Source organism: Pelobates fuscus, chromosome 5 (assembly GCF_036172605.1).
Source record: "Pelobates fuscus isolate aPelFus1 chromosome 5, aPelFus1.pri, whole genome shotgun sequence".
In the NCBI taxonomy this organism is placed as follows: domain Eukaryota; kingdom Metazoa; phylum Chordata; class Amphibia; order Anura; family Pelobatidae; genus Pelobates; species Pelobates fuscus.
The window spans coordinates 15,923,561-15,995,649 of record NC_086321.1 but is presented as its reverse complement, the minus strand read 5'-3'; positions in this window follow the sequence as shown (position 1 = coordinate 15,995,649).

Genomic DNA, 72,089 nt, shown 5'->3' with positions numbered 1-72,089 from the left:
TGTCTTACAAACTCAGGGTAATAATAACGGATAACCACTTATTCATTGGATACCGTCATATTCAGAAACCTATTCTCCCTAGTCCATACATTTATAGACTTAGGTCAAATATAATTGTGCACTATACTCTTCACAAAACTCAATTCCTCTTGGATCTCTGAACTCTAATATCCAAGGCATCCTTAATGTATACAATTACTTCTATTAATTAATATAAATTATTATTCCTTAGTTTTCTTCCTTATGTTACCATTGTTTGTTTTACTTCACCTCGATATAAACAAATTACTAATTCTAGTGAATCTATGAAATACTATTGCACTCAATCTTTGTAGTATTAAGTAACCATGATCCTTATTTTATCAACTTCATATTTTATCTAGTGATGTCGCGAACGCGAACTTCCGCAAATGTTCGCGGACCGGCGAACCGGGCGAACCACCATAGACTTCAATGGGCAGGCGAATTTTAAAACACACAGGGATTCTTTATGGCAACAATAGTGATGGAAAAGTTGTTTCAAGGGGACTAACACCTGGACTGTGGCATGCCGGAGGGGGGTCCATGGCAAAACTCCCATGGAAAATTACACAGTTGATGCAGAGTTTGGTTTTAACCCCTTAAGGACACATGACATGTGTGACATGTCATGATTCCCTTTTATTCCCGAAGTTTGGTCCTTAAGGGGTTAATCCATAAAGGACATGAATCACCTAACATTCCTAAATCACAATGGATATGGATTGACACCTGACATATGACATATTGACACCTTGACATATGGATTGACACCTGTCCTCAGAGACCCTGATACACACTGACACAGAGCAGAATAGGGACTGTTCCCCCTACATAGGGTCACTTGGCAGATATGGATTGACACCTGTCCTCAGAGACCCTGATACACACTGACACAGAGCAGAATAGGGACTGTTCCCCCTACATAGGGTCACTTGGCAGATATGGATTGACAACTGTCCTCAGGGACCCTGATACACACTGGGGGGGGGGACCTACTGTCCTCCCCCCCACCCCCACCCCTGCGCGGTGGGTGGGGGCCATAAATAACAATGGGGGACCTACTGTCTTCCCCCCGCCCCCACCCCTGCGCGGTGTGTGGGGGCCATAAAAATAATGAGGGGGGGACCTACTTTCCTCCCCCCCGGCCCCCACCCCTGCGCGGTGGGTGTGGGCCATAAAAATAATGAGGGGGGGACCTACTGTCCTCCCCCCCCAGCCCCCACCCCTGAGTGGTGGGTGGGGGCCCTAAATAAAAATCCCCCCCCAATCAAAGGTGACTAGGGGTCCCCAAGCCCCTTGTCACCCAGCCCCCCACCCCAAAAGAAGTTACCCCCTACCTACCCCCCTCACCCTAAAAAATAGTGAGGGGGGAATAAAATAACTAACCTGTAAAGAAAAATTCAACTTACCATTTGACGTCTTCTTTTTTCTAAAATCTTCTTTTTTCAGCCCCAAAAAAGGGCAAATAAAAAGCAATAAGAACCGACGCAATTTAAAAAAAAAAAAAACAGGTGTCAATCCATATCTGCCAAGTGACCCTATATAGGGGGAACAGTCCCTATTCTGCTCTGTGTCAGTGTGTATCAGGGATCCTTAAGATAGGTGTCAATCCATATCTGCCAAGTGACCCTATGTAGGGGGAACAGTCCCTATTCTGCTCTGTGTCAGTGTGTATTAGGATATGTGTCAATCCATATCTGCCAAGTGACCCTATGTAGGGGGAACAGTCCCTATTCTGCTCTGTGTCAGTGTGTATGAGGGATCCTTAGGATAGGTGTCAATCCATATCTGCCAAGTGACCCAATGTAGGGGGAACAGTCCCTATTCTGCTCTGTGTCAGTGTGTATCAGGGATCCTTAGGATAGGTGTCGATCCATATCTGCCAAGTGACCCTATGTAGGGGGAACAGTCCCTATTCTGCTCTGTGTCAGTGTGTATCAGGGTCTCTGAGGACAGGAGTCAATCCATATGTCAAGGTGTCAATATGTCATATGTCAGGTGTCAATCCATATCCATTGTGATTTAGGAATGTTAGGTGTTTATGCCCTTTATGGATTAAAACCAGACTCTGCATCAACTGAGTTTTGCCATGGATCCCCCTCCGGCATGCCACAGTCCAGGTGTTAGTCCCCTTGAAACAACTTTTCCATCACTATTGTGGCCAGAAAGAGTCCCTGTGGGTTTTAAAATTCGCCTGCCCATTGAAGTCTATGGCGGTTCGCGAAAATTTGCGGCAGTTCGCGTTCACAAACCGAATTTTTTTTTTTTTTTTTTTTTACAGCACATTTTTTTTTTTTAATAAAACAGGCTAGGAACATTTTTACATTTTAAACGTATTAAGCATAAACATGCGAGTATACGATGCAATTGTAAGTTATGTACACGTTTAGTTCAGTAGTTTAAGATTAATGTTCATGTTAAGTGTCATCGTTTCAATTTCTCGATATTAGTTTGGGTACGCTTACCTACGCTTAACCCCTTAACGACGAGTGACGGACGAGGTCCGTCACTCAGGGGAATGCGTTAATGACGAGTGACGGACCTCGTCCGTCACCCGTTAAAATTAACCCCAGATCGCCGCAATCGCGGCGATCGCGGGGTTAATGGTGCTCCGGTCTGCCTCTGCATTAGAGGCAGACCGGGAGCACCGGATCGGGCTGTCAGAGTACATGTGCCCGCTCTGACAGCATGCCAGAGCGGGCACATGTGCTGTGTATACTCACCTCCGCCTCCCTGCACTTCCTGGTTCTGTGTGAAGTGCAGGGAGCCGGATCTTCAGTGATCCTGCCCCCTGGTGGAAAGAAAATATAGTCAAATTAAAATCCCCCCCCCCTTTACCCATTTTAATAAAAAATTAACCCCTTCCCTGCCAATTGATCACTGACTACAGTGATCAATTGGCAGGGATTACATTTTACTAAGATCTGATTTTTTTTTAACCCCTGAGGGTTAATTCTTTTTTTTTTAACCCTCAGGGGTTCAATTTATTTAATTAATTAATTTAAATATTTTAAAATTATAAATTTAGCTAGCTGGGGAGGGTGGAAGTTAGTGGGGAATTGGGGGATTTAGTATTACGCTAACTAGGGGTTAACGTTAAAAAAGTTTAAAAATACGCTTTAAAAAGTTAAAAAATTAAGTTAAAAAAAAAGTTTTAATAACATTTAAGTAAAAAATGTAAAAAAATAAACCCTTTACCCAGTCCAAATAAAAATTAACCCCTTCCCTGCCAGTCGATCACTGCCTACAGTGATCAAAATACAGATCACAGTATTATACTGTTCTAATTTTTTTTTTAACCCCTGACGATTAACTTTTATTTATTTTTTAACCCTCAGGGGTTAAATTTATTTAATTAACTAATTTAAATATTGTATAATTAAATATTTTGCTAGCTGGGGTGGGTGGGAGTTATGGGAAAATGGGGAATTTACTGTTAGTGCTGCTTACTGCTAGTTAGGGGTTAACGTAAAAAAAAAGCTTAGAAAAATGTTAAATCTGTAAAAAAAAGTTTTACGAAACTTTAGGAAACTTTAAAAAAATGAATAATCAAAACAAAAGTTTAAAAAATAGTTTTAAAAAGTAAAAAAAGTTTTAAAAAGTAAAAAAATACATTTAATAACGCTCATTACCACTACACCTGGTACAAGCTAGCGGAAAAATGATCCCACGCTAAGGTTCAAAATATGCCTTTTGAAATACCCTGGGATGTCTTCTTTAAGAAATGGTATGGCTTTATGGGGTATTTGGTTTATATAGCCTGGTAAAATACTCTAAAATGGGACATGGGCACAGCGTAAAAATTTAAAGTTTGAAAAAAAATGGAATGGCTGTGTCCCAAATGTGCCCCTCCGATGTCCACATATACCTGGCAAAGGTACATACGGGGGTATTTTTGTACTCAGCAGACATAGCTGAGCAACATATGAAGTATTATACAGTGGTAGTACACATAAGGTTTGCAAAATATACTGTGCAAACTCACTTTGTGTGTCAAAAAGGCAGAAAAAACGCTTATTACCACTACACCTGGTACAAGCTAGCGGAAAAATGATCCCACGCTAAGGTTCAAAATATGCCTTTTGAAATACCCTGGGATGTCTTCTTTAAGAAATGGTATGGCTTTATGGGGTATTTGGATTATATAGCCTGGTAAAATACTCTAAAATGGGACATGGGCACAGCGTAAAAATTCAAAATTTGAAAAAAAATGGAATGGCTCTGTCCCAAATGTGCCCCTCCGATGTCCACATATACCTGGCAAAGGTACATACGGGGGTATTTTTGTACTCAGCAGACATAGCTGAGCAACATATGAAGTATTATACAGTGGTAGTACACATAAGGTTTGCAAAATATACTGTGCAAACTCACTTTGTGTGTCAAAAAGGCAGAAAAAACGCTTATTACCACTACACCTGGTACAAGCTAGCGGAAAAATGATCCCACGCTAAGGTTCAAAATATGCCTTTTGAAATACCCTGGGGTGTCTACTTTAAGAAATGGTAGGCCTTTGTGGGGTAGTTTGAATTTAAAACCTGCAAAGATGCTTGGAAATTGCACATAGGCCCGGCGTCAAAATTCAAAGTTCGGTCAAAACTGATATGGCTTGGTCTCCTATATGGCACTGTAGCTTCACAAAATAGTGCCATAGACATACAATGGGGGTGTCCTTTTACTCAGAAGACTTAGCTGAGCATAATTTGGGGGGTTTGAACTTAGTGGCACACATGAAATATACAAAATGCCCAGCAAAAATGCAATCCGTATGTAAAAAATGCACAAAATTATTTTTTACCACATACTTTGGCATGTAATGGTAAAAAAATGGGGGCATGTTAAGGCACAATATGCACCTTATGAGATACCCTGGAGTGTCTTCTTTTACAAATGGTAGGCCTTTGTGGGGTGTTTTGAACAGTAAAACTGTTATAATACCCCAAATGGAAGCATAGGCTCATTAAATCCGTCTCTCAAAATTCTACTGTGAATACTGAAAAGGACAGGTCTCCTGTATGGCACTGTAGCTTCACGAAATAGTGCCATAGACATACAATGGGGGTGTCCTTTTACTCAGAAGACTTAGCTGAGCATAATTTGGGGGGTTTGAACTTAGTGGCACACATGAAATATACAAAATGCCCAGCAAAAATGCAATCCGTATGTAAAATATGCACAACATTATTTTTTACCACATAGTTTGGCATGTAATGGTAAAAAAATGGGGGCATGTTAAGGCACAATATGCACCTTACGAGATACCCTGGAGTGTCTACTTTTACAAATGGTAGGCCTTTGTGGGGTTTTTTTGAACAGTCAAACTACTATAATACCCCAAATGGAAGCATAGGCTCATTAAATCCGTCTCTCAAAATTCTACTGTGAATACTGAAAAGGACAGGTCTCCTATATGGCACTGTAGCTTCACGAAATAGTGCCAAAGACATACAATGGGGGTACCGTTGTACTCAGCAGAAGTAACTGAACACATAATAAAACTTTGTACAGGAATAGCACACACCAAATTTACAAAATACACATGAGAAGTTCTTTGTTATAAGTTTGTGTGCGAAAACCCCCAAAAAACACAATTTTACTCCAATATTTAGCAGAGGTTGGCGGTAAAATGGCTACGTAGAAAGTGTCAAAACAACCTTAGGTAAATAGCCTGTGGTGTCTACTTTATATAAATATATACTTTTGTGTGGCAATTTTGTTTTCTTTTATGGCTATTAGGCTTACAAGACAAACATACCAAATTCTAAAATCGCTCCACATAAAAAGTTTATTTTACTCCTTGTGCTTTGTGACCTGTAACTACCAAAAAAAACTGAAAATCCCAGACACATTATATATTCTGTAATTCAGAACAACTAAATGAATTTATTTTTAATTACTTTCCTTAACCTGCACTAATTATGTACACATTATTATTGCAAAAACTGTAAAAAAAACACACAAAAATTCATTTTTTTGCATATTTCTGTATTTTTTTTATAATAAATAAGCATTTATATATACATGTGTTACATCAAATTAAAGCCCTTTCTGTCCTTTAAAAAACGGTATATAATATGTGTCGGTGCAATAAATTAGTAAAATGCAAATTGCAGTTGAACGCAAATAGCAAAAAATGCAAAAAATGCCGTTGTCATTAAGTGAAAGACAAGCTTCTGAAGCTCTGTCCTTAAGGGGTTAAGAGAGGGGCATGCAAGTTATACAGTGACGTCTGGTCTAACTCCTCACAACATACAATCTGCCTAGTATATGCTAACAACAGGTCTAATCTCCAACATCACAGGTTAAGTATAACTTTAAAGCTCATCATAAGTGAGGTTATGCGTGAGTGAAGGTTAGTTAACGCTCTTTTTAGGAGGCCATTAGTGCTATCAAATTTGAAATGGTTAAACAGAAAAAACAGAAAATAATTAATAAAACTTGTTAAGTATGCTAAGGCCAGGTAATGAGCTACAGGTATAACATCACCCAGGCTGCCCAAAAGTTCGTTGGTCTGCTCACTGCACACTTCAGTATCCGATGCTTCGTGGGTGATAGTGGACACATGGTCGGCCAATGCCTGCTCAAGCCTGTCGGCGTGACCCGGTGTTAGTGTCCTTTTAAGCTGAGGTTCTAACAATGTCTCTCCAGGTGTATCTCCTGAGCTTGCCGCACATGGTGTAATCAGTAAGTTTAAGTCTGGCATGAGCCCTCCTGAGTGGGTGAAGAGGAATGGGAGATTATATATAAAAAGTCTCATGATGTAGGCAAGCGGTGCCTGATGTTATGTGGTCGGTAAGGGTCATCGATGTTGCAGTGGTATTGGCTTAGGTAAGTGGTTTAGCAGGGTTGCTGGTCATAAACTGAGTGCCGCGTCCGTGGGCACCCCGTGCTGACGCTACCCTCCAGCCCGCTCGCCATCTGAGCCCAGTCAGCCAAATCCCGCGTCTGGGAAACTGAAGCCCTGGAAATAAGGGTTCAGGAGGGCAGCGTTTGTCCCCATGCTGTGATATTTCTCCTTCCGGCCCCAGGCCGTATCGCTGGCTTGCAGTTGTTCGGCATGTCCGCTTTCTGGGGAGGTGTATGGATGATCTGTCTCTGGGTGCCGGTCGGTGGTTGTTGGGACCGCTGAGTGGTAGGCAGGTCGGGTCTTGTGCCGTGTCTTCGTCTCAGGTATGTCTTTATTTGAGGGGCCCGGCACCCCTGCCTGCTTTTTCGAAGTTCGGCTCCTTTCCAGTCTAGGGGCCGCTTTGAAGTTGCGAGGGGGGTACCTCTGTAGCTTGCGCCGGGTGGCTGGGCGGATCCAAGCCATCGCCTCTCCCATTGCCATGTTGTACAACTGTTTCTGGGCTCGGAGCTTCGCCCACAGGTAAGTGCTTAGTCGGTTGACGAACTCTTGTGCATACTTGGGTGGCTTAGTGAGTGTACGTTTGGGCTGTGCCGCCATTTTGTTTAGGCCCCGTAGGTTTCACGTGGAGTTTAGTCTTCCCAGACCAGGAATTTGTTAGCTCTTTTCTCGCTTAAGTGTGCCGGAATATCCCACACCGGCATGGGGGGTTGATCAGGGCCTCAACGCCGCAGCGATTTCCGCAGGTTTGCCGGCGTGGAGGTCGGCCGCCGCTCACACGTCTGCGCCCGTTGGTAGGCCGCAACTCCGCGTTAACTTTAAAATGCCTCTCAGAGGTCCGGTTAGAGACGTCTCGGAGTACTGCCGCTGCTCTGCCTTGCCAGGTAAGTGAGCTCGGTGTGGTTTCGGTGTAATTTGTCGAGTTTGCTCACTTATTTGCAAGTCTTTACACGGAGCTCTGGTTTAGTGCGACCAGTCAGCTCGGCATCCAGGCCCCGCCCCCCGCGAACCGAAAATGTTATGTTCGCGACATCACTAATTATTATATATCATTTTATTCAGGGGAAACAGGGCTTTCATGTAATATCAAATATTTAGCTATGAAACATAATTTAATATGAAAAAAATGGGAGAAAATAAGAAGTTTTGTTATTTTTTTAGTTCTACATGACCTTTTAACTGTCAATGTCATAATACTGTTTGCTCTCACTGCAATAAAATACACATATTTGTATTCAGCAACGTGTAAAACAGTACCCCCTGGGGGGGGGGGGGGCGGGCCCGGACCGCCATGCTGAGCGGACGCACAGAGGAGCAGCTCCTGAAAGGCTGCTCCATTTTAGCCCCCAAAAAACAGCAAAAAGCTTATCCGACAACCGACAGCGGTGCCCCGGTGCAAACCAACAACCCCGGTCCCGAGGAGAGGCTTGCCGCAAGGTTTTAGTCCCTCGGTGGGGTGACCCCCGTCACGCAAGATGGAGACCGCCTGGGCGGTGAGTTGGGCAGACGGCCGCTGCCCAGCTATCCTGCCCACCAGCGGTACGGCAGAACCGAGAGGCTAGGCGGGTCCGGCCTTGTCCCCCCCCCCTCTGGGCCGGCGGGGGTGATCCCGGCCTCCACCCTATGATCTATAGAAGCGCCGCGGAACTTCTGCGGCATTACTGAACAAGGAAGGGTATTTACCAGATGTAAATGTTGTACTAACCCCATTTTGTGAACAAACCGTACATTATCATTTTCTCTTCTGTACCCCATATCATATGCCGTAATAAAACAAAGATTGACAAAAAAACAAAACAAAAAAAAAACAGTACCCCCTATGTACAGGTTTCGGGCCCGCTAAAACCACAGCTCCCAGAACACATATCAATTCACGGACTCAAGAAAGGCCAGGGCAATATAGCACTTGTAGAACACAGATTAGCACCTGCAAATTTCTATATTAAGCGTTAGACATGTGCAATTCGTTTCGGTCCGAATGTGAATTCCGACGAATTTCGGTCAATTCGGACATTCGGGTACTTCCGAAAGTCCGAATAGATAAATTGCCGAAGTCCCGAAATTACCGGATTTCCGAAGTGTCGAAGAATGAAGAATGTTACACTGTATACAATTTTAAATAAAAAGTATACAAACATAGCAAGGATTCTGCTGTAAGCATTTGCAACACTTACAACAATCAAGTAACATACATTCATATAAAATGTAAGTTACTCTTACGACTACAAACTGATCTTATTCCATGTTGTACATATGTTATGCGAGTCCATCCACACTGTGGGCCTGCGAGCCCAAATGTCGACTGCTCCTTATACTGTTGCCAACCCCTGTCAATAATCATTACAACGCAAGATATCTACTCGTTAACGAACTGACTTTGATAATGGAGACCTGCGAGTCTCACTACTTCACTTTTAAAAATGCAAATAAAAACACATTTACAAAAAAAATCAAATGTAAGTTACTTAGCCAGTTAATGTAATGACAGGAATGAATAAGTAGATAATTCCCACAGTATTAGGGAGCTATCTACTGAAAGGCTGAAAGGCCTGAATTGGTCTTTCAGTCAAATTTACTAATACTAAGTAAAGATTACTTAGTATTAGTAAATTATGCCCCTACTCGCTATACCGCGAGTAGGGGCATGTCTAATAAACAGTAAACAATTTGACTTATTAGTATTTAGGGCCCCCACTAAATTTTTAGGGCCCCCGCTCAGGGGTGGGGGTCAGGGGGCAGGACATTAGGTCCCCCCTTATTAGTTTTTAGGGCCCCCACCCACCATTCAGGGGTGGGGGCTAGGGGGGAGAACATTAGGTCCCCCTCTTATTATAATTTAGGGCCCCCACCCACCACTCAGGGGTGGGGCCCAGGGGGGAGGATATTAGGTTTCCCTCCCTAATTGGTATTTAGGGCCCCCACCCACCGCCACAGGCTACTCACTGTTTAATAGACATGCCCCTACTCGCGGTATAGCGAGTAGGGGCAAAATTTACTAATACTAAGTAATTTTTACTTAGTATTAGTAAATTTGGCTGAAAGACCAATTTAGATATTTAAGCCTTTTGGTAGATAACTCCCTAATACCATGGGAATTAGGGAGTTATATACTAAGCGGCTGCAAGAGAAGTGCCGAAGTGCCAAAGTCCCGAAATTCCGAAGTGTTGAAGTTGCCGAAGTTCTGAAGTGTCGAAATTCCGAAGTGTTGAAGTTGCCGAAGTTCCGAATTGCGGAAGTCCCGAATTTCGGAATGCCGAACCCAACCGAAAATTTTCCCCATGCACATGCCTATTAAGCGTCTAGTTAAAGCATATTGTACACCAGCTTGTTACTGCGTTATGTAGGCATACACTCAAACGATTAACTTGTCTCACACAGCACGCTGTTACCTATTCTAGCTTAACAATCAGCTAATTTACTCACTGTACTGTTTTTGCCTATATGGCGCACTACACTCAAGCCACACACTTATCGAATTGAGAGCAACTAGTTTTACTGAAAGCATACTTAGCCTAGCATGTTATACCAAGAAAACGATGCCTACTAGCTTGTTATCTTCACATAATTATCATACTTGTACATGTCACGTTTTCTCCAGTCATTCCTATGAAAAGTCCGCCCTGACATATTGTCAGGGTACCTGAAGTCTCTGCCTCTGAGAGAGGCAGAGACTTAGAAGTTTATCCGTCCAGAAGGGCTGTTTCCTCCGGTCCTCGCGGTCCTTCCGGTCATTTACACGCCGGCCGCGAGGGATCCACTTCCTTTTGTAACACGACGCCCAGCACTCGACGTCATGACGCCAACCCGGACCGACCTGTCACTCAATTGTCTGGAGACTAATCAGGACTCGTCGGAGGCGTGTCTACTCTCCTGAGCCAGGGTATTTAACAGTGCTTCTTCCATTTGCTCATTGCCCTGTCGTGGTTCTAGCCTGTCTAGTCACCCAGCGCTCTTGTATTCCAGTTATCCTTTTGGTTCCGACCCGGCTTGTTTGTATTACTCTGCTTATCTCTGTTACCCTTTGACTCGGCTTGTTCCTCGCTTACCTGTCTTCTCGTTCCCTCGACCTCGGCTTGCCTTTGACCATTCTCTCTATCTCCGTACGTTAGTCCGGCCATTCTAAGGTCCGGTATACGTACCTTTCTACTGTCTGTACTCTGCGTGTTGGATCCCTGTCCCGATCCTGACACATATGCATCTTACTAACTAACCTAAAAATGAGCACGACTAACGAATGCCATAACCTGTACTGCACCTGTTTCTTATCTACCAGATGTCGCTGTTGTGGCGCATCGAGGCTATTTTGTTATTGCAGTGCACACCAAAAAAAAAAAAAGAATAAAAAAAAAAAAAGGCAGGTAACAAAAAATACAAAAATAAAAATACATTTTTGCTTTTTAATAATTAAAGAAAATTGGCACAAACCTAGGTATATTTGTCCAAAAGAATACCTTTATTTAAATACAAATTAAAACATCCAATAACGCGTTTTGCCTTTGTGGCTATTTCAAATGGGGTAAAAAACATGCAACCTGGCTACATGGGGTTTAAATACGGATGTGGTAATTTAAAATTGGTGCCAAAAAAATAGTCATGGGCCCTTCTCTAATAAAATACAATCACTTTTTGTAAGTTGCAAATCATACAGATAATATGATACATCATTTGATGGGAGGTGAAGGTATATGATTATATTGTATAAACGAAGTATATTAAGTATAATAGCCGCTTCTAAAGCTGGGACATGTGACCCGCGTCATGTGAGCGTCATAGTATCGGCCGCTAAGCCTTCTGGGAGCTGTAGTTTTCAATATGATGTATGCGATGTCGGCAAAGTTAGCATAAAGCCTGACATCAAAATAGAGCTGTCAGCATTTGATTAGCGTATCATTTCGATGGAGGATGACAGGATAAGATGTAGGAGTAGTTCCCAGATTGGCTAAATCATTAAAGATAATAAACTTAAAAAGTAGCCACGGCGGCCATCTTGGTGGAGGAAAATGTAAGGAAGATGGGAAAAATAGCGGTGGCCATATATACAGAGGGGGATAAGGTGGCCATGTTGGGAGGAGAATAACTAAATAAACTAGATACGATAAACAGGTAAAAGGGGATCGAATGATGCACACAATGTAATAGAACCAAATACATACAAGTAAGCATAAATAAAATAGAATACATCTGCATAAAACAATAAGAGACAGGATTATACACAGAGATAGATAAATAAAAAAATAAGAAATAAAAAACTTAATTAAAAGAGCCCTTACAGCAGATTAAATGAGTGGTGTCTAGGATTTCATAATAATGCATCAGACAAATGTAACAAAAACACCTAAAGTACCCGAGAGAAAGTTGTTATAGTAGGGATGCCCTAAATCACACTGCCATAGAAAAAACAACTGCGATCGGAATATCCCTAGGATAAAAACGCAAAAATCCCAGGAAGGTGCTGATAAGATAAGTATGTCAGATATTCACATAGCAATGATGATAATAAATAATCTTAGCCAACAGAAGAAGATATAATAATAGCCCAAAGGAGTATCCTACTGTAACTAGTCTAAATTATTAGCTATAAAATGTATGATATACTAAGAATGAGAATAAAATATCATAATAAAAAATAATAAAAAAGTTATAAGAAATTAAAAAGGTCAAAATCTGTGTTAAGACCATGGGGTGTCTGGGTTTGTAAATGAAACACCCACTCCATCTCTGATTTCCCAAGGATATTTTTTATGTTGCCCCCTCTCCAGGGGATTGTACATTTGTTTATTCCGATACATTTTAAAAATGTGGGATCCTTGTTGTGATTGATGAAATGTTTGGATCCAGACTGGTTTGGATACCCTTTAGTGATATTCCTGCAACCTAATTTTTAGGCTCCTTGTGGTCATTCTGACATATTGTAGGCGGCATGTTAGTTTCTTGCCTACTGTATTGTATTGAGATTTGGGGCTCCTCTAAAAACAATCTTAGGTCGGGTGGGTTTAACATCTTTAAGATTGTCATCTTGTTTTAAGAAGTACCAATGTTTATTAATTATTATTTTTTGTGTGACCATATTTGTTATTAAAACTGAAAATAATAGGAAGGGTCAGGGAACCTGACTTCTGTTTATCCTTATACGGTAAAAGGTCTTCTCTTTTGTTTTGTAATGATCTCAATTGTGTTGTCAAGGTTCGTTGGGGAGTAGTTTTTCTCAATAAATTCCTGTTTAATAAAATTAGCTTGTTCGTTAAAATCTATACCAGTTCTATACCAGTATCACGCAGGAACTGTACTGGTATAGATGATTTTATCAATTCTTTATTTCCGATTTTAAGGTGAGGTATAGGGTACAAAATAGAGAAAGGGATGGGGTGGTAGTCACATCCAGTAATTTGCAGTTCATATTACATTGTATCAATGCCATTGTGGTTTATAGCAAGACCTCAGTTTAGTTCTTGGGGTTGAGTTGTTCAAGATCTTGTTCTGTACGTCTCGTGTGGTGGTAGTCTCATGTTCGTCGGTGGTATTGTCTGTGCGGGTGGATGTGTGTTTGTTCTTCTGGTAGTTTGTTCGTTATGTTTGTGTTTTCTTTAGTGGTTTGTGGGACTGGGGTTGTGGTGTCTGTTTTGTAGGTTGGTGTTGCCCGTGTGGGGGTGTGGATGTTCCCCTCGCTTAATTGGGTATTAAGTTTGTCTTGTCTTGGTGGGGTGTGTCGTTGGGATGGTAGCCAGCTCTCCTGCGTTTGCTTAATGCTATTGTCTTACAGGCGTCTCTAGTGCTGGTGGTCTCGTTAGAGTAAGTGTGGTGTTTGTCTTTTCATGAGTTGGCCTCTCCAGGCTTGTGGGTTTGCCTTATCGTGTGGGGTTGTCATTTTTTGTTTTTTTTTGGGGGGGGGGGGGGCAGGGAGGGTGTGTAGGGTTGGGGGGGTTGAGGTGAAGTGTGTGGGGTTCCGGTATGCTCTAGGTCGGTTGTTTTTTTTTTGGGGGGGGGGGGGGGGGAGGTTGTACCTCGTCCCCGGGTCCTCTGCTCACATTGTTGGTAGGTGGTGTGTTATCCATGGGTCCCAAATTTTATATGATAGTGTTGTGTTGTTTCGTGTAGTAAGGCTGACAGTTTGTCCATTTCCATAGATTCTTGTGTTTTGTTGATTATCGTGGATAGTTGGGGAGTGTTCTATTGCCCCATTGTTCTGCTATCGTGTGTCTGGTGGCCAATGCTAATCTAGCCCCCAGTTTATTCTGTGCTCTGGTGAGGGGTGGGTGGGGTTTGAAGAGCAGCCATACCCATGGATCTTTGGGCATATCTGTTTCCAAGATGTCAGATGCGAGCATGGTTACCCTTTCCCATAGTTGTGAGATCTGGGGGCATTCCCACCAAAGGTGGAGAAAGGTGCCCTTCTGTCCGCATCCTTTCCAGCATGCGTCTGTGTTGGTGCTTCCCATTTGTTTTAATCTCAGGGGCGTAAGGTAACACCTGAGTAGGGTTTTGTAGGCCTGCTCTTTATGGTTTACACATATGGTAAGCGAGGCTGTGGCTTCCCATATGTCCACCCAGTCTGAGGGGTCTGCGGGAGGTCCTAAATCTCTTTCCCATGCCTTTGTGTGGGAGAGGGCATCTTCTGGGGAGTTGGAGTTTAGGGAAAGGTATATATTTGAGATTTGCCCTTTTTGTATGGGTGCGTAGAGGCATGTTTTTTCGAATTGAGTTAAACTAGTGGTGGCGGTTGTCCTGTTATGTGGTTCATTGAGGAATCTGCAAATCTGTATGTAGGTATAGATGATTTTAACAGGGAAACTGCAGGAAGATTAGACAGCAGCCCCACTGGACCACAGGGAAAGATCCACTCAGCTCTCCCAAAAGTATGGAGGCTAGGTGGACATAAATGAAAATTAAAATGTTAATTTGTGATTTTATGAGAAACTGTGTGTCTGTCTGTGTGTGTGTCTCTGTGTCTGTTTAGGTACTCACCCTCTCCAATCACATGGGAAAGGTGTCTTTACTCACCTTTTTTCTTACGCTGTGGTTTCGACGCAGCTGGTCCCGCCCCTAAGGCTGGTCCTTCCTCCATGGCTGATATCATCAATCTTTATGGAAAGCTTTAGGAGGATATTGCGCATGTGCAGAAAAATGCTGTGCTGCGCCAATCAGCATCTCCTCATAGAGATACATTGCATCAATGCATCTCTATTGTAACATTCAGCTCCTCCTCAATGCAGAGCGTGGAGACGCTAAACCTGAGCGTGAGTGACTGCCATAAGAGGTGTCATAAGGCAGCAATGTCTTTACATTGAAAATCCTGCAAGAACATGCTACAGACACGAGAACAACTACATTAAGCTGCAGTGGTTCTAGTGACTATAGCGTCCCCTTAAGAATTGCATTTTTCATGTTCAAAATGAAACTTTGTTAGTTTAAAAAAGTCTGGCTCCTAACTTTTTTAGCTGGCTCCTAGATTCAAAACACATTTGTCAAGCCCTGCATTACAGTAAAACATATTTGTTAAAAATATATATATAAAATAAAAAAAAAAAATCACTTATAACATTCACGGAGCACATGTAAATGTGCTTACATTTTGGGACACATTGGCTTTGTGACAAGCTGATGCAGATGAACATATACTGTAATTCGATTCCCTCTATTTTTGCCTCATTCCTGTGTTTTTAAAAACAATTACATTTTTTTTACTTTTAAGCTTCTGGGTGAGTGTACTGGGTTTTGTATTGTTTATAGCAGGGGTGCCCAAAAAGTAGATCCACAGATGTTGTAGAACTACAACTCCCATGATGCTTTGCATGCCTTTAGAATGATAAAGCATCATAGAAGCTGTAGTTTAAAAACATCTGGGGATCTACCCTTTTTTATGTACCGTATATACTCGAGTATAAGCCGAGTTTTTCAGCCCATTTTTTGGGCTGAAAAAACCCAACTCGGCTTATACTCGAGTCAAGGTCTGTATTATGGCAATTTGCATTGCCATAATACAGACCGGGGGAGAGGGGGGCTGGCAGAGCTGTAACTTACCTGTTCTGCAGCTCCTGTCAGCTCTCTCCTCCTCTGCGCCGTCCGTTCAGCACCTCGGTCAGCTCCCAGTGTAAATCTCGCGAGAGCCGCGGCTCTCGCGAGACTTACAGTGTGAGCTGATAGAAGGAGCTGCACGGACGGCGCGGAGGAGGAGAGAGCTGACAGGAGCTGCAGAACAGGTAAGTTACAGCTCTGCCAGCCCCCCTCTCCCCCCACTGAACTGCCACTGGACCACCAGGGAAGGAGAGCCCCCCTCCCTGCCATGTATCAAGCAGGGAGGGGGGACGAAAAAAAAATAAAAATATAAATAAAATAAATAATAATAAAAAAAATAATAATAAAAAAAGGGGTATAAGGACCACTGTGGGAGGGGGGGGGGTATAAGGACCACTATGGGAGGGAGGGGGTGGGATAAGGACCACTATGGGAGGGAGGGGGGGTATAAGGACCGCTATGGGAGGGAGGGGGGGTATAAGGACCGCTATGGGAGGGAGGGGGGGATAAGGACCGCTATGGGAGGGGGGGGGGATAAGGACCACTATGGGAGGGAGGGGGGGTATAAGGACCGCTATGGGAGGGAGGGGGGGATAAGGACCACTATGGGAGGGAGGGGGGGGATAAGGACCACTATGGGAGGGAGGGGGGGGGATAAGGACCACTATGGGAGGGAGGGGGGTATAAGGACCACTATGGGAGGGAGGGGGGGTATAAGGACCGCTATGGGAGGGAGGGGGGGATAAGGACCACTATGGGAGGGAGGGGGGGGGATAAGGACCACTATGGGAGGGAGGGGGGGATAAGGACCACTATGGAAGGGAGGGGGGGGGGATAAGGACCACTATCGGAGGGAGGGGGTGGGATAAGGACCACTATGGGAGGGAGGGGGGAGAAAAGGAACACTATGGGAGGGAGGGGGGGATAAGGACCACTATGGGAGGGAGGGAGGGGGGGGATAAGGACCACTATGGGAGGGAGGGGGATAAGGACCACTATGGGAGGGAGGGGGGGATAAGGACCACTAGGGGAGGGGAGGGGGAAGTAAGGACCACTAGGGGAGGGGAGGGTAAGGACCACTAGGGGAGGGGTGAGTCAGGACCACTGGGGGAGGGGGGTGAAGGAACACGGGGGTGGGGAGGTAAGGACCACTGAGGGAGGAGGAGGGGAGGTCAGGACATATGGGGGGGGCAAATATCCTTGCACCGGCCCTGCACACACTGCATTCATACACACACACACTGCATTCATACACACACACACTGCACTCATACACACACACACTGCACTCATACACACACACACTGCACTCACACACACACACTGCACTCACACACACTGCACTCATACACACGCTGCACTCATACACACGCTGCACTCATACACACGCTGCACTCATACACACACACGCTGCATTCTTTATACACACACTGTAAATAAATATTCAATTAATATATTTTTTTTAGGATCTAATTTTATTTAGAAATTTACCAGTAGCTGATGCATTTCCGACCCTAGTCTTATACTCGAGTCAATAAGTTTTCCCAGTTTTTTGGGGAAAAATTAGGGGCCTCGGCTTATATTCGGGTCGGCTTATACTCGAGTATATACGGTAATATATATATTTTGCTATAAAAAAAGAGTTTTCGTTCACAGATAAACTTTCCTCAGGAAAGTTAATCTGTGACCTGAAAAGTCGCTTTTTTATTGGCATACCTTGAATAAAAGCTATGTTTTATTTTTACTCTACACTAAGTCCCTGGAGTGCTATCATTCTATAATTTTGTATATGTATATATTTGTGGTCAGGGAAATTAGCCGAATAATCGTTGATCGTGTTGTTAGCTAAACTCAGTGTGACGAAACCGAATGTACGGGCAGGCTTGTAAATAGAGGGCCCACCAAGGTAGATTTTGTAGATATGTGAATATGTGGAGTGGTGGGTGGGGTGACCAATCGACGTCGGCCAGGTATGGAGGTAAGATTGTGTTTATATAGGCCAGATCATCCCCTACCACAACTCCAGGCTTCCGTTTTGTGGTCAGGGAAATTAGCCGAGTAAGTGTTGATCGTGTTATTAGCTAAATTCGGTTGTGGTGTGCCGAAACCGAATGTACGGGCAGGCCTGTAAATAAAGAGGGCAAAAAGGTATGAGCAAAACATCTTTAATACGTAATAATTTTTTACAAGACCTGTGTTTGACATGTGCTTTTTATTTGTCTAAGTCCTTGAATGCTTTCCTAAGCTCTTTTTCCATTTGGGGCATATACTGGTTGTATGCGGATGACTTCCATCGTCCTAGATTTTTGATGATATGTACTGGGACATTTTGACTAGATGCGGCTGTTGCTGCACCTATGCAAAATGAATGACAGGTGAAAGCTGATGGGTTGCACCCTATTTTTATAAAGAAAGTTCATAAGTAGACCATTAATTTGCATTTTGTTAGAGGGTTACCGTGTAGACTTAGTAGGGGGGGGGGGGGGGGGCGCGTTTTTATCTTGTACTTTTATGCATGGATAAAGTTGGTCAAATAACTGCACTGGGCACCATTTGTTGCCTGTGGGGTATATAGGTATGTCATCGGGTGGCCCTGTTTGATTTGTTTTGGATTGTCAAAGTGTTAAAACATAGTGGTCCCCTATTTTGGTAAGGTCCGCCATTTTTAGCATGTTGTCGGTATGACTGTTTTTTTCTATGGTGAATTTGTTTGGTCTCAAGAACCCGTAGAAGGCTAGATAAATAGCCATTTTTAAGGTATTGTTTGTTTCCTTTTCGAATGGCAACGCATCCAATGTGTCCGATAGTGCCCGGAATTTGTTAGCGTCAATAGGTTGACGTTTTGTGGGCTTGTGCTGTTCTCATCGTAAGAAACCTTTCAGAATGTTTTTTATGGGGTTTGTGGTCATGAAAGTCCTGTGATTAGGGTATGTGTTTATGACATGATATTGCATACCTGTAAGATATAGCTTTATCATAATGTGTGCAAGTTTTAGATGCAAGTGGCAAAAAAATGTAAACGCTACAATGGTATCTAATGACAACGGGTTACTGATACTGTATTCTGTGATAAACCTGTTGAATATTGTTAAGGCTCGTAAGGAGCGTAAAGTGTTTGCAAAAAGTAAAGTGCCGATTGTGCCAGCATTCTCCCATGTGCCATGAGTATTTTTAGTTCAGGAGGAGTTCCTGGAATAGCGGTGGCCTGTACGGGTTTGTCTCGGCTGTGGGATGTTCTTGATGGAACACCTGTAAGTTAGAACGAGAAAGGGCATCAGCTGCTGTGTTGTGTGTTCACACGTGAAGTGGAAGTGCTGTGTGGTTGCCAACCATACTAGTCTTCTGACAAACCTCATGATGGTTAGGGTTGAGGACCTGCCCTTGTTAGTTATGTTGCATGTTGCTGCGTTGTCTGAGTAGCATTTTACTGTTTGTCCTTTCCAAAGGTGTTCCCAAACTTTGGCTGCTGCCACTATTGGTTAGACCTCGAAGAGGCCAGAGGTGATGTTGAATTGTAGTAAAGTTGCTATTGGCCATGTGTCTCTGAACCATTTGTTACCGAAAATTGCTGCGTAACCTGAGTGGGCTGCTGCGTCTGTCCATATAACTGGGGAATTCTCTGTCCAGGCTGGTATGAACATATTGATACCGTTCCATTGAGTCAAGAATTGGCTCCACATGGACAAGTCTGCCCTGGCTTGTTGGTCCAGTGTTACTACGCTTTGGTCATTTGGGTAAGAGGCTGAGTAGTCTGGATATAAATGCTCGTCCTTGTGGGATAATTATCATGGCAAAGTTCAGAGAACCAAGGAGGGATTGTATTTTTTTTCGACTCGTAGTAACTCTGTTGAGGAACAACTCTATCTCTGTCCTGATCTGAACTTTGTCTACATGGAGACTTGCTTGCATGGTGACTGAGTCTAGGCATATACAAGAAATGACAACCTGGTGACAGGTCCTATAGTTTTATCCAAGGCTACCGGTACTCCTAAGGTTGAAAAGAATGCTACGGTTTTTGTTATGCTTAGTGGTGTGGGCTTGTGGTTTTCTATGGTCAGGAAGTCGTCTAGGTAGTGAATAATGACTGGACAGCCACATTATTCAATAATAGCCAGCACAGTGTTTCCGCGAATAAGTCAAATAACTTTGGGCTGATCTTTGCTCTAAAAGTTAGTCGGTTAGCAAAATAGTATAGGCCTTTCCATTTTATTCCATGCAGATGCCATAGTGACGGGTGGGTAGGGAGCAGTTTGAAGGCATTGGAAATGTCTGTTTTTCCCAACCAAGCTGCCTCCCCCTCCTTCAATATTGCCTGTATGGCATTGTCTACTCTGGCATACTGCAGGGAGAATTATTTTGACGGCATAGGTGAGTTAAGGCTTGGTGTAATAGTAAAAATAGAAAATGAATCCAGGCACTGCAAATGAATTCCAAGAAAAAGGCAATTTATTGGAACCAGCAGCTACAAAGCGACGTTTCAACCCCTAAGGGTCTTTATCAAGCTACTGAAGCACACACAAATAATACAATATATAGGTGCATAACATATTAAAACAGTGAATACACATGTGATACAATAATTGATTGATAACATCAAAGTTAAACATATGAGTAAAATACAATTGTCTCACCAATCATCAACTTCTAAATCAAGGATGTCAAGGAGCCTAGATGAGCACAGCCAATGAATTTACAATTTGTTACTCTTTAATAGATTTTTTATACACAAGAAAGATCCAATATAAATTGATTAAATGAAGGAATTCCAATCTAATTAAAAGCCTTGTGGCAAGGCAATGGAATATTCACATAAACCAAATGATATTAATAAACAAACCTCAGCAAACATTATTACTCTATTAAAGAGATGTGGGTTCATTGATTAACAAATTGTAAATTCATTGGCTGTGCTCATCTAGGCTCCTTGACATCCTTGATTTAGAAGTTTATGATTGGTGAGACAATTGTATTTTACTCAGATGTTTAACTTTGATGTTATCAATCAATTATTGTATCACATGTGTATTCACTGATTTAATATGTTATGCACCTATATATGGCATTATTTGTGTGTGCTTCAGTAGCTTGATAAAGACCCTTAGGGGTTGAAACGTCGCTTTGTAGCTGCTGGTTCCAATAAATTGCCTTTTTCTTGGAATTCATTTGGAGTGCCTGGATTCATTTTATATTTTTACTATTATATTTGGTCCATTTTGGTACTGGGACATATCCAGTGAAGCACCCTGGATTCCTTGGCAAGGGGTGGAGTGCACTTCCATCAATTTTCTACATTTATCTGAGTGAGTACCTGGGAAGTTTGAGCACCCCCTTTGTATTGCTTTATATTATCTCCATTTTTGGGGGAGTATTTTGATGTGTGATATTTTTGGCTAAATATGGAACCTGGAGCTCAATCCAGCACAAGCACATTTGCTTATACGGATAATGAGGCCAGACTAATTTTATCTGCTGCAGAAAGCAATTTTGAATTCCTGAATACACCAAGCAGTGACACTATTGGCAAAAAATTGGAAAAGACTTTAAAGAAAAATGTAAGTTTAAAACTTCACAGTGTCACTTTGGCAGAATATTATAAAGTAAATCGTATCCCCAGAGGTATGCGGATGAATGCGCTACCTACGGTATTTAATGAAGATTTGGAATATAGCAAACAGCTTGAAAAAATCTTTAATAAATGTTCAATGGATTGGATTTTACTCAATTTGGAGTTTCTACAGAAAGATATTGTTAAAACACAAGTGGAGGTGTCCTCCCTGGAAGTGGAACTTGAAAAGAACTTTCAAGGTGAAAATGTGATGACCACTAAGGCTCAAATTCGGTCTAATGTTGATCAATTAAAAAAACAAATTGAAGAAAGAAAGAGGGGGAAGTTTCAGCGTGATCTTACAGATTATGAAAGTGGAAATGTTTATAAATGGAATCCTTCAAATCCACAGAAAAATAAATTTCAAAGATTTCCAGTGCGAAAACCACCAAGGGAATTTAGGAGAGACAATTCTAAATTTCAATCTGGCTTCTCCCAAATACGCTCTAATTCTTCACAAGAAGGTAATTCTACCAACAATTCAGCATATTTTTTAGGGGAGACTCCCCCACACAGGCGAATGTCAAGCAGAGAAACTTCAGAAGAATCAGAAGGAGTGGTTACAAAAAATCGGACATTGCCAGGAATGTGGAAACACAGGGGCTCTCAGAAGAGGAAGAAGATTCAGTAGTTATTAACTTGTCCTCATCTAATTTGTCTGATATTGATATTTCCATCTTGAAGAAAGGTTTGACTTTTTGTCCTCTTTATAGACCAAGACCCATAGATATTGATGTTAATTTATGTTGGGTTTTTTTTGTAACATTAGGCTTAAAGTCTTTTTTTCTAAAATTGTCCCCTTACCATTGACATTAGAGGTCATTGACACCAATTTAAAATTGAGTGATACTAAATTAAAAAATGTAAGCAAATTTAATCCACAGATTAGTGATCATGCTGTGGAGACATTTGTTGAGATGGTTAAAAAAAGATGTTGATAATTTGATTCAAAGAGATCATAAAAAGAACATTTATGTTCAGATTAATTTGACTAAGACTCAACAAAAGTCTCTTATAATGTTACAGAAAAATCAAAATTTGATAATAAAACCGTCCGATAAAGGCGGAGCCATTGTCGTGTTGAAAAGAAGCGACTATGTGAGAGAGATAGAAAGACAGCTTAGTGACAGTGATACTTATAGAAAAACTTCAATTGACCCTACACTAGTTTTAAAAAAGAAAATTGATTTGTGCTAAAAGATAGCACTGGATAATCGAATCATTGATAAACAGCTATTTAATTATCTTACTGTCTCTTTTCCAGTTATCCCCACATTGTATATTTTGCCCAAGATCCATAAGTCTCTTATTAATCCTCCTGGGCGTCCAATAGTAGCGGGGATAGGGTCTCTTCTGTCCCCTCTTGCATAATTCTTGGATCAATTGTCTAGACCTTTTTTGGATCAAATTAAGTCTCATGTTAAAGATACATTTGAGGTGTTGGAAAAAATTAAAACAATCAAGAATGCACAAAATTTGACATTGGTGACTTTTGATGTCACTAGTCTGTATACTTCTATTCCTCATGATGAAGGAATGACGGCAATGGGTGAGGCCTTGACACTGTTAGGCTTTAACCCCTTAAGGACACATGACATGTGTGACATGTCATGATTCCCTTTTATTCCAGAAGTTTGGTCCTTAAGGGGTTAAAGACCCATCACTGTCATTCCTGTTGCAATTACTTGAATTTGTCATGACTGAAAACTACTTCTCTTTTGGTAACGATTTTTTCATTCAAACTAGGGGCACTTCGATGGGCTCTAATGTGACCCCCACATATGCCGGCATCTATATGGCCAAATTGGAAGAAAATATCATATATCGTAATGAATTGTTTAAAAAACATGTTGTTGGATGGTGGCGCTATATCGATGATGTGCTGGCAATGTGGTGTGGCCCGTTGGAGCCCCTCGAAGAATTCTTTGAATTCTTAAACAATTGTTCTGATAATATAAAATTTACCATGGAGATGAATAAAAATTTGATTCCTTTCTTGGATATTTTGATTGTTAAGAACAAGGATGTATTTGAAACAAATCTATATAGAAAACCATTAGATAGGAATACACTATTACAATATGATAGTTTTCATCCTATCACTATGTTCAAATCTATAACTAGGAGCCAATTCTTAAGAGTCAGGAGATTGGTGTCCAAGGTTGAATTGGTAGATCAACAATTACAATCTATGACAAAGAGATTTCGTGAAAGAGGTTATCCCATATCTATTTTAAAAACTCAGCTAACATATATTAATGATAAATGTCAAATACAAGATATTAATATATCTAAACAAGTCAAAATTGAAGATAGAATCAAAATCATCTCAAGATACAGTACATTATCGTTCGATCTAAAACGCATAATTGATAAATATTGGTATATATTACCGCAATGTCATCCAAATATTGTAGAATTCACAAACAAGCCCCTTATGGTCCATAGACGGGCTCCTTCATTGAGAGATACATTGGTTAAAGCCCAGCTACCTGTTTCATCAAAATCGATTACAAAGAGAAGTGGAAGTTTTCCATGTCTCAATTGTATCTGTTTTAACTCGATGATCAAAGGTTCAACATTTACCCATCCATATAGGGGAAAGAGATATACAATTAAACAATTTGTCACATGCGATACGACATATGTTGTCTACATTTTAAAATGCCCTTGTGGCTTGATTTATGTAGGGCAAACAACACAAAAAATAAAGGAAAGATTTTCGAAACATAAGTCTACAATTAGGACAAAAGTATCTGATTTGCCCATTCCAATGCACTTTGCAGAGGCCAATCATAATATTACTCAACTTAAATTCCAAATCATTGAACATGTAGAAGAAAGTTCAAGACGTGGGGATCGCTTAAAAAGACTTCTATTTAGAGAAGCCTATTGGATTAGAGAATTAGAATCCCTGACACAGAGGGGACTTAATCAGGAATATGACCTTAATCCGTTTATTTAAATCTGGATTTATTTAAATGTAAATTTAGATTTAAATGATATCATCTAATTTAATCTAATCTAATTTTGTTAAACTCAAGTTTTGTCTATTGTTTTTAATTTTTAATCTCTTTTTTACAGGTTATCTTTACAGATTATAACCTGTTTGGGCTGTGCTGGTTAATATTCTATTGAGCACATGATATATATTGTCTCCCAGTCGTCTCTAATCAATTATATATCTCTTATTCGAAGATATGCATCTAAATAAAATAGAGGAGGTGTATATTATAACTGAATTCATCTTTTTTGTCACTTATTATAATGTTGAACCTTTCAAATTGAATTCAATTAAAATATAAACATCTAATACTATATTTCATCATGATAAATAATACTGAGGTTCACTAACAAAATAAGAATTTTTTAATATATTAATATTGTGTAATCTTTAATATATATATAATAAAATTGAAGAATTATGGACTGTGATCCACTAATGTTAAATCGGTGAATAATTCTTATAATGATGAAGCTATAGTCAATTAAATTTAAATAGTAGACGAATAATATTTACCGTATATACTCGAGTATAAGCCGACCCGAATATAAGCCGAGGCCCCTAATTTTACCCCAAAAAACTGGGAAAACTTATTGACTCGAGTATAAGACTAGGGTGGGAAATGCAGCAGCTGCTGGTAAATTTCTAAATAAAATTAGATCCTTAAAAAATTATATTAATTGAATATTTATTTAAAGTGTGTGTATATAATGAATGCAGTGTGTGTGTATGAGAATGCAGTGTGTGTGTATGAATGCAGTGTGTGTGGATGAATGCAGTGTGTGTGTATGAATGCAGTGTGTGTGTATGAGTGCAGTGTGTGTGTATGAGTGCAGTGTGTGTGTGTATGAGTGCTGTGTGTGTGTATGAGAATGCAGTGTGTGTGCATGAATGCAGTGTGTGTGTGTATGAGTGCAGTGTGTGTGTGTATGAATGCAGTGTGTGTATGTGTGTGTTTGTAATGCAGAGTGTGATGCAGAGCCTTGGTGGGGGGTGGGCATTTTTATTTTTTAATTATTATTTTAATATTTTTTTTGTTTCATTACATTTTTTTATTATTATTATTTTATTATTATTTTTTTATTTTATTATTATTTTTATTTTATTATTTTTTTTTTATTATTATTATTAAAATATATATATTTTTTCGTCCCCCCTCCCTGCTTGCTAGCTGGCCAGGGAGGGGGGCTCTCCTTCCCTGGTGGTCCAGTGGATGGGCACTGTGTAGGAGGGGGCTGTGGGGGCTGCAGAGAGATGTTCCTTACCTTTCCTGCAGCTCCTGTCAGCTCTCTCCTCCTCCGCCGGTCCGTTCAGCACCTCGGTCAGCTCCCAGTGTAAATCTCGCGAGAGGCGCGGCTCTCGCGAGATTTACACTGTGAGCTGACAGAAGAGCTGAACGGACCGGCGGAGGAGGAGAGAGCTGACAGGAGCTGCAGGACAGGTAAGTAACATCTCTCTGCAGCCCCCACAGCCCCAGTCTGTATTATGGCAATGCAAATTGCCATAATACAGACTATTGACTCGAGTATAAGCCGAGTTGGGGTTTTTCAGCACAAAAAATGTGCTGAAAAACTCGGCTTATACTCGAGTATATACGGTAGCTATATTTCTCTTAACTTTTGGTTCAAGTTATTATTTAACTTCCTATAAGATATATATATGATTCAATGTGAGATTATATTCTGGATATGTATTACTATTTAATTATACTTTTGGATATATATCACTTTATATTCAACAGATCTGCCTTTAAAGCGAGATTTAGAAGTTGCTTTTAAAGCATTATTCACTTTTGATTAATACTTGCACTTTAAATATAATTCACTCTTTATTATGTTTGGATATTAGTATTGGTATAACATAACAGTACTTATTATAACTCTTAGATAGATATCACTTCATATTTGTTATGTCCTGCATTAGTGCGAGATATAATCTTGTTTTTTAAGCACCTGTCACTTTAAAGCAATATTTGCTTGTTAAATATAGAGGTAGAGGTTAACACAGTAAAGGAGTTTAAGCATGCGTGGGATAGGCATAAGGCTATCCTAACTATAAGATAAGGCCAGGGACTAATGAAAGTATTTAGAAAACTGGGCAGACTAGATGGGCCAAATGGTTCTTATCTGCCGTCACATTCTATGTTTCTATGTCTATGTTTCTATGTTTCTATGTTAAATATAATTTAATTTTCATATGTATTTTGTTATCATTGATTATTTCTATTATGTTAATTTATATTTATTTTATGTATGATGAATTATAATATTGTCCATTGTTTATATTTTTGTGATTTTGCTAAGATCAAATGTAATACTCTATGAATTATATATTATAATTGTGTATATATATATATATATATATATATGTCATTAATCATGGCTTTGTCATTTAAGAGCATTAGATGAGCTAGCTTTTAAATGCACATTTTATCCAATTATACATTATCTAATTTTTCTCCATATCAAATATCATTAATTACATCTAGATACTATCATTATAACGGAGAGTAATAAAAGTTTGCTGAGGTTCGTTTATTAATATCATTTGGTTTATGTGAATATTCCATTGCCTTGTCACAAGGGTAAGCACCTGTGGCTTAAAAAGGCTTTTAATTAGATTGGAATTCCTTCATTTAACCCCTTAAGGACGAGTGACGGACAAGGTCCGTCACTCAGGGGAATGCGTTAATGACGAGTAACGGACCTCGTCCGTCACGCGTTAAAATTTACCCCGCGATCGCGCAGTGCCGGCGATCGCGGGGTTAATGCTGTTGCTGGGTCTCTCCGAGTCAGGGGCAGACCAGCAGCAGCAAATCTGGATATCCCAGCCCAGGTGATCACTGTGACAGCCAGTCACAGCAGTCACAATGCTGCTGGGATATCTGATCCGCCTCCCTCCACCTCTTGTGGGTTTGTGAAGTGGAGAGAGACGGATCGGTGCTACATTGTGTCTCAGAAGAAAAGTTAAAGGTTTAAAAAAAGTTCCCAATCCCTTTCCCCTGTATAAAAAAAAAATTAACACTTTCCCTGCTGTTTGATCAATGCTAGCAGTGATCAATATACAGGTCACAGTACTTTACTGTGATATTTTTTTTTTTACTTTCAAGGGTTAAGTTTTTGTTTTTTTTAACCCTAGGGGGTTAAATTTTATTATTTGATTTTATTAGTGTATGATTTAGTTACTTGGGTGGGTGGAATTTTGTGGGAATTAGGGAATTAAAATAAAAAATAAATTTAAAAAATGTGTTATTTAGTTAAAGTTTTGTTAGCTTTGTTAACTGTATTTAACAATGTTCAGGAAGTATAGTGCAGAGGAGGCTTATGCCCTGTTAGCGGCCGACTCAGAGGCGACAGACACTGCCTCAGAGAGTGACGCAGGGGACGCAGGGGACTATGTGCCAGATACTGCAGGACCATCAGGGGAAATTGCCGATTCCCCTAATGCTGAACATGGCGCAGATGACTGGGTACCCCCTAAAAAATTTTCCCCAGACATCCCAGTGTTTACAGCCAATCCTGGCATACAGGCTGACCTGCCTGGCTATAGTGCGCTGGATGTTATGCAGCTGTTCTTGGGGGATGAGATTTTTGAGGAGATAGTCACCCAGACTAATCTCTATGCGGAGCAATATCTGGCACGCAATCCAGACTCTCTTATCTCCAGGAAAGAGAGATGGAACCCAACCAGTGTGCCAGAATTGAAACAATTCTGGGCACTGACCATGTTAATGGGGCTAATTAAAAAGGCCGCAATTAGGATGTATTGGTCCAAACATCCTATTTGCAATACCCCCATTTTTGCCGAGACAATGCCGAGGGAAAGATATGAAGACATACTGCGGTTTATGCACTTTAGTGATAATAGCAAGTGCCCCCCAAAAGGTGATCCGCAGTATGATCTTCTTTATAAAATCCGCCCTTTAATTGCCCACTTTAACCATAAATTTGCCACTATATATACCCCCAATAAAAACATTTCCATTGATGAGTCCCTCATGAAGTTCAAGGGAAGACTGGGATTTAAACAATATATCCCATCCAAAAGATCCCGATATGGGATCAAATTGTATAAACTGTGTGAAAGTGGCAGTGGCTACGTATACACCTTCCGTGTATACGAAGGAAGGGATAGCCACCTTGATCCCCCAGGTTGCCCAGATATAGTAGGGACAAGTGGGAAAATTGTCTGGGACTTAATAATGCCCTTACTTAACTACGGTTATCACTTATACATTGATAACTTTTACAATAGTATCCCACTGTTAAAAATGTTATACTGCTTCGAGACCGTGGCCTGTGGCACTATTCAAAAGACTCGCACAGGTTTCCCAAAGGCTCTGGCAAACAAAAAAATGAAAAGGGGGGAAACAGCAGCTCTCTGCCAGAATGAACTGCTGGCACTCAAATACAGGGACAAAAAGGATGTTTTCATCTTAACCACCATTCATGGTGAAAACACTCAGAGGGTTGCAGTTCGTGGCAGAGAGGAATGCAAACGAGTGCCAGTCTGCATACAGCAATATAATCGGCATATGGGGGGCGTTGACCTGTCCGATCAACTGATGCAGCCGTATTTGATCATGCGTAAGACCAGGGCATGGTATAAAAAAGTGGGCATATACCTGATGCAGATGGCAATACACAATGCATTTGTCACTTTCAAAAAGGCAAATGCTGGGCTGAATATATCCTTTCTTTCGTTCCAGTTTAACCTCATTACTGGGCTACTTGAGTGCCACACAAGGAGACCATCAGTGGAGCCTAGCAGAAGAATGGAGGCAGGTCACTTCTGCTTTAAGATTCCACCAACCCCTAAAAAACAAAAAAACCCAGAAAAGGTGCAGGGTGTGTTACAAGAGGGGCGTAAGAGTTGAGACCAGCGATTACTGCCCCGATTGCCCCTCTCAGCCCGGCCTATGCATTGGCCACTGTTTTAAATTTTTTCACATCCAAGCCGAATAAGTAGACCAGTTTTGGGTTGTGATTTTTTTTAGTCATCTGTCTGATTGGTAACCGAATCTTGGCTTTGTCTCCCGCTTATCCTGTCTTCTCTGATCCTTGACCTCGGCTTGTCCTATCGTTGTTCCGTTTCTCTTTACTCCTTTGACCTCGGCTTGTACCTTGACAATTCTCTGCTGGTATAGCCCGGCCATTCTAAGGACCGGTATTACAAGTTTCTCTCTGTGTTCTCTCTCTTTGTGGTCTGTCTGCGTTTTGGTTTCCGAATCCATGACAGCTTTGCCCGGGATGCAGTTTATCCCAACTATTCCCCCTTTTCACAGCAAATAGTATGCACTTGTTCATAATTTGAATTGATGAGCTGCCTATACTTAAAAATATATGTGGCCTTTGAGAGGCAATTTGCAGTCCTGAGCTGCTACAATGAGACTTGGGCCCAGCATCCACTTTTGAAAAATATGGAAGTGGTGTTTCTCCAATGTGCCCCTTCAACATCCACATAACCCTGAGAAAGGTACACATTGGGTTATCGTTGCACTAACATGACATAGCTGAGCAACATGGTAGGTGTTATACTGCCGTAGCACACATAAGGATAGCAAAATATACAGTAACATCTCCAAGTGTGTGTCAAAAAGGCAGAAAAAAATGCTAATTGCAACTAGACTTGGTACAAACTAACAAAAAAATTATCCTACACTAAGGTTTAGAATATACCTTTTGAAATACCCTGGGGTATCTACTTTAAGAAATGGTAGGCCTTTGTGGGATAGTTTGAATTTAAAACCTGCTAAGATGCTTTGAAATTGCACATAGAGAGAATCGGCGTATTCCCTGGCGAAAAAGGCCTCAGGAGCGCCGGAGGGAGGAGCTCTGCAGCTGTTGTACTGCTTTAAATAAACGTCTAAAATTATTTAATTGCGGGTATCATTCAAAACATGATCCCAAATGAAAAAATAAAATGTACACAAATAATAATATACACAAATAAAACTTAGAAAACCATCACCATACTATACATATGAGGGTGGGTCTGAAAAATAGAGAGTGGCCCGTAGGCAACCCGTAGTGTGGGTGGTGCTGGTAGGGGACACAGCGACTGCTAACACAGTGTGGTGTATAAAGGACTGTTACTCTTGGAAAGCCCAACCAACCATAAGCTGTCTCAGGTCCCTTAACATCAGCGTGTAGAAAACTCCCCGCCAATAGGGCAGGTACAAATCAGGCTACCCCCTCTAAGGAAATAGGGTATCTCTAAAAGAACAGAGACACCTTCTACCAACTTGTTGCACATAAACCCCAGAGCGTCAGCCCAGTAAAGATTGGGGACTAGCCCGGTAAAGTAACTGTCAAAGTTGTCTTAGTAGTCATAGAGGTTAAAGTCGACCTGATTCATATTAGCCCAGATATGAGCTACGTGGATTCAGTACTCTCTAGTAAAGTCAGGTAGCGGCTTATCTGGAACATAGTATCTTTTCTGTGAACCAGGAAATACACAGTGGCAACTTTCTATATCCCATAGAGGACTGTATTGGACCTGTTAGGGAAGGAAAAAGATTTCTATCCTCATATCTGCCTAAGCTCTTGTGTAAATAACCTCTGCTTAGTGCGTTTGATTGTCCAGAAAGTTAGCCAGGATATTGCTGCTGATTCTCTCTGTTTTGTGTATTCATACAAGGGTTACCCCCTACGGAGTTCTACAGCCACACTCTAATTCCCCTTGTTGGGAACCAAGCACTTCGGTGCATTCCGTTTTCTGTTTATCTTCTTTTAGAGGTTTTAGTACCTTTAGAGTGTGCGATCACATTTACATTATTATCACAGCAAAGACTCATTATGACTAATTTTCTTTCCCAGTTGAAAGAATCCAATCAGTGGTGCACGGATATTGACTCTGTGTTCTCAGACCAAGACGTTATCTATTTACCTGAGCATGATAACATCAATGCTAAGTTTAGAACCCTTTCAAACCTTTGCAAACAGCAAATTAGACTTGGATGGGAGGTGACCTCACTACAAAAATATCTAAGCAAGTCAATGATCCCAAGAGGTTTGAGGGTCCAGACCACCCCCAACATAGAGCTAGATGACCCAATCCTCCTGAAGGAATGGGAAGAGGCAGCAAACAACTGCTCTAATAAATTCATGGATACTGCTAAGATTTGAAACTGACAGATTAAAGACAGTGAATGAGAAAGTGAACCTGGCAGTGGAGGGGACACAAGGGTGTAAAGATGACCCTTCCTTCACTGTGCAGGAACAGAAGTTACAACAAAATCTGAAAAAATATCAAAATAATGTGAAAAGCCGAAAACATGGCAAGTTTATTAGGGATAACGATGATTATAAAAAAGGAAGGGTGTATAGACGCTTTAGGAAGACAACAAGGGCAGACTCTGATCAATATATGACATCAGACTATGAGACGTCTGACACCGATAATGAACAGGTGACTAATCCGACAGGTAATACCAACCCGCAGTCCCAAAAAGGCATCCTTAAGAAAGGGGTGGCTTTTTTAGGGCAAACCCCCCGAGAGGGGGAAATACAAACCCAGAGACAGACCCGGTACAGAGGAAGGGCACGCAAAAGGTACTAGAAAAGGACATGAGGGTAGTCAACTTAACCGAGCATATCTTGACTCCCACACAGGTTAAGGTATTGATGAGGGGACTGTCCTTTGTTCCAACCCCCCCATTCAATGATTTTGAATGGATCAAAGATATCAACTTGTTTGGGAGGAGGCTAGCCCTACACAAGTTCTTTAAACTCAAGGACGATAAAAAAGCAAAAGAACTGGGGTTTAATTCCAGGGAGTACCAATGCCTACAGGAATTGGTGTCTCTGTTAGAAGACAACGATAATACCCCGACTGCACCATATACTGACTTATGTCAGCGGAGTAAGTTCACTCCCAACCTTAGAGAGTTTAAGAACATCGATACCTTCATTGAATCCACTACGACTATGATCAAAAAGATCAATACAGATATGCTGAGAGTACAACCAAGAAGCAATCTCTCTGGGAATGAATGGAAAGCTCTGTGTGAACTAAAGGACAATGACCAAATAATAATCAAACCTGCTGATAAGAGTGGCAACATTGTCCTCCTGACTAGGAAGCACTATATACAACTGGTCGAAACTATCCTGTTTGATGAGACGACATATAAGTTACTACCCTCAGATCCATCTGTAAGATATCAGATGGACTATAAAGCACTGTTGGATCAAGCCTTTGACAATGGTGTACTGTCAAAGAATGAATACGGAGGCGTCTACATTAAAAATCCGGCGATATCCACATTTTACTGCCTTCCAAAAATTCACAAGCAACAACCAACCCTGACAGCAAGACCTATTGTCTCAGGGACAAATAGTTTCACTAGCAGAGGCAGTATTTATGTGGATAAAATTCTTCGCCCCTTCGTAGAAGTTCTGCCATCGTATCTAAAAGACACCAAGGACACATTAAAATGCCTTGCACTTGTCACAGTACCCAAAGGTGCAGTTTTATGTAGTCTAGATGTGGAGAGTCTATACTCCTCCATTCCACATGCGAGTGGTCTAGACCACATTAGTTATTTTCTCAAAAAGAGAGGCGTTGAACATAATACACATACCACTTTTGTACTAGACCTCCTGAGATTCATTCTCACGCATAATTTTTTCATCTTCCAGAATAAATATTACCACCAGGTGCAGGGGACGGCGATGGGGACATCCTGTGCCCCATCATACGCCAACCTGCACCTGGGTTGGTGGGAATGTGAAAAGGTCTTTACAGAGCATAATGCGGCTTTCACTGATTGTATCTTTTTGTGGAAAAGATACATAGACGACATTCTCATTATTTGGACGGGCACTCAATCACTTTTTGAGACCTTTGTAGAAACACTCAATAGAAACAATCTGAACCTCAAACTCACTATGGAGTTTGGAGACCAGTCATTAAATTTTCTAGACTGCACACTTAGGATTACTAAAGACTTGGAGATCGCAACTACCCTATACCGTAAGCCAACTTCCACCAATAACATGCTACGGTGGGAGAGCCACCACCCCACCCCACTCAAAAGAGGGATCCCGGTGGGTCAGTATCTGCGGCTTAGGAGGAACTGCTCCACTATCGAGGACTTCAAGTTAAAAGCAATGGAACTGAGGCTCAGGTTTAAACAAAGGGGTTATCCAAATCGCTGTCTAAAACTTGCCTATCAGAGAGCGTTGAAATGTACCCGTGAAGAGCTGCTCAAGGATGAGCCCAAACAGGATGCAAAGAAACAGATTAGATGTATTGCAAACTATGATGCCGGGTGGGATGAGGTAAAGAAGGTGTTGGGGCGTTTTTGGCCATTATTAACCCAAGATCCACATCTAAAGGACACAATCTCCAATAAAGTGTCCATCACAGCGAGGAGGGGAAAGAATATGAAAGAAATGCTCGTACCTAGCTACCTTTCCACATCCAACAAGACTAACAAGACCTAGATGACTGTACACGGCACGTACCAATGTGGGAAATGTGTGGCGTGTACCTTTATAGCTAAAGGGTCGAAAACTCTCACTAACCATAACAACTCCGTAGAAATTCCTATAAAACAGTTTTTTAACTGTAATACTCAAGGAATGATTTACCTACTCACCTGTAAATGTGGGATGAAATATGTGGGCAAAACCATACGCCCATTTAAGAGACGGATTATGGAACACGTCCATTCCATAACTTCCAACAGAGACACGCCAGTTGCCAGACACGTCAGATCCAACCATATGGACACCCCCAGATGTATCAGATTTGCGGGGATAGAGAAAATCCAACTGGGTAAAAGAGGTGGAGATTTAGACCAAACCCTTAAAAGAAGGGAGTGTTATTGGATATATAAATTCGATACACTAGCCCCAAAGGGTCTAAACGAAGGTTTTACCTACACACCATTTATTGAAACATGATGAGCCTCACTGTGTATATATGTATATAGATTTGTGTTGTCCAGTCTCTAACTAATGTCTCCATGCGCACAGATACTATTCTACGTATACATGAAGCGTGATTTACCGGGTGCCTGTTTACTGACCATATAGCAAGTAACCAGATAGTGCCTATCCACTTATATTGCTGTCCTCTATATTCTCCCTTTCATTGTAATGGGTGGACCAAATGGCAAAAATCTTTAACATAAGTGCTGTAGCCCCCATCCTCAAATAGGATTTTTTCCCATTCATAAGTAAAGTAAGGGCTCCTCATCTATACTAAGCCCCTCAATAACCAAAATCAGTGTCACTGTGATAATAAGAATAATACTATGCTCCCTTCTTCACATATTTACGATGTACAATGGTAGCAAAGTTAATCCCCCTGTTTTTTGAGGTTTACAGGCTCTATGTAACATTGATAATCTGTGTTCTCAGCCATAGGAATGTTCATCTGCTCAATTGCAAGAACTACAGTATTGATATGAGGGGGTTATGTTAATAAGCCCCTTTTACCGCTATTTGGGGAACATATACAGGACAGCCTGCAATGTAATAGAGGTAGGCAACAACGCAAAGAATTAGCCGTCGGTATGCGTGCATACGGGGGAGGAGTTTCTCCACTGTCAGTCAGTCACTGACACCTTCGTGAGGCTCCGCCCCCCCTGCTACACCCACGTGGGCGGATGTAAACTTGATCGACAGGCGCCAAAGCGTTAGATAATAGGGCGCGAAAGGGCAAGACACGCCCAGCGCCGTGATTGGCTACGAGCACGATTGGTCTGGGTATTTAAACCCTGTAAGGCACAAAGCCGGTTCACCTTTGAAAAAGGCGCTCTAACAGCGCCGAAACGGACGTTAGGTCGTTTTTTCGTTTTTATTTTTAGATGTTTCACCTGCACAGTTGATGTGACCACTGAGGGAGGGCTGAGAGTGTTAGTATTGCCTGACCCATGTCAGTGTTATTAAGGTGTAGTGTGAAGTGTAGAAATCCTTTTTCTTTTTCAGCAGCAGTGAAGTGTAGAAATCCTTTTTCTTTTTCAGCAGCAATATCCTGGCTAACTTTCTGGACAATCAAACGCACTAAGCAGAGGTTATTTACACAAGAGCTTAGGCAGATATGAGGATAGAAATCTTTTTCCTTCCCTAACAGGTCCAATACAGTCCTCTATGGGATATAGAAAGTTGCCACTGTGTATTTCCTGGTTCACAGAAAAGATACTATGTTCCAGATAAGCCGCTACCTGACTTTACTAGTGTCAGGATCGGGACAGGGATCCAACACGCAGAGTACAAACAGTAGAAAGGTACGTATACCGGGCCTTAGAATGGCCGGACTAACGTACAGAGAATAACAGAGAATGGTCAGAGACAAGCCGAGGTCGAGGGAACGAGAAGACAGGTAAGCGAGAGACAAGCCGGGTCAGAGGGATAACAGAGATAAGCAGAATAGTACAACAAGCCGGGTCAGAACCAAAGAGAATACTAGAATACAAGAGCACTGAGTGACTAGACAAGCTAGAACCACGACAGGGCAATGAGCTGACGAGAGAAGCAAGCTTAAATACCCTGAGTCCGGAGAGTAGACACGCCTCCGATAGGTGCTGATTAGATAAAGCCAATAGAGTGACAGGTCGCTCGGGATAGCGTCAAGACGTCACGTATCGAGCGTCATGTTAGAAAAGGAAGCGGATCCCTTGCGGCCAGCGTTAGAATGACTGGATGGACCGCGAGGAACGGGAGAAATGGCCCGTCTAGACGGATAAACAACTAAGTCTCTACCCTTCTCAAAGGTAGAGACCTCAGGTACCCTGACAGTACCCCCCCCCTCAGATACGCCCACCGGGCGGAAGGAACCGGGACGAGATGGGAAGCGGGAGTGAAACGCCCTGCGGAGACGAGGAGCATGAACGTCCTCCTGAGGTACCCAACTCCTCTCCTCAGGACCATATCCCTTCCAGTTGACCAGATACTGTAATCTTCCCCGGGAGAATCGGGAATTGATAATGGAGTTGACCTCGTACTCCTCCTGACCGTCCACCTGAACCGAACGAGGTGAGGAAACCGTAGAGGAAAATCTGTTGCAAATCAGTGGTTTCAGCAAAGACACATGAAAGGAGTTGGGAATACGTAAGGCCGATGGCAGGGCTAGGCGATACGCAACCGGGTTGATACGAGACAAAACCCTGTAAGGGCCTATGTACCGAGGCGCAAATTTCATAGAGGGAACTTTTAAACGAATGTTCTTAGTACTCAGCCATACTCTATCCCCAGGAACAAAAACTGGAGCCGCCCTTCTGTGTTTATCAGCGTGTTTTTTGAACAACATAGAATTATGCAGGAGAATTTGACGAGTCTGATCCCACAACTTCTTCAGATTGGCGACATGATCATCAACCGACGGTACTCCTTGGGAAGAAGAGACCGAAGGAAAAATGGAAGGATGAAAGCCATAGTTCATGAAGAAGGGGCTAGAACGAGTAGAATCACAAACGAGATTATTGTGTGCGAACTCTGCCCAAGGAATCAAACCGACCCAATCATCCTGGTGTTCAGAAACAAAGCAGCGCAGATATTGTTCAATCTTTTGATTAGTACGCTCAGCGGCTCCGTTAGACTGAGGGTGATATGCAGAGGAAAAGTTCAATTTGATACCTAATTGAGAACAGAAGGATCTCCAGAATCGTGAGACAAATTGAGAGCCTCTATCAGAAACGATTTCAGAAGGTATCCCATGTAAGCGAAAAACTTCTCTCGCAAAAATCTCCGCCAATTCAGGAGACGTGGGAAGTTTAGGTAACGGCACAAAATGAGCCATCTTAGTGAATCTATCAACCACCGTGAGAATAACAGTCTGTCTCTTGGAAGCAGGTAAATCCACAATAAAGTCCATGGCCAAACAGGACCATGGTTTCTCAGGAATGTCCAAGGGGAGCAACAAACCACAAGGAGATGCGTGAGGCTGTTTAGTCCTGGTACAAGTCTCACAAGCTCCGACGAACTCCTTAATATCCTTTCGTAAGGAAGGCCACCAGAAATCCTTGGAGATCAGGGAATAAGTCTTGCGAATGCCAGGATGACCAGCCACCTTGCTTTCGTGGAAACACTGTAAGAGCTCCAGTTGGAGTTCAGGGGGGACAAATTTTCTTCCCTCAGGAGTCTGTCCAGGTGCCAGATGTTGTAAGTTCAAGATCTGGGCAAGCAACGGAGAATGGATTTTGAGACTTGTGTTAGCAATAATATTGCATTGGGGTACTATAGAGGACAGAACCGGTTCAGAAGAAGCCAAAGGTTCATATTGGCGAGATAGAGCATCGGCTTTAGAATTCTTTGAACCAGGCCTATAAGTAAGAACGTAATTGAAATGGGTGAGGAATAACGACCAACGAGCTTGCCTGGAAGACAATCGCTTGGCCTCTCCAATATAGGACAAGTTCTTGTGATCCGTTAAAATAGTAACAGGATGTAATGTCCCTTCCAATAAATGTCTCCATTCTTTTAAAGCCTTGATAACAGCTAGTAGTTCTCTGTCACCAATGTCATATCTGCTCTCAGCACCAGACAATTTTTTAGAAAAAAATCCACATGGATGTAACGGTTTATCCCCACCTAGCCTTTGGGATAGGATAGCACCTATGCCAGTCTCCGAGGCGTCTACCTCAAGTAGGAAAGGAAGAGTGGTATTAGGGTGAACTGAAATTGGGGCGGAAGCAAAAAGCTCCTTGAGAGTTTTGAAAGCAAGGAGAGCTTCCGTAGTCCAATTCTTAGTATCAGCCCCCTGTTTGGTCATATTGGTGATGGGCGCAATAATAGAAGAATATCCCTTAATAAAGCGCCTATAATAATTGGAGAACCCAATAAATCTCTGAACGGCCTTAAGACCCTTGGGTAGAGGCCAATCTAGAATGGACTGGAGTTTATCCGGGTCCATCTTAAATCCCTCCCCAGAGATCACATAACCGAGGAAGTTACTTGGGATTGATCGAAACTACATTTCTCCAATTTGCAGTACAGACCATGTTGAAGAAGTTTGTGCAAAACCCTTCTGACTTATTCGTGGTGAGTCTCAATCTCTCTAGAATGTATGAGTATATCGTCCAGGTATACAATAACACACTCATGCTGAAATTCCCTAAGAACCTCATTTATCAGATCCTGGAATACAGCCGGTGCATTACATAACCCAAAAGGCATTACTGTATATTCATAGTGACCGTATCGAGTATTGAACGCCGTCATCCACTCGTGTCCCTGCTGGACTCTCACCAAGTTATATGCCCCTCTGAGATCTAACTTGGTGAAAATGTTAGAACCCTTTAAACGATCAAAGAGTTCGGTAATCAAAGGAATGGGATAAGCATTCCTAATGGTTATCTTGTTCAAACCTCGATAATCAATACAAGGCCTAAGTGTACCATCCTTCTTTTTAACAAAAAAAAAATCCAGCCCCGGCAGGGGAGGAGGATCTCCTAATGAATCCCTTGTCTAAATTCTCGTGAATATACTCCTCTAGAACTGAATTCTCTTTAGTAGATAACGGGTATACATGACCCCTGGGAGGCATAGTACCAGGGAGTAGGTTAATCTTGCAATCAAAGGATCTGTGTGGAGGTAAGGTATCGGCTCTCTTTTTATCAAATACTGCCTTTAAATCCAGGTACTGAGGCGGTATTTGTGTCTCTGTAGGATTAGAGGAGTTAGCCGACGTGTTAGCCAGGCAAAGAGGCGAGACCTTCCGCAAACATTTCTCTTGACAATTCTGACCCCATGAAACTATCTCCCCTAACTCCCAATTAATGATAGGGTTATGTCTCTTTAACCAGGAGTACCCCAGGACTATGGGAATAGAAGGAGAGGAAATGATCAACAGGGATAGGTCTTCCTCATGCAATATACCAACAGTTAAATTAACAGGTATGGTCTCACGGAAAATAACAGGCTCAAGTAAAGGTCTACCATCTATGGCCTCAACGGCCAGGGGTGTCTCCCTTAACTGGGATGGGATAGTATGCTTGTTAACAAAAACTTGATCGATAAAGCTCTCAGCGGCTCCAGAATCGATCAAAGCCATGGTTTTTACTACTCCCTTCTCCCAAGTCAAAGAAACGGGTAACAGAAGCCTGTGATCTTTATAATTGTGAACAGAGGACAAAATAGATACACCCAAGGCCTGTCCTCTAGAGAAACTTAGGTGCGAGCGTTTCCCGAACGATTGGGACAATTTAGGCGTAAATGACCTCTGACTCCACAGTACATACATAAACCCTCCCTTCTCCTGTACTGTCTCTCCTCCTCTGTGAGGTGAGTATTACCTATCTGCATAGGCTCTGGGAAACGTGAGGTTTCGATCTCAGAATTTTGAAATGCAGGAGCTAGTTTAAAGGAGGGTCTACGAGTCCTATCTCGAGTGTTCTGCCTCTCTCTTAAGCGTTCATCAATGCGAGAGATAAAAGAAATTAAATCCTCCAAATTCTCAGGGAGCTCTCTAGTAGCGACCTCATCAAGGATTACATCTGATAACCCATTTAAAAATACATCTATATAAGCCTGTTCGTTCCACATAACTTCTGCCGCCAAGGATCTGAACTCTAGTGCATAATCCACAAGTGTTCGATTTTCCTGTCTAAGGCGCAACAGTAATCTAGCTGCATTGACCTTCCTACCAGGGGGGTCAAAAGTTCTTTTAAAAGCAGCTACAAAGGCATTATAGTTATAGACTAACGGGTTATCATTCTCCCATAAAGGATTAGCCCATCTCAGAGCCTTCTCAATGAGTAACGTAACAATAAATCCAACCTTCGCTCTATCTGTAGGATAGGAGCGGGGTTGTAATTTGAAATGGATGCTGATCTGGTTCAAAAAGCCACGACACTTCTCAGGAGAACCGCCATAACGTACTGGTGGAGTAATACGAGAAGAAGCACCTACAGTGGCTACTTCTAGACCTGAACTTACAGGAGAGATCGAAGGAGTACGTGTCTCCTCTGGTGGGTTACTAGCACGAGACAATAGCGCCTGTAGTGCTAGGGCCATCTGATCCATCCTGTGTTCCATGGCATCAAACCTGGGGTCGGAAGAACCAAGCTGACTGTTTGTACCTGCAGGATCCATTGGCCCTGTCGTAATGTCAGGATCGGGACAGGGATCCAACACGCAGAGTACAAACAGTAGAAAGGTACGTATACCGGGCCTTAGAATGGCCGGACTAACGTACAGAGAATAACAGAGAATGGTCAGAGACAAGCCGAGGTCGAGGGAACGAGAAGACAGGTAAGCGAGAGACAAGCCGGGTCAGAGGGATAACAGAGATAAGCAGAATAGTACAACAAGCCGGGTCAGAACCAAAGAGAATACTAGAATACAAGAGCACTGAGTGACTAGACAAGCTAGAACCACGACAGGGCAATGAGCTGACGAGAGAAGCAAGCTTAAATACCCTGAGTCCGGAGAGTAGACACGCCTCCGATAGGTGCTGATTAGATAAAGCCAATAGAGTGACAGGTCGCTCGGGATAGCGTCAAGACGTCACGTATCGAGCGTCATGTTAGAAAAGGAAGCGGATCCCTTGCGGCCAGCGTTAGAATGACTGGATGGACCGCGAGGAACGGGAGAAATGGCCCGTCTAGACGGATAAACAACTAAGTCTCTACCCTTCTCAAAGGTAGAGACCTCAGGTACCCTGACAACTAGAGAGTACTGAATCCACGTAGCTCATATCTGGGCTAATATGAATCAGGTCGACTTTAACCTCTATGACTACTAAGACAACTTTGACAGTTACTTTACCGGGCTAGTCCCCAATCTTTACTGGGCTGACGCTCTGGGGTTTATGTGCAACAAGTTGGTAGAAGGTGTCTCTGTTCTTTTAGAGATACCCTATTTCCTTAGAGGGGGTAGCCTGATTTGTACCTGCCCTATTGGCGGGGAGTTTTCTACACGCTGATGTTAAGGGACCTGAGACAGCTTATGGTTGGTTGGGCTTTCCAAGAGTAACAGTCCTTTATACACCACACTGTGTTAGCAGTCGCTGTGTCCCCTACCAGCACCACCCACACTACGGGTTGCCTACGGGCCACTCTCTATTTTTCAGACCCACCCTCATATGTATAGTATGGTGATGGTTTTCTAAGTTTTATTTGTGTATATTATTATTTGTGTACATTTTATTTTTTCATTTGGGATCATGTTTTGAATGATACCCGCAATTAAATAATTTTAGACGTTTATTTAAAGCAGTACAACAGCTGCAGAGCTCCTCCCTCCGGCGCTCCTGAGGCCTTTTTCGCCAGGGAATACGCCGATTCTCTCTGTTTTGTGTATTCATACAAGGGTTACCCCCTACGGAGTTCTACAGCCACACTCTAATTCCCCTTGTTGGGAACCAAGCACTTCGGTGCATTCCGTTTTCGAAATTGCACATAGGCCCAGCGTCAAAATTCAAAGTTTCGGTTAAAAACTGAAATGGCTTGGTCTCCTATATGGCACTAGCTTCCTGAAATACTAGCTTCCTGAAATAGTGCCAAAGACATACAATGGGGGTGTCCTTTTACTCAGAAGACTTAGCTGAACATAATTTGGGGGGTTTGAACTTAGTGGCACATGTTAAAAATACAAAATGCCCAGCAAAATTGCAATCCATATGTAAAAAATGCACAAAATTCTTTTTTACCACATAAGTTGGCATTTATTGGTGAAAAAATGGGGGCATGTTAAGGCACAATATGCACCTTATGAGATACCCTGGAGTGTCTACTTTTACAAATGGTAGGCCTTTGTGGGTTTTTTTTAACAGTCAAACTGTTATAATACCCCAAACGGAAGCATAGGCTCATTAAATCCGTCTCTCAAAATTCTACTGTGAGTACTGAAAAGGACAGGTCTCCTATGTGGCACTGTAGCTTCCTGAAATAGTGCCAAAGACATACAATGGGGGTGTCCTTTTACTCAGAAGACTTAGCTGAACATAATTTGGGGGGTTTGAACTTAGTGGCACATGTTAAAAATACAAAATGCCCAGCAAAAATGCAATCCATGGGGGCGGGGCCTGACCGCCGCGCTGGATGGACGTGGGGCACCTCGGCTCCACAAAGAAACACTTATAATCAGCCTAAAACTACTTTATCTCCCCCCAAAAAAGAACAGGCAGCAGCCCAAGAAGGCAGAGGGGACTCATGTAACCCCTCCAGAAGTCGATATCGGCCCCTGTCCTACCGGCAATGCTGACTCCTGGGCAGCTGGTATTGAGGCCTGTCGTGAGGCTCTGGCGGGAGAAACGGACGATCTCCCGCTCTTAGTCCGGCGGGACCTCCCACGCACCTACTGAGGGCCCCGTTCACTCCCCCTGTGGACCGGGGGGTTATCCCGGACTCCACTGGGGAAGCAACGACCACCTACACCATCCGAGTGGCGAAATGTTTAAGCTGGGACCGCTTGGCAAAATCCAAGATGGCCACCGCACCCATTACGAGCCGGAGAACAAGCTCCCACCTGCATTATGGGAGGCAGCGATTCCAACGGCTGCTGGCGGACCTAAGGGACTTTATTTGGACTGTCACTCCACTTACTCAAAGAGGAGCAACAGCCACAACACGCAGGCTTCATTCTGCATTTAAAGTAGAAGCATATGACCGAACACACTTCTGACCAACAAGTTCCTGAGCAGTCAAGTATCCAGCAGGAAACATAAGAGACTTGACCACAACCTAGAAGCCAGCCGATCCAGCACAGCTGCAAGAGTAACCTAGCGGCTGCCAACCGTGAAGCATTAAAGTTTTAGCAGCGCACTGTTTATTGTTTAGTTAGCATCTCCCTTTTAATATTGTTTTAGATTTAACCACAGTTGTTTTATATCTGCAGATCTGCATAGAAACCATTTAAAAAAGTCTAAGCTAACATATATATGCTCTACCCGGCAAGCTCAGTGACTTGCTGCCCCCTGGTGGTAAATTTTAAGAAGTGTAGAAAATCTATAAGATGTTATCCTACATAGCCTGTAACTTAATACTCGCATAATAACTACTTAACTAAGCATGCATAACTCAACTATCACTTGTACCAAGCCTGTTATATTTAAAAAAAAAAAATTAAATGTGCTGTTTAAACTGCCATGACATTGTTTGCTTGTATGACACTGAAAAGCTTGTACATGCTGTCGTGGCGCTGCAAGCTTGTTGTTATTACACGCACAAGAAAAATAAAGAATTATCAAAAAACAAAAATGCAATCCATATGTAAAAAATGCACAAAATTCTTTTTTACCACATACTTTGGCATTTATTGGTGAAAAAATGGGGGCATGTTAAGGCACAATATGCACCTTAAGAGATACCCTGGAGTGTCTACTTTTACAAATGGTAGGCCTTTGTGGTTTTTTTTGAAAAGTCAAACTGTTATAATACCCCAAACGGAAGCATAGGCTCATTAAATCCGTCTCTCAAAATTCTACTGTGAGTACTGCAAAGGACAGGTCTCCTATATGGCACTGTAGCTTCACGAAATAGTGCCAAAGACATACAATGGGGGTGTCATTTTACTCAGCAGATGTAACTGAACACAAAATAAAACTTTGTACAGGTATATCGCACACACCAACTTTACAAAATACACACAAGAAGTTCTTTGTTATAAGTTTGTGTGCCAAAAACTAAATAAAAAAGAAAAAGAAAAGAAGCCAGTGACTAAGTCAACCGGCCTCTGAGTGTGCCAGGGGGATCCAAACAAGGGGGTAACCCTTACATACGTGGGAAAGAACAATATTTTCAAAAAGGTAGACCTAGGTGGAGAAGAGGAACCTCCTCAACCCCAAACCTGATCCACCCAATAGGAGACCCCTCCCTTCGGTAATGCTTAACGATAAAACTTAACGTTTATTTTAATTAGTCAAAATAAAATATATATGTGTAAACACCAAAAAATAAATAAAACGTGAAAAAAAGTTGGTGAGAAAAAAAATGGGGCAACAATGTGCACTTGATATGATATCCCCACAAACAGGGTTTTAAGAGCAACGGAGTAATAATGTGCACTTGATACAATTTGTTTCCAATATTGTTACCAGGTACACCAGATTTCTATACCTATTCTGAGCTCTCCTCTCCATATTTCATCCTATTTTGGCTATTGAGCCCATTTGCTGGAATCCTATTTGGGGTGTGTTTTTTCTGGGAGGACTATATATATTATAGATTATGGTCCATACCCAACAGGCATTCTGGGGTCTGGGAGAGGATTCCTTTGAGAGAAGGGACTTCTAATGCTCCAGCTTGATCATACAGCTGGGTCAGCTCATTTAACTCTATTGCTTTCCAGTGGTAGCACGATTTAGTTAAATATCCCACAACATAGGGACTTTACAACAATGTGTACTTGATCCCACAATACAGGGATTTAAGAGCAACTGAGCACTATGTGCACTTGATACAATTTGTTTCCAATATTGTTACCAAGTGCACCAGGTTTTTACACCTATTTTTGAGCTCCTCTCTCTATATCTCACCCTATCTGGCTATTGAGCCCAATTGCTGGAGTTTTATCTGGGGTGTTTTTGGAAGGACCTAATATACATTACAGATTATGGTCTACACCCACAGTTATTATTATTATTATTATTTTTGTGGCTCTCCTTATCATTATTTTATATTTTTTTCTCACCAACTTTTTTTCACTTTTTATTTTTTGGTGTTTACACATATATATTTTATTTTGACTAATTACAATAAACGTTTTATCGTTAAGCATTACCGAAGGGAGGGGTCTCCTATTGGGTGGATCAGGTTTGGGGTTGAGGAGGTTCCTCTTCTCCACCTAGGTCTACCTTTTTGAAAATATTGTTAATTTAGTTTTTGCAGAAGCTGAGCGCGCTAACAGAGTAGATGAGAAAATACAGGTAGTTTAAAAGTGAAGCAGTCATAGTATGCCCTGAATGAACGGACTTAAGTTTATCTCCTTTTCACAAGTTCTAAGTGATTTTCACAGGGTTATTACTAAAATGAGAATTCACACTGGAAGGCCATGGTAGCCGAATTGAAAGCTAACAGAGAATTTTTCATGATCGGTAATTTTTAATTTGAATTTAACGGGATACTATAGTACCAGGAATACAAAGCTGTATTCCTGGCACTATCGCTCCCCCTGCCTCCCCCTTCCCTTGCGCACCCCCGGTAAATAAAGGGTTACAACCCCTTTATTTACTTAACTGATCCCTGCGCCGATATCCCTCTTCACTGGGTTGATGCTCCGCCCCCTTTGACATCCCACAACGAGCAGACGCTAATGCGCATTAGATCTCCCCATAGGAAATCATTGAATCAATGCTTTCCTATGGGGAAAAATCTGGCCCTGGAGGTCATCATGCAGAGCGTGAGGATGTCCAGCGTCAGATAATGGACCAAAGGTCTGTTTCAATCCAGGAATTCCTCAGGTGGCTGTCAGCCATGAGAGGCTGACTTATTGCTGCAACGTAAACATTGCAGCTCTATGTGCAAAAGGGACACTGTACCCAGACTACTTCAATGAGCTAAAGTGGTCTGGGTGCCTTTAGTGTCCCTTTAACTTTGAAATCTTACTTTAGTAAATAACTCTGTCAGTGTTTTATTTAAAAGGATCATATCCAGCACATTGAAACTTAAAATGGCACATTGCTGTGCACATCGTTGATGGATTGGAGTAGGTTTCTGATGCAAAATGTGTATTGGGGTATGGTGGACATATGTTTTACATAATAGCGAAAACATTTCATAGAGTGTTGTTTTTCATTACCATTGAATAGCCTCTTAAGATTGGACTGATTTCAGTTTTACCCCATGTGGGATGGTATTTATGCAAACGCAACTGGTACAGGTATGGTGTCCTTAAAAGTCTATCCATTGTATCTATCAGTCCGCTTTGTGTGAATGTACATTGGCTGTGCCAGCACTGAAGTTGATTGTCTAGTGTGTTACTTCTTTTTTAAAGGAAGACTCGCTGCACTGTGATTTGACACATACAGGTGCATGTAGCCTGGTCCTGTGTTCATGGTATTGGTACATTTTTGCATATATTAATATTTGGTAGGCTCTGACTGGCTGAGAGCGTTAGCCAACAAATTTGGATGAAACTAACATTTCTGCTCTTGCTACACATGTAATTATGTGATGGGTCATGTAAGCTCTCTTCCCCAGGAATGAGCACTAGTCCTTTTCTCAGTGATGAGTGGTACAGTGTACTCTGCATCTACATTGTCTAAGTGTGTGTTGGGAAACTATTCATGCACTAAGGAATACATTATTGTAATCTAGATTTAAAAAAAAACCACAAACTCAAGTCATTGAATTCAACTGTTAAACACTTATTTTTAAAAGTGTTTGGTAGTTCATTTTAACCAACAAATGATTAAAGAGACTCGTGTCGTCATTTTCAGTACTACAATGTCTTCATCAGAAGGTTTTAAACACAAAAGTGGTGCAATGAAGAGAAAGGAAAAGATAGAGGAAAAGAAAATTGAAGCCTCAACAAGCAAAATCAACAAATGTTTCAAAAGAAAACTGATCCAGAGCAGGATGTAGCAGGTGGAATGCCAGTAGAAACTGAAGCTTCTGTTTCTAAAACTGAAATTCTTGAAACATCTAATGTATGTCTTTTAGCTGAAGAGACCAAAGAGAGAGAACCTCTTATGAAAATGCACAGGAAGGAGACTGCATTGTCTCCTCTAAGGGAAAAATCACCTTCTCCAGAGGATTTCTTTCTTGATTCTCATGATTTGAGAAAGGGTGGAATCTCCATGTAAATGTTCTGGGGATTTCATCCTAAACAGCCTACTCAGGACATCCCGTTCAACAGAAACCTTGTTTACTTCAGAAAAGGTATAAAAGGATCAAACATTAACCCCTTAACGCCGTTACGGCGTTCCATGCCGTCGCGCTTTAAATGGGCTTTAAAGCCGTTGCGGCGGCATGGAACGCCGTAACGGTTTAAGCCCCCAGGAGCCAGCAACTACTCACCTCCGCCGCGATCCTCTTCTGGGGGGCTGCCTGAGAGCCCAGGCAGCCCCCCTCCGGCAAATGAGGCCCCCGGGGGCCATGTGATCGCTCTCAAAGAGCGATCACATGGCCCCCTATAGCTGGCTATGGATCTGCCAGCAGGGGGACTGTTTGAAATATCAGACAGTCCCCCTGCTGGTAGGAGGTGTAAAAAAAATAAAATAAACATGTTTAAAAATAAATTAAATATATTTTAATATATATATAATATGTATATATATTATATATTAATATATATACATATTATATATATGTAACGTCATGCAAAGTGTATTTTAATATTAATATAAGTATATAAATTAATATTAAAATACACTTAGAATGACGTTACATATATATAATATGTATATATATTATATATATAATAGATGTACATATATATATTATATATAAGTACGTATAATTAAAATAATAAATAAATAAAATAATAAAATAAATAAATAAAATATTGAAACAAAATTTAATCTAAATTATATATGCATATGTAATTTCATTCTAACTGTATTTTGTTATTAATATATATATATCGGTAACAAAATACACTTAGAATGACATTCTATATATATCTATCTATGTATAAAATACAAATAACCGCAAATATATATATATAGATAAATACATATAATTACATAAAAGATTACATTAGTATACACGTAGAATTTAAATACCTATAAATGCATATATATTAAAATTCTACGTGTATATTTAAATAATCTTTTAACGTAATTATGTGATTTGATTAATTAAAATTTGATTGACATGCCTGACAACACAGGGAGCAAGTGCAGAGAATTTAATTCGCAAGCACTATATTTGACCCTGTAACTCTCCAAGACACCATAAAACCTGTACATAGGGGGTACTGTTTTACTCGGGAGACTTCACTGAACTCAAATATTAGTGTTTCAAACTGGTAAATTGTATTACAACAATGATATTTTAAGTAAAAGTGAAGTTTTTCGCATTTTTTACAAGCGAACGGCACTTTTATGGTCTATATTATTGTTGCAATATGTTTTACGGTTTTAAAACACTAATATTTGTGTTTAGTGAAGTCTCCCGAGAATAACAGTACCCCCCATGTACAGGTTTTATGGTGTTTTGGAAAGTTAGAGAGTCACATATAAGGCTTGCATTTCATTTTTTTCACATTGAAATTTGCCAGATTGGTTATGTTGACTTTGAGAGCGTATGGTAGCCCAGGAATGAGAATTACCCCCATGATGGCATACCATTTGCAAAAGTAGACAACCCGAGGTATTGCAAGTGGGGTATGTCCAGTCTTTCTTAGTAGCCACTTAGTCACAAACACTGGCCAAATATTAGTTTTTTGCTTTTTTCACACAAAAACAAATATGAACGCTAATTTTGGCCAGTGTTTGTGACTAAGTGGCTACTAAAAAAGACTAAACATACCCCACTTTCAATACCTTGGCTTGTCTAATTTTTCAAATGGTATGCCATTATGGGGGTAATTCTCTTTCCTGGGCTACCACACCGTCTCAAAGGTAACATTACTAATCTGGAAAATTTCAATTTGAAAATGGAACGTTCTATATTTGACCCTGTAACTTTCCAAAACACCATAAAACCTGTTAATGGGGGGTACTGTTGTACTCGTGAGACATCGCTGATTACAAATATGTGCATTTTTTTGCAGTAAAACCTAACAGTATTATGACATTCACAGCTAAAATGGCAGACGGAAATACAAATTAAAAAAAAAATCTTATTTTCTCACCTTTTTTTTTATTTTATTCAGAATAAATTATGTTCCATATATGAATAGTTAATGATAGATTAAAGCCCTGTTTCTCCTGAACAAAATGATATATAATAAGTGTGGGTGCATATAATTTGAAAGAGGGGAACTACGGTTGAACAGACATATAGCGCAAATTCCAGTTTTTGTTTACATTTTGTTTTGATCAGAACGTGCACTATTGACTACGTCCTGAAGGGGTTAATAGGAAATGAGTTGCTTACAATAACAAAAAGAAGACCCTGCACTGTTTATCATCATACTCATTGGATACAGGATTGTAATGACTGGAGACATATTACAACAAGACTCACCGATCATGAGCAGTCCCAGTGCCATAAACTTGCTAATGAAGCCTATATGATCAATATTAAAGGCAAATCGATCAAGCACAAATTTTCAGTTGACCAGCTTTCTATGAGGCACAACCAGGTACTTCAGCGCCATGCTGTTCTAAGCAACATCATTGATGTTGTTTTTTTTTTTTTTTTATTGAAATCCAAGCATTGCCATACAGAAGCAGGCATACAGAGTCTGTAGCTGATGTCTTTGATAATGACCATCTTTAAAATTGAGGAAATTTCTTGGAGGCTGTGAAACTCCTTGCGGAATATAGCCCAGTCCTAAAAGACCATTTGGTAAAAGTGGCCAAAAAACTGTCACGTATTCATCCGCTTATAAAAATGTGGATAATTAAAATTTACTGTCCACACAGGAAAAGTTGTGCCGAGCAGCAACCAAATCCACAGAAGGGTTAATGCTGAGCAGCAATTATGCAAATGGGAACCTGGTTACTGCTTTGGGGATACAGCCTATCAGATCTAGAGGAGGGGTATTTAGGCCCAGTTCTCATCCTGCTCAGTGCCCTGTCGTGGTTTCCCTTGTGGTTGTCCGAGAGCGCGTTATTGATTCTGGTAAATCTGGTTATTTGACTATGGCATTGTTTTTGACTTCCCTGTTTTCTGGCATCCATGACTCCTGGCTTTTCCTTATCGTTGTGTCTCTTTCTGTTTCCCTTGACCTCGGCTATTCCTGACTATTCTTTGGTACGTTAGTCCGGCCATTCTAAAGTCCGGTATACATTACCTATCAGTCCTCTGTGTTACACATTTCTACGTGCTGGATCATTCTGTAATCCTGACAAAAACATAACCCATCTCAAAAAGGACGAGGAAAATGTGTAACTTTTCTGAGCAAGTCCTCTATAACAAAATTGTTCACAATCATTGGAGATATGATAAAAGATATTGTTAAGGAAGTTAACAATGCAGGCAGGTTTTCGGTACAAATGGATTCTACTCAAGATGTTTCTGCACATGATCAATGTGCCATTGTTGTGCGATATGTTGTGGAGGATACAGCTAAAGAGAGATTGGTACGCCTTCTGAATGTTGAGGACTCATTCAGCAAGGACTTACCGTATATACTCGAGTATAAGCCGAGTTTTTCAGCCCATTTTTTGGGCTGAAAAACCCCAACTCGGCTTATACTCGAGTCAAGGTCTGTATTATGGCAATTTGCATTGCCATAATACAGACTGGGGGAGAGGGGGGCTGGCAGAGCTGTACTTACCTGTTCTGCAGCTCCTGTCAGCTCTCTCCTCCTCTGCGCCGTCCGGTCAGCACCTCGGTCAGCTCCCAATGTAAATCTCGCGAGAGCCGCGGCTCTCGCGAGACTTACAGTGTAAGCTGACAGAAGAGCAGAACGGACGGCGCAGAGGAGGAGAGAGCTGACAGGAGCTGCAGAACAGGTAAGTACAGCTCTGCCAGCCCCCCTCTCCCCCCCCACTGAACTGCCACTGGACCGCCAGGGAAGGAGAGCCCCCCTCCCTGCCATATATCAAGCAGGGAGGGGGGACGAAAAAAAAATATATAAATAAAATAAGAAATAAAAAAATAATAAGAATAAAAAAAATTAATAATAACAAAAAAAAAGGGGTATAAGGACCACTATGGGAGGGGGGGGGGGGTATAAGGACCACTATGGGAGGGAGGGGGGGATAAGGACCACTATGGGAGGGAGGGGGGGTATAAGGACCACTATGGGAGGGAGGGGGGGGGGTATATGGACCACTATGGGAGGGATGGGGGGGGATAAGGAACACTATGGGAGGGAGAAGGGGGATAAGGACCACTATGAGAGGGAGGGGGTGGGATAAGGACCACTATGGGAGGGGAGGGGGAAGTAAGGACCACTAGGGGAGGGGAGGGTAAGGACCACTATGGGAGGGGAGGGGGAAGTAAGGACCACTAGGGGAGGGGAGGGTAAGGACCACTAGGGGAGGGGTGAGTCAGGACCACTGGGGGGGGGGGTGAAGGAACACGGGGGTGGGGAGGTAAGGACCACTGAGGGAGGAGGAGGGGAAGTCAGGACATATGGGGGGGGGAGGGGGCGGCAAATTTTTTTTTGCCTACGGCGGCAAATATCCTTGCACCGGCCCTGCACACACTGCATTCACACACTGCATTCATACACACACACACTGCATTCATGCACACACACACTGCATTCATGCACACACACTGCACTCATACACACACTGCACTCATACACACACGCTGCACTCATACACACACGCTGCACTCATACACACACGCTGCACACATACGCACACACTGCATTCATTATACACACACTGTAAATAAATATTCAATTAATATATTTTTTTTAGGATCTAATTTTATTTAGAAATTTACCAGTAGCTGCTGCATTTCCCACCCTAGTCTTATACTCGAGTCAATAAGTTTTCCCAGTTTTTTGGGATAAAATTAGGGGCCTCGGCTTATATTCGGGTCGGCTTATACTCGAGTATATACGGTACATGTTTTGCTAAGAGATTCTTTGTCTGACATTGGACTTAATCTGAAGCAGTGTATTGGCTATTCTTTTGATGGAGCTGCTAACATGAGTGGCACATATACAGGATTACAAGCGTTGATAAAAGAAGTGCGTCCTAGTGACATTCATACGTGGTGCTATGCTCATGTCCTGAATCTTATTATATGTGATACAAGCAGTGTATGTGTTCCAGCAGTTAGTCTGCTTGGACTTCTTGGTAACTTGTCCACCTTTTTCTCTGAGTCCTACAAAAGGATAACAATTTGGGAAGACCAGCTGAAAGACAAGACTGGAGTTGCTAAACTGAAAAGAAAAAATTGGCACTACCGGGTGGTCAAGCAAAGCCAGAGCCCTTCGGAAACTTTGCGGAACATTTAAAAACCACTCTGAGGAATTATTTTCTGACCGTATCCTTGTTCTGAAGCATGTAAGCAGTTCATGAGTCCTTAAAACTAAATGAAAACTTATGTAAATTTGAAACCATCGTGGCAGCTTTTATATTTATAAGAATATTTGACATTACTACTCCCGTGTCAGATTATCTGCAGTCACCAGCCCTTGACATTATGCAGGCATGATGATGAATGGTTGAGGATGCTAGAAACTGTTTAGCAAAAATTTCAAGAGACTTTTCAGGAGTTTATGAAACTGCAACGATTTTCATTGATCACCTGAATGAAAAACTAGCTGCAGAGAACATTGCCATCAGTAAATCTTTTACAGAACTTAGATTAACAAGATGTGTAGTTTCTGCAACTTAGCAACACAGCTTTGAAGTTTCATGCTACAATGTCATTTGTGATACAGTTTTGGAAAGTATGAAAACCAGGTTTGCCACTCATGGCAAACTTTACATGCTGATTGCTGGTTTGAGGAAATACTTGCTTCTCCTGAAAAAATACAGCTTGATCTCATTTCTACAGCTGTCCTGAAATCGATGGTCTTGTTCTTCATGAACAATTTATTTCATTTGCATCTAGTTACAAAAATCTATCCAAAGGGCTGTTTGACAGTGATGGTGAAACATTGAGCTCTGCTGGAGAGGAAGAACCTGACTTCTCTGACTGAGTCATCAGCTTGTAAGCTTTTTGTGAAAAAAAAACCCTGCTGTAAAAATTGCACATCCTCTGCATTTAAGCTGCTTTTTCAGTATAGATTATGTTCTTCGGCCTATGAAAATCTGTATATGGCATACAAGTACTTGATCACTCTAAGCACCGCGCAATGCTCCTGCGAACGGTGCTTTTCAAAGTTGAAAATTCTAAAATAAAGACTTAGATCAACGCTTATTCAGCAAAATCTGTAGACATTGATGCTTATTGCAATAGAGAAAAATGTTTCTTGGAGGATAAAGAGAGACAAAGAGACATCTGTTGAACTCTGCTCTTCTTTTAAACTGCAGACAGGCCAATGCTATACATTTTTGTAGCTAAAATTGGATGGCACTTTTGTTTGTTTTATTATTTGTATTGCACTATAATTTTTTTACATGTACTTGTCTATTTATAGAAAAGACACAGGTGTAGGCGCTCTCTAAAATGTATGGGTGAACGGCAGCAGTAAACCAGCAGGACTTCCCAATACCTGCTATTAACCAGAAAGTGCAAAAACAAAGTGGTAAACCGCGCCACACGATAATAGGAGATAATGTAAACAAAAATGTAGATACATACAAGTGGTCCCAGTATTGAGGTAGTAGATATAAACCTTAAAAGGATAAAAATAGAAACAATAGTGCAATATGCCAATGTATAATAGTACAATAGTGTAATAATTCAAAAAGCCAGTAGGAGGACCAACTCACACTTTCCAGAGCTGCTAAGAGCTCTGCTGAATAGCGCCTGGACGGTATGATCCCCGTCTAAGGATATGGTGGTGGTATCTGGTATCCGAGGCTCCACAGACGTATATACAATAAAAGCACAAAGAGAATCCAATAGTGTATTATGTATATATAAATAAGTAAAAGGCAAAGGGTAAATACCCTGCTTACAATTTCCAGAGCACTAAACCTGCTCTGGTGGTGAGTGCTTGTGGTGGTATAATCCCCACCAAGGGATATAAGCAGGATCCAAGGTGCACAGGAATGAGAGGTAGATCAAGAGCTGGAAACAAACTGCAATTTTATTATTAAAATAAAAAAATCTTTGAATATAAAATCTCCAATAAAAATTACAAAGTCCAAAATGCAAAGTCCAGACTTCTTGATCCACTTAACGCGTTTCGCCCAAATGGGGGCTTCTTTAGAAGATCACTACACTTCTGAAGAAGCCCCCATTTGGGCGAAACGCGTTAAACAGTTATTCTAATCATAACCAGATTGTATTAATCTGACAGAAAACCAATTTACAAAATGGCAGAAAATTCAAACCCTGTGAAGCAGCATGATTTGCTGTAGGTTTATACAACAATAGTTTGTTTTATATATCACTAGTAAATAATATTGTTGGAAAGTGAACCCCTTGATGAATAGATAACATTAATGTGAATCATAAAGGTCCCTGAAATATGTGTACACAAGGAGCATGCATATGATTTCCTGTGTATATAAGGTATTTCTTGGATGGGAATAGTTTAATATATTTTATTGTAATAATATTGTTACAAAGTTAATCACCTTGGTAACTATTTATGTGAAAGTTAAAATGTTTTTCTAAATGCTGCTATCAGTCCAGATACGTTCAATACAACAGGTTACGATTACTAAGTGGTATTTTTGTACACTTAGTTATCAATTAATTGTCCAATATTTAGTTTGTGACCCTGGACATAATTACTTCCATACCTGTTGGATGTTATCACAGCTATGCTTATTTTGTAAACTAACACTACACAGACCGTAATCACAGTTTGACATCTTACAATGGGGAGGAGACCAGAGCACTCCTGACACCAAAACTACGTCAGCATACTGTAGTGTTCCATCAATGTTAATTTCACACCCTACAATTTTGTTTGCAGTTGTTAATGGAATATATGCTATGTTGATAAGGATTATGTTAAAAACGTACCCATTGTTTAGAATAAGCAGTCTATTAGGTCTATTAACTAAGCATCAAATGGCAGCTGAATGGCGTTTGGGTGCCCAAACTAATTTTTTTAAGACAAAAGTTTGCAAAGTAATTACATCTTTTCACAAAAGACTAATTCATTTATTTTAGCTTTATTTACATTATCATTCGGCTTTGGTTTGTCGGTTAATCAATGAAATCGGTGAACTAATTCACTAATTCGGGGAGTACGAATACCTAAACCACAAATGATTAGCAAACAACAAAATTTAGATGGTTTGTGACTGAAACTTAGAATTGGATTAAAATGAACTATTTCCTCTTTTCCTTTTCATTAAAAGTGATCAACAATTGGAGCGACGTGATATCTTGCTGTCCAAGACCAATGCTTATGAACTTCTGAAATTCATTGGCAGTGGAACCTTTGGGCATGTTGTACAATGTGCGAAAAAAGGAACTGGCGAAAACGTAGCCATCAAAATCCCTAAAAACCGCCCCTATAACAAAGCACAAGCCCGAGTTGAGATAAACATCCTGTCTCAACTGAATAAGGAATGCCCAGATGAATTCAACTTTGTGAAAGCATTAGAGTTTTTCCTTTACAAGGATCATATCTGCCTTGTGTTTGAAATGCTGGAAATGAGTCTCCTTAACTTCATGGAGCAACACAACTTTGAACCATTACCTGTTAAAAACATCCGGTCTATCGTGAAGCAGGTAGGAACAGTGCTTGCAAAGCTGGAGAGTCTGAGAATCATCCATACAGACTTAAAGCCTGATAACATCATGATGGTGGACACTTCCATGCACCCATTTAAGGTCAAACTTTGGGTGTGCAATCAACGTGCATGATGCTCAATGCTCAAACAAGATTCTATAGGTGAGAGAAATTTCTAAGCTACAATTTACTTTTAAGATTAACTTGTCAGTACTTAAATCTTTCACACTGACAAAATGAGTATAAAGTATGTTTTTTGAATTTTGTTCATTTTTCTGTCTAGCATTTCTTATGCAATAATTAGTAACAGTGAATCTGAGCTTCTGGTCAAGAATATCAGGCAGTTATTGCTACGCATGCACACAGTGACTGTAAGCTGGACAAGTTTTATTTAGCGTATTCCCAAGACACATGAATGATGATACAGAGGTCTCCTAGGAAGAAGGGAAGTGGGTGAAATATTCACCTTGGCCCTTTTTTATTCTTCAAAGTTTTGCATATCAAGCTGTCAAAGGATATGTGACTCATGAACTCATTATAGAAAATATAACAAAACATGGATATAGGCTCTACATAGATATTATCATGTGTGCACAGACTGAAGTAATAGGATTCTAAAGATAATGTAAAGTAATGTAGAGATATACTAGAATTTCAACTAAATTCCAACACAGCATCATACCAATGTATGATGTTCCAAAGTGACATCGAGATGGGGGAGGGTGGTTAGTAAGGTAGGCCACATAGATTGTCTCCAATGATGCAAATTCACCATTTGCAATGCCTATAGTGGGTGAGCCTACCCACTAAAGGGGTGTCCCAGCCTGGTGTCCTTGACAGGCAGACAACAGGCTGGCCCCCAACACAGGAGACCATGTAGAGATTGCTGCTGTAGTGCTCTTTGCATTGTGCTATTGCCCACCACACAGTGCAAGCTTGTCTAATGATGCATTTGTGCTGTGCTGAGCAAACTGGGGATTGTTCCCTGGAAACAAAAATGGGACTGCAGTAAAGAACCCTAATATAGGCAATGTCCTGCCAAAATTTGGACAGTTGGGAGGCCTGCAACATATAGGTATTTTTTCATTATGATTATTATTTTCTAAAAACAGATCTCCTTTAAAGTACTTGCAAATGATTGTAGACTGTCCATGGTCTCTCATTATGCTGAGGGAAATGGTAGCGAAGAACAAAAATTACTAAAATGAATACCGGTGAAATAGACCGCAGCTTCCCAAGCAAAAGCATCAAATAGATTAAAGCCCATATTTCAGTTGATTTATAGCTGTGATGTGAACGTTTTCCCTAACCCTCTTCTTCCTTCTCTATCTCCCCATTGTATAACTTGCAGGTCTCCAGAAATTATACTGGGATTACCATTCTAGGAGGCAATTGACATGTGGTCTTTGGGTTGCATCATGGCGGAGCAGTTCATAGGATGCCCATTATGTCCTGGAGCATCTGAGTATGATCAGGTGAGTTCAAATCCAATAGATATCTACGTCTAATATTATATTAACATCACAGTCAGAAATCAAGAATTAATTTACATAGGATTTGCAAAGGTGTCTTATTTGCTTTTAAACACACAAATAAAAGTGTACGGTATGATCAATTGACTTTAAATGGGTTGGAGATAACATGCCAAACAATTAATCCTCTGGCACAGAAATAGATAAACCTTTTTTGACGCAAGTATGTCAGGCAACACAATTTGGAGGGAAATAGGTTAGGTTATTGTGGATTGTTGTAAAAATACAGCAAATCAGACAGAGAAGAAGCTGATTATTGGTGCGTTACGGTTTTAATGGAAGCTGCCATAACTTTAATGAAGAGTTGTGATCTCTTGCTTCCTCCCTGCAGATCCGCTACATCACTAGTCTTATACTAGATTTTTTTTTTCATTGTAAATTAGTCACCATCTTGTTACACAAATCCAATAATTTGTCTATAACCCCAAGTAGTGTTGCCATAGGCATGGTGGCTATTTGTCACTGAGCCTTCCAAACACTCTAGACGTTGGAAAGTAGGAGCTAGCTAGTACTCAAGTAGTCAAGCCACTTACTGTACAGCCTATACTCCTAATAAGGATCGCATGACAATGTAAATATTTTACTTTGCATATTGTAATGAATATGGACACAACTCAAAAATAGCATCTTCTTATTCATCTTTCTTTCTTTTCAGATCAATTTGCCATCGGAGTTGAGGAGCACTCATTTTGTGGAGATAGCAGACAGACATCAGTGTCTGCATCTGATAAAGAAGATGCTCACTATTGATGGAAAAGACAGGATCACTCCCACGGACTCTCTCAGCCATCCCTTTATCAGCATTGCTCATTTCCAGGGATTAACAGACAGCTCATAGTACGTTATTTTCCTAATACACTTCAGAAGTTGTTTGAGAATGGCACAGAGACTCTAGGAGACATGATGGAATTAGTGGGATAGTTAGTATCAAAGTGGAAGTAGGAGGATCCATCACATTGATACATATAGAATAGAAAGCTAAAAGGTATCTCCTAAAATATGAATAATTCATAGAAATTATATAGGTAATCCTTGGCATTCTATAAATTAACAAAATCCACCATGCTGTATCTATTCAGCCCAAAACATTGTTTCTACCATTGATGAGCTAAGACTTTGGTGTTCCACTATAAGCTTTGTAACCTATATCTCCATTTATAGCATTACTTTCATCATATTCCATACTCAAGCAGTTTGTCACTGACTTTTTTTTTTAATATCATTTCATCCCACTGTCTCTCACTCTATGCCCCCATTCTTAACATTGATGTAATGAGGGGGACAGTTGAGCCCAATGGTCCCTCCGTATGATCCCCACCAAACATGTACCTTGGTAGCTCCCCACAATGCTGTTAAATTTAAAAAAGAAAAATAAATGAAATATTCCGTTATTTCCCTCCAAAAGTCCAAAAAAGCAATTAAGCAGTTGTAACGTGAATGTTGTATGTATGTCCAAGCATCATGGGAGTTGTACACCTGCAGCAGTTGAGGATAGTCTGTCTCTCCCGCCCCCCCACTCTCCCCCCAAAAAATAAAAATTATGTTCATTATTTATAATCCTATTATAACATGAATAGCAGTCATAGAACAAGATCTCACTTAATCTTACATAACAAATTCTCAGAATTAGTGAACAAACTGACAATTTATATTAATGTCAGAAGATCAAATTCAAGGGTTTATTTTTCTCCCAGTTCTTATTTTTACTATATTATACAGTATACTATATCATTGTTAAATGAATAAATTCAGATATTTGTTTTTCTGTTGACGTGTAGCATGTACAGGTTGTCACATTGGCAGACAAGATAGGCTTAAACAATTAAATAGCAAGTAAAACAGTGGATGAGCCCTAAGGAGCATGTGACATTCGAAGTCCAGGTAAGGATGTACACAATGTGGCAAGGCAGTCCTTAAGGTTTGGGGGTCACTCGTTATTGACTGGAGCCATAGATTTTTTTAGAGAAAGATCCGAGGACTTTCTTCTACTGGGGAAATAAAGATGACAATACTCCACTCAACACAGAAAGAAATATCTTAATACTATTTAATGATATGGAGCATGCCCTCTGTTTAACAGATATATAATGAAGGGACAGGCTTGATGATCTCCCCTTACCATCCCCATCAAACGTGTGATAACTTGTGGGGGTGTCCACAGCACCCTCCAGCGTACTTTGGCAGTTCCCCACATTACTGCCTAATTTAAAAAAAAGGAAAATATCCCTTTACTTCTCTGGGTCCATAATTGCAGTTAAGCATTTCTTTAATAAAATCATCATGCGTAGCGAAAAACGCAGATCCGCAGCTCAAGCAGACATGTAAATGCACAAAGCTTAGTCAGCAATATTGTCAAAGTATTATGGGAGTTTCACTTCTGCAGCAGCTGAGGATGTTATGCCCCCACCCCCACCATTTAGGATCATTATTCATACCCATTACATAAAGACAACCCATAGAACAAGATTATGGAAGATCTCTTGCTCTATCTTACTAAACACATTCTTACAATTATTCTTGCATATGTCAGTTTGTATTAATGACAGAATATCAATTGAAGGTTTTCTCCAAATTCTTATTTTTACTCTGTATACTATATTACAGCAGGAAGGGTGTCCAGTATCACCAGGAATGGGGACTGAGGCTCAGAATGAATATCACAAAACGCCTCAGGACGAAAAGGAAGATCCAGAGAAGCAGGAACAAGAATATATTTTGAGGATTCAGAAAATGGTGAGTTCTGACTTACAGCAACGTGTGTGTACTATTAGACTGGCTCTTTTCTAAATCTCCATTTATCATTGATAGTTTTATTTTGGAATTCTCTCTATTTAAAATACATAGTATATAACACATCCTTTTTATGACGGTTGATACATTTAAGGGCTTGTTAAATTAATAAATTGCGATTTTTGTTTTTCTTTTGATGTGTAGCATGCACGAATTGTAAGATTAGCAAAGAAGGTTGGCCTAACAAATGAAACAACTAGCCAAACAGAAGATGAACCCCTGGGAACATGTGAGATCGTCCCACCAGCACAGATTGAGATTGAAATCCAGGTAAGAATTTACACAATGTGGCAGAGTAGTCCTTAGGGTTTAAGGTGACTAGAGGCATAGATTTTACTATGAAAATATTCCGGGACTTTCTTATACCAGGGAAAGAAACAGGACTATACTCTCCGCAATACTGAAAGACAAATCTTAATGCTCTTTAATACTATGGATCATGACTTCCAGTTCTGGGAGTATATTGCTTATTTAGAATAAATGTTACTTTTAATGTCTTGGACTTTGATCATTCTGGAACTGAGTGGGTGTGATTTATCTCCTTCCCATGTGTGTCACTGAGATACACTATACACACTGTAATCACATTGACTTGTTATATGACTTGTTACGCTTTCTATTTATAGTCTCTCTTTATGAATATAATATCAATTTATGCCTTCTTATATATCTATTTATTTATTTTTTTTAAATGAAGGACATAGTTACTGACATCCAAGAAAGACAATGTCAGAGTGAGAGTGAAATATCAGGCGAGAGTGAAAAGGAAAATGCAACTAACTCCGATGAAGGTGAAAGAGTTGAGAAGAAAAAAGAAAGAAAGGATCCTGCCTGAGACGGTTGTTACGGGCCCTGTGCTGCTGCTTGCGTAGTAACCAACGCAGTACATGGACTACGCAGTACCAGCAGCACTGAGAGCAAAGTCGTAGCTTTCCTCCCCAAAATCAGACCGCAGTGGAAGACTGCTGAAGAACTATGCCACTAGCCTGAAACAAATGTGAACGAGGCTCAAACGACCAAACTGAACTGTTTATCCCTCAATGAATGTCGTCCATGGAAAAATATTCAAAGAAACATTCGGACAGGCCAATCAAGTAGGAAGAAAGGCGCTAGTAGTTACAATATTGTCCAGCCTAATGGACACGCCATATCAGCCATTTTTGTAATGGCAATTCTGAGTTGTCAACTAGTTAGAGTTATATTATTAAATCACTATAAAATGTTGTACCTTTGATACCCGGCCCCTTCAAGACTCCATAACATAAATACTGATTTTTAAGATTGATTTTGGAGGGGTTGTGCTGGCCTGAGTACATTATCCCACATAAGGTGGCACTGTGTAAAGATCAACACGGAATCCCTTTACTGATAGGATAGACCGATCGCTTAAAACACTCTCTCCAGAACTTGAATTATTTAAAATCTTCCCTAAAACAACTAATAAGACAGACAGAGTTACGGCCAGCTACATTCTTATTGCAGCCCTGTCACTAACACCATATTATAGGAAGTCAGCTAGAATCCCATCTATGGAAGAAGTGCTGCTTTTAGCACTGAATTACAAACATTAAGAGTTGATGTTGAGGCAATCTTCACCTTCAAAGACTAACTTGCAATTTTATTGAGACAAATGGTAAAGTGAAGTGAGAAAGGAGTTTCTTATGTGAACAGCTCCACATGCCCTGTGATACAATAAGTAACAATATAAATATATATATTTATGGTTTAAATATACTCTGCACTACATACTATTGTGTGCAAATTAGATAATTATATTTTATGTAATTATGGATGGACCTCTCAACCCCTTTTATTTTATTATGTTTTACCATTTCCATCATTTTTCCTATATTTTATTTGTAACTCAGTTGTTTTACTTCGGTTTTATATTGTTAATATGTTTTCTAAAATGTATTCAATAAAAATAATTTAAAAAATAAACAAATAAAGTGAGAGAATTTAGTTTTTTTAATGACAATCTATTATTTTTTTCCATTTTACAATCTTGTATTAATACAAAATGGGAATTAGCTGCAGCAGGAGTCATTTTAAGTTTAATAAAAAGGAGCTGAAAGAAGGGAAGTAAGGGAAAATGTCATAGGGCAATTAATGGCCCATTCCTCCCTTCCACCTTTCCTACACATTCAGTCTGTAACATCAGTGATCATCCTTCAGTGTGGGGAAAAAACATTGCTCTATTAGCTGCTCCTAACTGTGTCTGTCAAGGTTACAGGCACAGCCACACTGCCAGGCAGGGCAAAAACACTACAACGAAAGCAGTTCAAAACAAGGGGATCCACAGCAACATAATTAAAGTAATTTGCCTTTTTTTATTCACATTGAAATTTTAGAAAACTTTTATGAATCTAGAAACAACCTTAAAGGGAGATGTGAGTGGCCAATTGGATCTCAGCTATTAGATTATGACACCTCAAGTATTAAACTAAACAGCGGGGGTAGCTAGACTTAGGGAGATTGAACTTGTGGAAGACTAAGAATGCTAAATGTACCTTTAACTAAAGTAGTAAAGTTAAACTCATACTCTATTTACAGTGTCTCACTTCAGAATTAAACACTAGAAATGAAAGGTATATTCTTATTTCAGGAAAAAAAAAAGATTTCCTTCATAAAATAGTCTCCTCCCTTAGTGTTGAGATTTACTAGTTAATAGGTTACTAATTGTTCAAAACAAAAAAAATCACGAACTGCAATATAAAGCCTCAAATGCAAAAATGGACTAAATAATCAAGAGTCAATAACTCAATAGTCTACTTGTGAATAGCATATATATACATAGCAATAAAATGTGGACAACCTTAATCTCATTAGCAGCTCAACTCTATATAGGCTACAAACTTATAGCACTAAACGCTGAGCCGATCCCATGGATAACAAAAAGGAAAAAAAAGTGGCAGTATATACATTTAAGAAGACCCCAATCATAAAGGGGGACTGATAAACCATGCCATATGGAGCACAAGAAGTAGTTAATGAAAATGACATACTAACTTTAGAAATAATACTAAATACAAAAAATGTGATCTTGACCTTGACAAAGTGCAATAGTGCAGCCTAAAAATCAAAAACACCTCTAATAATTCTAAAAAAAAACATGTGAAATGTACCAAAAATGTGTCTTTGGCGCCAATAATAAAGTGCACAGTGTAAACACACAATTACGAAAAGTGTGAACAAAATACTAGTATTACCTTTAAAGGCTTTAATGGTCTGGTCAAGGCACTCTCAAAGTATATGTTTACTATATATACACACTCCCATACCCGAACAATTCGGTAGTCAAACAGCGACTAAACTGACGAGAGGGTACACTTATTTTGAAATACTTTTCCTGGATATATAATGCACAAGTTTATATTGACAAAACTGTAAAACAATTAATTTTTGTTCGATTGTTTCTAATGTTTTTTTATAATAAATTAGTACTTATATGTGTATAGGTCACATTAAATTAGATTCCCTTTGTCCATTAAAAAAATGGTATATAATATGTGTTCATGCAATAAATAAGAAAAATGCGGTTGAACACAAACAGCAAAAAATCAAATATTGTTGTGTCCTTAAGGGTACGTCCAGTTTCTGAAGCTGCATCCTTAAGGTGACAATCTCCCTAGTTAATTGTGTGGTGAAAAATAAATTGCTGCTTGGCGGATTTACAAGAACTGTAATGCTATTGTTTTTTTACTTTAACCCCTTAGTGACCAGACCGTTTTTCAATGTTCTTACCATTAAGGACTAGGACTGTTTTTACATTTCTGCGGTGTTTGTTTTTAGCTGTAATTTTCCTCTTACTCATTTACTGTACCCACACATATTATATACCATTTTTCACGCCATTAAATGGTCTTTCTAAAGGTACAATTATTTTCAACATATCATATAAACAAAACAAACAAAAAAAACACTTTGCTAACTTTGACCCCCAAAATCTTACGCATCTACAACCGCCCAAAACACCCATGCTAAATAGTTTCTACATTTTGTCCTGAGTTTAGATATACCCAATGTTAACATGTTCTTAGCATTTTTCGGAAAATTATAGGGCTATAAGCACAAGTAGCACTTTGCTATTTCCAAACCAATTATTTTTCAAAAGTAACGCAAGTTACATTGTAACACTGATATCTGTCAGGAATTCCTGAATAACCCTTCACATGTATATATTTTTTTAAAAGAAGACAACCTAAGTTATTAAACTTGGGGTATTTGACTCTTTTCATGCAGCCATTTTACCACCAATCTATGCCAAATAAAAAATAAATAAAATAATTGGTGATTTGTTTTGACACACATAGCAATTTAAGAATACATGTGCTGAGAACTTTAAGGGTTTCTGCCAAAGAACACCCCAATATATGTTCAGCAACATCTCCTGAGTACAGTGATACCATCCATGTATGGGTGTGTTGGGTTCTCTGGGGGCTAAAAAACCTTATTTGGAGGGTGCGCATTCCAGTTTTCCAACTTGGAATTTTCACAGCTAGTCATCATATACCCATGTCCTATTGAGGCCATTTTTGAAGCCGGCCAATGTAATTAACCCCTAGCAAACCATATATTTTTTAAAGTAGGCAACCCAGGGTATGCATATGTAGTATGACCAGTTTTTTTAGTAGCCACTTAGTCACAAACACTGGCCAAAGTTAGCATTTATATTTGTTTGTGTGTTAAAAATGCAAAAACAATTATGAACACAAACTTTGGCCAGTGCTTGTGACTAAGTGGCTACTAAAAAAAGACTTAACATATCCCATTTGCAATACCTTGGGTTGTCTTCTTTTGCAAATGGTATGCCATTGTGGGGATAATTCTCATTCCTGGGCTACCATACGCTCTCAAAGGCAACATATCCAATCTGGCAAATTGAAAAAAACTGAAAAATCAAGCCTTATATTTGACCCTGTAATTTTCAAAAACACTATAAACCTTGTAAATGGGAGATACTGTTATACTTGGGAGACTTCGCAGAACACAAATATGAGTTTTTCAAAACAGTAAAACGTATCACAACAATGTCATCAGTGAAAGTGCCGTTTGTGTGTTAAAAATGCTAAAAACGTAATTTTCACAGACAATATCATCGCTGTGATACGTTTTAATGTTTTGAAACACTAATATTTGTGTTCAGCTAATTCTACCTAGTAAAACAGTATCCCTCATGTACAGGTTTTAAGGTTTCTTGGAAAGTTACAGGGTTAAATATAGCGTGGTTGTTTAGGGGGTGGAGCGATGACATAGCTAGCGGCTATGCTTGCGGTACATAGAACGGAGGGAGCAAGGGAGCCTGTGTAGGATGCTGAGAGACTGAGCATCTCCGGGAGGAAAAGCCAAGCTAGCCTAAATAAGGAATGTGGATCGAACAAAATCTAACTCAAGTGAGCCCCTAAGCTGAGTGAGTACTCAGGCAGTGCTTAGGCTGAAGCACGGCAATAAAGGGTACCTTGAGCTCGGCAGGACAGCTAGCAGACCCCCCAACTGGAGGAATAGACTACAACGTGTAAAACAATAGATAAGTCTATTTCTGTGATATAAACAGTCACTTGACATATATTTGTACCCATTATTTACAACTATATTTGCTGGAGATACATTACAATCATTATCAAAGGTCTGAGAGGAGATATTGCCTAAACTGGATACAGTATTAGGAGTGCATACACCCTTAATTAGTGAATCAATTAAAGGTGGGCCTGATCTGCCTTTTAAAACAGTGTTTTGTTTAATTATTTATTCATATACATATATTCTTCCGTTTTTTGTTGTTGTTGGTATTTTTGGTATTTTTCTCTTTTCTCGGTCATTGTGCCGAGATCAACGTTTATCCCCCCCCCCCCCCCCCCAAAACAATTAGAGCAGATCAGGATCTGGTAGACATGGAAGAATAATTACCTATTATGGCAGGTACAAACCCTAAAAATCTCCAGACATCAATGAGAAAATAAGAACAAATATTAACTAAAGCATTCCTAGAAAAAGCCTTTGAAACCCAATTAGAAAATGTCAAATTGGAAATAAATTCCATGATGAAAGAACTTATAGAGGAAAAATGACAGAAAATGAGGAACCGATGGACCAAATGTAGCTACAAATTCAGCATACATGTAGATGTGTATGGGTGTATATGTATGTATATACATGTATGCATGAGAATGAGATGGACCACGATATTTAAATCTGCATCAAATTTAAAAGTGCACAATGTTACACAAGTAATTTTGATTTAATGCTTTTGGTTTTTTTTTTAACAATACAAAATATGAGTAGATATATAGTTACTTCTCGTTCAAATAATTATTCAATTCAAAATTCCATCGTATAATATTAGGATCTATGTATGACAGGAAAATGCGATATCTCCTCAAAGAGGAAAGGGAAAAGGGAGGAGGAAAGAAAGAGAAATGGAAAGTGTGGACGGTTTTAAATAAATCATTAGGACACAAAATAGAAAAGTTATATTGGAGTTTTTCTTTATCTCTCTAGAGAAAAATAAGAATTAGTGGATATATGTGGGTGACATGGAAGTGCTTATATAGGATGATTAGTAAATATTTCACTTTTAAACATTTTTTTTTCTTTTTTTAAACTAAATTTCTAATTTCCCCTAAGACACACTGGAAACCATTCCTATTTGTTAAAAAATGACATTTGCTTAAAATTATATTCAAGATTATACTTAATTGCTACTATGGAACACATTGGGATACTGAAATTTACACTTTGTGGTTGAAGATGCGCGTGTATGTATGTATCTGCATATATATTTATATATATATATATATATATACACACACGTGAACAAGATGGATTACAATATTTAAATCTGCACCACGTTTTTACTCAATCAATAATTTTGGTAAGAATTAATGTAATTGAATGGGGGTAGGAACATAGCCCTACAAGCTTTTCTGGGATTTAGTCTATGCAATTTAGACACAGATGCACACCATACAGTACACACCATGCATTTCACAGATACTCTGTGTGTTTACAATTTTGCTGATAAATGAAATTAATTTGCCAAACTACAATACCAAGTTAGCAAAATGAACTTCACTCCATTGCATCCTGCCTCTTATGGGACCTTGCTTGACTGGAAGAAATCAATGTGTGCTCTCAACCCAGCCCCGCTGCTATCCCCTCAAGATGGGTACACAAGAGTGTACCCTTTAACTCTGGTTAGTCTTAGTGTGATTGCCACATGCTACACCTCCAGTAGTTCTGCCCCTGAGCCAAAGATGCAAAAAGTACCTGCTGAGGGCAGTTTGTAAGATCAGTTCTGGTTAGCAAGTTGTCCATAACTTGTGCCTACTGATCTAGATTGTGCTTTTACTGTTGGGAACAGCTTGCCCTATACCTAAATGATACTTGTGGCCTATTTGTAACATCAAGATCTAGGCCTCAGTTAGGAAAGTTTAGGATCCCAAATACAGTTAAATGTGAACAGACAGGTAAAAAAAAAAAAAGGGGGGGGGGGGGGGGGGAGGTAGCTAATGGAAAAAAACAGGGATAGAAAGAAGTATTACCAGACCTTAGTGTGGCTGGGCTTAACATGAAAGAAAGATACCAGAACATTTAAAGAAAAAAAAAAACTAGACTAGTCAAAGTCAGGAATCCAAAAATCAGGTAGTCAGGAAAGACAGGGTCAGTAGCAGGAAACCAGAGTCCCCCGGTAGCAGCGACTAATATTAACTAACTAAACTAACTAATATTCATTAGTTCCATTCAGTGTTGGTATATCTCCCATAATAGAGACTACTTGTGTTTTGCCTTACTGCAGTTATGGCTTTTGACCACTCATTTTTCTAATAAACACCACCTACTAGTAGTGGACTGAATAGAAGATTTGCACCTTAATTGCTGGCTACATTTGTGTAATCAAATTCATTAGGGATAACCACAGACCTAAGCTCATGCCTTGTTGGTATTAATGACCGATATATGTAAGCTTTTATCAATATTTGATTATTTTATATTGTTGTACAATTTAATTGTTAGCTTTTCCAACCAGTGAGGACTTTTATGTTCTCTTAAAGGGGTTTGGAACTAGCGTTGCCCAGCAACAACCAAGTGGACATATGATGCAAAATGATGATGTATCGGAGTTCATTTCTTTTAGTCCAGTGTTGAGTAGACAGTGATTAACAGTTACTCCAGTGATAACCAGATTGGGTCAATTTGACAGAAAACCAGTTTACAAAATGGCTGAAAATGCAGAACCTAAGAAGCAGCATGATTTGCTGTAGGTTTATACAACAATAGTTTGTTTTATATATCACTAGTAAATAATATTGTTAGAAAGTGAACACCTTGATGACTACATATTTATAATGTGAATAATTTGAAGGACAGACAATAGAGAAATGTAAACAGTCCCCGATGTGTACATGATGTGCATTAATATGATCTCCAGTGTATGTGTATGTAAGTAATTCTTGTATAGGAATAGCTTTATTTATTGTAATGTAATAATATTGTTAGAAAGCCAATTCTTTGGTAACTATTTATGTGAAAATTAAAAAAGTTTTTCTAAATGCTGCTATCAGTCCAGATACATTGAATACAACAGTTTAAAATTACGGAGCAATATGCTTGTATAGTTATTCATTGTCCAATATTTAATTTGTGATCATGGACATTTTAACGTCATCCTTTCTGGATGCTATCAGAGCTATGTTTATTATGTAAAGAAACACCCCACGAACCATAAACACAGTTTAATTTCTTAGAATTGTGTGTGTGTGTGAGGGAGGGGGGGGGGGCTAGAGGGGGGAGGGGGGACCAGAGTACTCCTATATGCAATGGTGATTAAGATTAGGTGGGGGGGGGAGGGAAGAGAGAGACCAGAGTACTCCTATATTCAATGGTGATTAAGATTATGTTAAAAAATTAGCCATTGTTTACAATAAGCAGTCTGTGAGGTCTATTAACTAGGTATCAAATTGCACCTGAATCGCATTTGGGTACCCAAATTAAAAAAAAATTAAGACAAAGGTTTGCACAGTGATAATATCTATTCACAAAAGACTAATTCAGTTATTTCAGCTTTCTTTAGATTACCATTCAGCTTTGGTTAGCTGTTGGATGAATTAAAAATCGGTTTATTCATTCCATAATTCGGAGAGTACAAATAGCTAAACCCCAAGTGAATAGCAAACAACAACGATTTAGATGGTTTGTGACACATTTAGAATTGGATTAAAATTAACTATTTTCCTCTTTTTCTTCTCAGTAAAAGTGACCAACAATTGGAGCGCAGTGATATCCTGTAGTCCAGGACCAATGCTTATGAAGTTCTGAAATTCCTGGGTAGTGGAACCTTTGGGCATGTTGTACAGTGTGTGAAAAAAGGAACTGGCGAATACTTTGCATCAAAAACCTTAAAAACCGCCCCTATAACAAAGCACAAGCCCGAGTTGAGATTAACATCCTGTCTCAACTGAATAAGGAACGTCCAGATGAATTCAAAGTGATAAACTTTGAGTGTGCAAACCACGCGCACGATGCTCAATGGTCAAGTTATATACAAACAAGATTCTATTGATGAGAGAAATTTATAAGCTACAATTTACTTTTAAGATGACCTGGTCAGTACTTAAATCTTTTACACTGACAAAATGAGTATAAAGTATAATGTTTTTTTAGACATTTTTCTGTCTAGCATTTCTTATGCAATATTTAGTAACAGTGAATGTGAGCTTAGCTTAGCTTCTGGTCAAGAATATCAAGCAGTTATCGCTGTAAGCTGGATATGTTTTATTTAGCGTATTCCCAAGACACATGAATAATGATACAGAGGTCTCCTAGGAAGAAGGGAAGTGGGTAAAATATTTACCTTGGATCTTGTGGCGGAACCAGCCTCGCCACTGGGCATTGGAGAAGACTGATTGCCAGCCTCCTGCCATGTGACCATGGCCCCTGGGATGTATTGCACTTTAAGGAACTGATTTGGGGCTTATAGACTTGTATTGGACTGTGTATGGCCCTTTATGAACTGTATTTGGGCATAATGGATTTTTATTGTGCTGTTTCTGGCCCTTTAAGTACTTTGGGAAAGGACCTGCAGTTTTGGCATGGCACTTCGGATACAGCCGAAGTGCTGAAGTAATCGAAGTGGCCGCCATTAGAAAACCGAACACGTGACGGCGGCCATTTTGATTCATTTAAAGCAGTCATCGGTGTGTGCCGTCAAACTCATGGAACTAAAATCGGCTACAGAACGGCACGAACACCGCTTAAGTTTTACCCTCCCTGGAACTAATGCATTCAACAGTTCATTCGACAGTTCGACAATTCAAATGCATTAGTCTGTTTGAACTGACTTTAACATGGGAAATAGGCCGGCTGCACAGTCCGACTCTCTGGAACTGTTTTGGGCATGAAAATGTGCTTGCGGTCAGTCATAAAGGATTTCCAGCTAACTTTTAACCCCTGAGTGGAATTGGCTGAAATTTGGATATGTTTGTAATTAAAGTGTGCTGAGTTCGAATATGTATATTTTTCTGAAGATTGAATGTATATTTTTAAAGTTACAATGTATGTGTAAAAAGTGTATTTTTCCTGCCTGTGATAATTAATTTAACCCATTGTGTTCAGTAATTATATCACAGGCAGAGGGGAGGATTTTGTGTGGGAGGGTCTGTGTGTATTGTACATATTGATTGGTTGTACTTCAAAATCCTGTGGGCGGTACTATGTGTGTAAAATGGGCATAAAAGCGGAGTGTTGGATTAAAAGTTCAGTTCTACTTCACCCTCAATTTGGAGTGCCATCTCTTATTGGGGGAATCTGCTACAAGGGATTGCTATGCTCTGCATACTCTCTTGCTATATTCACTGCTAAGCTCTTGTAAGAGCTTGTTCCTGTTTTGCTCTCTGAAGGAGTCTACGGTGGTTATGGTGTCTGCTGGAGGGCTGGAAACCCTCAGGAAGCGCTAGGAGAAACCTTCAACGGAGGTACCCAGACGGGGTGCCAGGTGATCCGTTACAGCCCTTTTTTATTCTTCAAAGCTTTGCATATCAAGCAGTCAAAGGATATGTCACTCATGAACTCATTATAGAAAATATATATCAATATATAATCAAGAATTAATTTACATAGAAAGGATTTGCGAAGGGGTCTTATTTGCTTTTACACACAAATAAAAGTGTAAGGTATGATCAACAGACTTTAAATGGGTTGAAGACAACATGCCAAGCAATTAATCCTCTGGCACACAAATAGATAAACCTTTTCTGACGCAAGTGTGTCAGGCAACACAATTTGGAGGGAAATAGGTTAAGTTATTGTGGAACTATATACATTCTAATCACATGGACTGTGTTTTTTTGTAAAGTAAAACAGTTCATATATTCTTTGTACGATGGTAGATTTTCACATTCATTTACATAAGTCTTGAAGTATAATTCCCCAAACGTTACTGATCGTTATTGAAAATACAGTCAATCAGATAGAGAAGAAGCTGATTATTTACATTTACCCCCTTACATCCTATGTTACTTCCTATAGTGTAACAGCTCTAGCATGACGTCTGATTTGAAGTGGTTAAAGAAACACACCAGGATTGTTATACAATTTATTTTGTTAAACCAAATGAAGCTGCACCCAATAATATGCAGACATTTTGGAAATTTAGATACAATTAAGCTTAGATAACTGTTCCTCCAGTTAAAGAGATTTAACTACTACACCTCTTTCTCAGTCAGCTCTGAACCCTTTTTAAGAGTAAAATTTCACAGGATTAATTTAATTTTTTTTAATTGTTAATGGAAAGCTGATGGGTAAGGTATTGTAAAGAAATGTTTATTGGTATCATGCTTCCAGGACCCGAAAATGTATTAAGTTACTAAAGAATGTTTAAATTCTTACATTTCTTATTTCTGTTAAAACATTACATTTCTTAATTCTGGAAATTAATAGAGAATTTAGTTTTTCCTCTTTTCTGGACACCCTAACAGTACACACATGGGTCTGGGAATCACACAATTAC